Source organism: Hibiscus syriacus, unplaced genomic scaffold (genome assembly GCF_006381635.1).
Source record: "Hibiscus syriacus cultivar Baekdansim isolate YM2019G1 unplaced genomic scaffold, ASM638163v2 tig00110858_pilon, whole genome shotgun sequence".
In the NCBI taxonomy this organism is placed as follows: Eukaryota; Viridiplantae; Streptophyta; class Magnoliopsida; order Malvales; family Malvaceae; genus Hibiscus; species Hibiscus syriacus.
The window spans coordinates 1406945-1479033 of record NW_024062890.1 but is presented as its reverse complement, the minus strand read 5'-3'; the positions used below and the strand labels follow the sequence as shown (position 1 = coordinate 1479033).

The window sequence follows — 72089 nt, the reverse complement described above, 5'->3', positions numbered from 1 at the left end:
GAGTAAATCTCCGTTTGGTCCCTCGCATTCCAAAGAGGCTTCATTCTACCCCCAAATCCGATTTTAAAACCCAATTTTATTTTGAATTCAACCTTCAATCGTGGTTTCTTTCAATTTAGTCCTGTTACTATTATTTTGCTTTTTATTTATTTATTATAATCGTTATTATTTTTAATACTGTTACTTTACATATACACGTATTTCTTATTTTATTTTATTTTATTTTTATATTATTACTTTTTATTTTGCTTACAAATTATTATATATATATTATTTTTTATATATATTAATATAACTATTATTATTATTATTATTATCTTTTTTTTTACTCATTTATATATATATACTATTATATATACGTTTCTTTATTTTTTTTATTTATTGTTTTCGTTTATTTTTTTGTTTTTTTAAATATTTATTTATGTGTATATAGTATCTATTTGTTTTTTGGAATAATGTTTCCATGTATACATAATGTACTTATTACCTTTTCTATTTTAAAATACCATATTTTATTTATATACATATCATTTATTTTATTCTTCCTTTTATCATTTATTTTGTTTTCTCTGTGTTTTTATATTCACTCATGTTATCATTTTGTTTATTCTGTTTTATTTATATGTTTACTTACATTATTGTTCTCTTTTCTGTTTTGTTGTTGCTCTCATATTTACATGTCTTTTTTCTCTTAATTTGATCTTGTATTTCAATATAAGTCTAACATCGTTAAACTCTTAAGGGAATTTTCACCAATCAGAAGTAAGTAACTGGGATCTTTTCTTTTACCTTTAAATTTAAACTTATAATTTTCTTAATCAAAGACAACTGGAAATTACATAGTACCGAAAGGGCGATTCAAGGGTGCTAATCCTTCCTTGACCGTAATCGACTCTCGAATCCGACATATCACTGGTACAACGCAGATCAGGTAAGATGGTGTCCGACCCACCTAAATTCGTTTTAAAGTGGTCGGTGGCGACTCTAATCCATATTTTTCAAGTCGAAGCCCAATTCCGGGGCCCAACCGAAAGACGGTTACGACAAAAGTAATAAATAAATATCAACTCAATAATTATATGTGCTTTAACGGAATATAAGTGATATTATAAGATAAACTATAATTTAAGAGTCAACTTATATTAATTTATAATCTTAACATGTTAGTAGTGTATTACTAACAAACTAATGCTATAAATGTAGAATGTATAATGGTTGTTAATAAAATGTACACAGAGATGAAACATCCACAAAACAATCCTTTTATTATAAGGAATGGATGAAGTGGATACAATTGTAATTCTTGAAAATCTTAAATCCTTACATAATTGAGATATTTCCTTTAATGATCTAATTTCACATCCCTCAAATTTTTTAATTTCATACTTTATAAATTTCGTATATAATTTCTTAAATTTACACCCTTAACTTAAAACCTTGGATCCGAATCAATTTACAACCAGTTGTTGCTTTGCCCGGAAACTCAAAATTCCCCACTCTAAGATATGCAACTTGTTTCACCAACAACAAAACTTCCCACTTACAAGTTGAAATCCAGTTCACATCAGGTCTCCAGAGATGAATATAGGAAATACAGCCTCATTTTTTAGAAATTTCAGATTCTCATATAATTTAGACGTCATTTTATATTTTCTATTAATAATTTATTTTCACACTCTAATAAATTTATACATTCTAATTTTTTTATAAATTCTTGAATTCATACACTCTAACATAAAATAATACATTTATATACGATGATATCCCCTCAAATTATGCTTTATGTGGGCATTCAAAGATGGGCCAAGTGTAGCTAACAACTAACATGTTAAAATCACTGTAAAGGACAAATCAACCTCATCAACTAACATCTTACCTTGCTTTGTGCAACATCTATGATCTAACTTAAGGAAAAGTGAGAAGATGGAGGGGTTGTGTGCTATTTACAATGCTCTTTTTTTGTTGGTGAATGTTAGATGTCACATGATGCCCTTATTGCAAGAAAGCTGTACCCAGACCCAACCAAAATATAAACAAGGACAAATACAAACATCATATTAGTTTAAAAAATAATATAAAAGCATTAATTTTATTATAAATGAATGTTATTAATTCTTTTATAAATATATACTCATTTTGTCCCATTATTTTTAACCCATGTTAACTATGTGCAAAATTTTAAAAAATAAATTTAATTACATGACAAGGTATATAAAATAAAAAAAATAAAATTATCCTAAAAAGTGTTTGATATATTTGACATATTTAATTTAATGTGGATAAAAGAAAGTGAATATAAGGGTAAAAAAATATAAATATTATTGTTTATTGACTTTTTTTATATGACATTTTAAATGAAACAGTTTTAAAAATAAAAAAACAAATTTAATTGAACGGAACTAGTAATATTTTTTTTATAAATAATTATATAAATATAAAAAATATCATGACGCTAACTGCGGCCCAAGACAACAAATGTTCTCTTACTAATTATAGATATAGTTTTCTCTTATTGGTAAGCAATTCATCTCTTTTTCTTTTTGGTTTTGTTGATTGGCGATGACACCAACTTTAATGTTAGTTGTTGACTGTCGAAATTCTTTATTGTCCTTTTATTTTTTATTTTTTTATTTTCAATAAATATACCTCTATGACACGTTTTCATCTGTTTTATAGTACGTTTTCTTCTGTATTTTGACACAAATTTTGTAACACCCAACCTGTACCGACCCGGATACGAGTCTTAGATGTCACATTGACTTTTTAAAACAACATTCTTACAAAATAATAGAACATTTGGACTTATATTATGAAAATACGATAATATATTGTTGAATTATGTTTCGTTATAACGAATTTAAGTCATAAAAATGTTTTTATGAATAGTAATATAATGTATGAATAATACCGATAATGTGTAAATAGTACCGTGAACAATAATTAACAGTGTATCGATGCACTGCTACAATGTATCGATACAATGCTACAGTAATTTCGGCAAAACATATATAAAACTCATAAAAACTTAAATTTTCATCACTATAAAGTTACAATTTACATAAATACGTTTAAACCATTACAAAACCCGATCGGAGCATACATACTTAATTTAACGATTTTGTTTAAATGCCAACCTATTTGTCACATAACAAAACATATTGTATAATTTACTTCTGATATGATCTTTGAGCGAAGATATGTTGTTTCTTTGAACTTAGCTTTGATCATCCTACTTCTCAGTACCTACGTGTAAATCACTTACACGCTAAGTCATAGACTTAGTGAGGCATAAAAATATAATAATAATGCATTTCGTATACATATAAACATGTACTCTAATTATTCCATCATGTCACATATGATTTAGTGTAAACAGTAATTACATGATAACATGTAATAATTCAAACACTTTTGATACCTTTTGTAAGCCCATTAATATGCTTATCAATACTTAAATTACTATCACTAATTCTTTTTTATCATATAAGCATATACTGAACATTTCTATATATATCATGGAACACATATATCATTTCACAACAGAGCATACATAGTATCATATTAATTGATTTATTTACCCTCTTTAAAGCCCATGTACACTTCTGAGAACTTAAGGTATGTGAGTACATTGAGGTTGTGCACCACTATGCTGTCACCACAGCTCGTATAAATGTCCCGAAAGACCAGTCCATAGATCCTGAAGAATCTAGATAATCAGTCCATATATCCCGAAGAACATAAGTAAACAGTATATATGTCCCGAAGAACATAGGTAAACAGTCCATATGTCCCGAAGAACATAGGTAAAGAGTCCATATGTCCCGAAGAACATAGGTAAACCCTCGACTCTTGGCATGCCAACTATATCCTTAGTTTTCATATGACATAACATGGCACTATCATTATGCTTCATTTATTCATGCATTCATAACATTGCTCATATAATCACATATTTCTTTTCTTCTGTCACATACCATATATATATGTAAACATTTGTTTCATATCATATAACATGTATCACATGTGCATGTAATCACATAGCACATAAACATATACATGTATTCATGTACATACTTCCATATATTTCATGTATCAATGCCAGATAACTTATGTCATATTTTCATATAGTTATATAGTTCAGTATCACATATCACATATAATAACATATGACACATATACCCATTTCCATGTGCTCATGTATTCATGCTCACCTAAGCATCATATCAATCACAATTCAAATAACATTTCAGGAGTCACTTCTTACCATGGTAACTCCGTCACTGCTCATTGCAAGCCCATGTTTGCTCAATAACATAAGTACAAATTAAATTGCACTCATTTTAGCCTTGCTTGCTTTGATTCGATCCTAATTCTTCGATTGTTCCGAAATTTGCTTACATTCGATGTCTACATAATCATACATTCATACATATCAGTATTCTAATTAATATACTCTAATCTTTCCTTTCTTAAACTAAAGGAAATGTTATTTTCATTTCTTATTTAATGTATGTATCGGTATACTCCATAGTGTATCGGTACATCCCTTAACATGTGCATCAATACACTACCTATGCATCAGTACGATAATCGCATTCGATGTTTTCCATTTCAAGGGGTGCATCGATACACTAACTGTGTATCGATACACTCATGACATTCGATGTTTCTTCTTTAAAGAGAGCATCGGTACATATTGAATGTGTACCAATAAACTTTGTCGAAACGATTTTTTTTAAAAATGTGAAAAAAGTGAGCTTTTGAAAACCACATTAATTTTTAATTTATCTCTTTCAATTGATTTTTAATTTAAAAACAAATGCGATTGAAAAACCTTTCGTTTCGAAAAAAATTCGGATTTCCTTTATGATCGAAAAAATACAGTTCAAAGAGTCGCCACCAATCTTTGATTAGGGTGTGATTGGGCACCCAAAAATGTTTGTTATTTTAAATAAAAATTAATTTTAATTAAAACAACAAATTAGGGTCTGCATTACCAAAATCCAAGTTCGGGAGTCGGTTACGTGCGGGGAAGGATTAGCACCCCCACAACGCCCTAAATCGGTACCTAGCCGATTAATTAACGTCTTTGCAATGAACTTTACAAAATCAAATTTAATTTAATTTTTGATCTCATAAAACAAAGATGTAAATTTAAAAACATTCAAAAGCACTCAAATAAATTAAATTAAAATTACCGAGTCGTTTTAGAAAGATAAAGAATGTTCGATTATTTACAAATATCGAGACCAGATCTTAAAGATATAACAACCTTTTCTCGATATATTTAAATAAACGAACATTTCTTTTTCTCTCGTTCCCAAATTTTAGGTGACGAATCAATTTTTTTGTTTCACTTTCGGGATACACTTTTATTTTAAAATCATTAAAAGCGGACCTCAAATCAGTTATGACTGCCCACTTCAACAATTTTAAATTAAAAGGGTATTACCCTTAATCCAATTATGTGATATATCGAGTTATGCAAATGAGGCTATCACGTGAATTATGCAAAAAGTATGTCATGCCAAAATTAATTAAACAAAAATTAAAAAATAGCATACAATGTGATATACAAAAAATTATGTACATATGCTTTAATTAAAAATCATAAATTATGCATATTGACATATTATGAACACATGTGACCTAAATATAAAAAATAAAATCATAACATGCTAAATTATAAATTTAAAAAATGTATATATACATCTTAAAAAATGACTACATTTAAATATACAAAATTACACATACGAATTAAAAATTAAAACCTAGACTTAAATAAAAACAAACATAAATAACAAGGGATCTACACCTAAATGACCCAATAAAACTACAACTAAAATTAAAAATGAGAAAATATCTAAATCAGGGCCAACACAAAGGATTAAATTCAGAAGCAGTCCTAAAGGTGACTAAAGTGTAATATAATATTAAAAACTTGGAGACTAAAACCTGATTTTACCAAGCAAATTTGATGGCTAAAAAGTAATTAACTCAAATACTTGCAATGACTAAATCCTAATTTAACCAAAAACTTTATTATGCAACATAACTTAAAACTTAAGCTAATGTTTCAACACCATCAGCCGCTCTATCTTCTCTACTCCATCTCTTCCCTTCTCATTCTCTCATACCCCTCGATAGTTGAATCAAGAGCCTCCATCGACTGCAATCGCACTTCACCTCAACCGACGAGCAACCCAACGACGAAAGAAGCTTAACCACTTCGGTTTTCCATGTCCCAAAAGAACCCACTCTCAACCGAAGACTTTGACACACCCCTAACCTTCACGATCGAGAAAATCATTCCGGTGACCACCCTCAACGGTGACTCTCTACTTCTCCGGCGATGGACTCAACTTCTCTTCCTAACTTCCTATACATCCCTCAAAAACCATAAGCCCTCTCTTCCAAGCCCCCCCACCGACGAAAGAAAACGAAGAAGAAAGGTAAATTTCATTTGAGTTTTTCATTTCTATTGACAAGTTCAATCTTACACTGTAAAATGTTTTGTTTGTTTTTACTTATGAATCTCTCAAATCGAATCAAAGAAGCTAATTAACAAGTTTCTACCCTAAAGACGCAAACATAGCATTGGAAATAACATTAATCTAAGGTAAATAAACCACTGCTCCTTTATGTTTCTGTTTTGGTATTGATTCGAAACATGTACACACACAAGGACATTATGAAAGCAATGGAAAATGAAAGTAAAATAAATACCCTTTATAACTCTGTGTATTGCTTTGGCTTGATCAAATGAAGTCTGTTTCCTTTGATAATAAAAAATCCACGGAAAAATCAGTACAATGTTTTTCAGTACAATGTTTTTTGTTTCTGATATCTAATTTCTGTCCCGAGACCCCATAGAGACCCTCTCCCCATTTTTGATCTCCTCTGAATGCAGTTTATTTCCCCCCCCCCCAACGTAAAAACTGTACATTTCAGTTTTTATTACCCACGATGAAACAAAATAAAGAAAATGGCCTCCACGTTTCTTTTCTGGTTTTTAACTCCCAAAAACTACTTTCATTTGCCCATGATATAGGCCCAGACAAATTAAGCATCTACAGCTGCCCCTCTTTGCTCATTGTTGTGCAACGAGAATAGAGCAAAGATCAATAGATGATCAAGTTTGCCCGGCCATTAGAACTTCAGAAGATTAATCCGTTTCTCTGCTATTTCAGGATAAGCGAGACTTGAAAAAATCTTCAAATGGCGGGTCTGCTCCCTATTCTTTCATGGAGTATAAGACTCGAACAATCTTCAGTAAACGTGTCTGCTCCCTATTCATTCAGGGAGTATAAGACTCGAATAATCTTCAGTAAACGTGTCTGCTCCCTATTCGTTTAGGGAGTATAAGACTCGAACAATCTTCAAAAAACGGGTCCGCTCGCTATTCCTTCAGAGAGTATAAGACTCGATCTTCAATAAACGTGTCCGCTCCCTATTCCTTCAGAGAGTATAGGACTCAATCTTCAACGAACTTGTCCGCTCCCTATTCCTTCAGAGAGTATAGGACTCAATCTTCAACGAACTTGTCCGCTCTCTATTCCTTCAGAGAGTATAGGACTCAATCTTCAACGAACTTGTCCGCTCCCTATTCCTTCAGAGTATAGGACTCAATCTTCAACGAACTTGTCCGCTCCCTATTCTTTCAGAGAGTATAGGACTCGATCTTCAACAAACGAGTTTGCTTCACTACTCTTTCATGAAGGCTTAAGATGATTTGCTTCACTACTCTTCCGTGAAGGCTTAAGTTTGAATTGCTTCACTGCTCTTTCATGATGACTTAAGATTGACCTGTTTTGGAGGTCCAACCTGAAAATCAAACATTATCAATCATTAATTTATGTTTGAAAATATTATATTCAAAAATTTAGAATTTGATAAAATTTCTGAAAATTCATCTCCATCGCGAAAACTTGTCTGGAAACCATTGGATACGTGAATCTGCTTTAGCTCAGTTTTCGTATAAACATCATTCTTTTCAAAATCTCCAAACCAAATATCTTCATATCGATGCTTCAATATCTTCAATCTTCAACTATCATTGGGAAATCTGCAAATGCTTAAGTCATCATGCAATTATGAGTGCCATGATCCTATTCATGCCTAAATGTATGCAAATATGCACTTTGATGCATTTTCTTCTTCGAAGGAACTCTATCTCCTTTGATCTCGATGAAACTCGGCTTCATCTTGGGCACAGAACATTTGACCATTTCACCCCAGTTAACAATCTCAATTTCATATCTCTCGGCTTAACAGAACCTTGACTCTTTCTTTTCTTGAAACCCACCAGTACCCATGACCAACTTCTTGACCAATGACAATCACTTTGGGTATTCTTATCATGGCTGAGATTTTCTATGAATTCCAAGGTTTTAGCTTCCCGTAGCCACACAAGCTTACATGTTTAAACCATTGTCAACTTCAGAATACCTGCATTTTCCAAAACCTTTTGCACAATAATACAAAGTGATCTCATGTACTTCAAGTTAAGTTATATGTTTTAACTTTTCAAAATAAGATGCTTACAAAAGGGAAACGAACAAGGAAAGATATCTCTTTATTTATATAAATACAGAGAATTTTAGGCAACTAAATGGCAAACTTTTAACTGGAAACAGTAAAAGAACAAAAGAGTAGGCGTCTTCAAATATCAATAATGCAAATGCTTTTGAACTGGCACGCCGTTAGAATATCTCGAGTGTAGCTTCTGTCAAAAAGATTTCCAAAATTGTGATGCTTAAGAGTATGAAGCTACTTCTAAACTCCCAAATCTCATCATTGGATGCCCTAAACCAGTATCGAATCTCATATGCATTTAATTTTTCTCCTGGTTGTTTTCATCGAGACTCATTAATCTTTAGTCTCATCCTTGATCACCAACTGTCATTGTTACTATCCATATCAGGAGCTCTTTCCACTTCCAAAATTGATTCAGAACCTTCCACCATGCACGAATTCTGAATTTCAAACTCAACTCAAGTCGCCCTTTGCGGGTTTTCAACTTGAGACCTCCTTTGGTTCCAAGACGCCCTTTTCGGGTTTTCATCTTGAACCCTCCTTTTTATTTATTTCTTTTTTCATTTTTCATTTTTTTTCCATTGTTTTTCCATTTTTTCTTTTTCCTCATTTTCTCATTTTTTCTTTTTTATTTCTTCTTCAAGCAAAATATCTCTTAACAGCGTCGGAATTCACTGGATATGGTAATTCTGATCCGTCCATTTCAGTTAGGACTAGAGCTCCCCCAGAAAAGGCTTTCTTGACAACATAAGGTCCTTCCCAATTGGGCATCCATTTTCCTCTGAAATCCTTCTGAATAGGCAAAATCCTTTTAAGCACCAAATCTCCCTCGTGGAATTCTCGAAGGCGAACTATCTTACCATGTGCCCGTATCATACGTTTTTGGTACATCTGACCATAACAAATAACTTTCAATCTCTTTTCTTCAATCAAATTCAACTGGTCATACCTAGCTTGGACCCATTCTGCCTCATCAAGCTTTACCTCTGACAAAATCCGAAGTAAGGGAATTTCCACCTCAATAGGTAAGACAGCTTTCATCCCCATAAACCAAAGAAACGGAGTTGCCCCCGTTGAAGTCCGTACTGAAGTCGATAAGCAAATAGAGCAAAGGGCTTCTCATGCCAATCCTTATAGGTCTCAGTCATTTTCTCTATGAGCCTTTTGATGTTCTTATTGGCCGCCTCTACTGCCCCATTCATCTTGGGCGATAAGTGTGGAATTATGATGCTTTATTTGAACTGTTTACAGATCGAGTCCATCATCTTATTATTTAAATTCAACGCATTATCGGAGATAATCCTCTCTGGTAAACCATATCTACAAATGATCTCCTTCTTTAAGAATTTGCATATTGTAGACTGGGTAACATTTGCGTAAGAAGACGCTTCTACCCACTTGGTGAAGTAATCTATGGCTACCAGAATGAAACGATGACCATTTGAAGCTTTGGGTGAAATTTGTCCAATAACATCCATGCCCCACATTGAGAATGGCCACGGCGCTGTCATTACGTGCAACGGATGAGGAGGAGTATGTATCCTATCTCCATAAATCTGACATTTGTGACATTTTCGGGCATAATTGATATAGTCTGTTTCCATAGTTGACCAATAATACCCAAATCTCATAACCTGCCTAGCCATAACATGCCCATTAGCATGGGTACCACATATGCCCTCATACACTTCTTCAAGAATCAATTTGGCTTCTTTCGCGTCAACACACCTTAACAAGACCTGATCCAGACTTTTCTTGTATAAAGTCTCACCATCAAGCACATACCCTGATGACATTCTTCTAATGGTTCTCTTATCATTCTCAGTGGCCTGTTCTGGATAACTTTGATACCTTATATGCAATATATATAATACCAGGGGTTTCCATCTTTCTTCTCTTCAATATTAAAATAATGGTTGGATACTCATAAGCCTTCATTTCAATGGGCATCATATTTGAATGCTCGTTCATCTTAAACGCTGCTGCCAGTGTGGCTAAGGCATCTGCCATTTGATTCTCTTCTCTGGGGAGATAATTGAAAGTTACTTCATCAAATTCTTCAACAAGTTCCATAACTAACTTACGGTATTCTACAAGCTTGGGATCTTTTGTCTCCCATTCTCCCCTGAGTTGGTATATTACCAAAGCTGAATCTCCATATACTTTAAGCATTTTTACTTTGCGTTCAACAGCAGCTCTAAGACCCAGAACACAAGCTTCATACTCGGCCATATTGTTTGTACAATCAAAATTAAGCCGACTGGTGAAAGGATAATGCTCTCCTTCTGGTGAGACCAAAATTGCTCCGATTCCATGTCCCATGGCATTTGAAGCACCATCAAAGTTCAACTTCCAATATTTACTAGTAGATGTAACTGCATCTTCTACCGAAATAGCCATTAAATCTTCATCTGGGAAATCAAAGCTCAACGACTCATATTCTTCCGAAGCCCTGCTTGCAATGAATTTCGCTATAGCACTTCCTTTAATTGTCGTCTGGTTTACATAATGGATGTCAAATTCGGACAATAAGATCTGCCAACGAGCTAATCTTCCAGATAATGCAGGCACACCCATTAAATATTTCAAGGGATCAAGCTTGGATATAAGCCAAGTATATGATACAACATATATTGCCTAAGCCTTCGGGTAGCCCTACTAAAGCGCAACACAACTTTTCAATGGGTGAGTATCTTGTCTCACATTCAGTGAACTTCTTACTGAGATAATAGATAGCCCTTTCTTTCTTCTCAGTTTGGTCACGTTGCCCCAGCACACACCCCATTGAATTTTCATAAACCGACAAATACAAAATCAATGGTTTGCTTGAGATAGGTGGCGCCAAGATTGGTGTGCTCGACAAATATCTTTTCACTGCTTCAAAAGCTTTTTGACAATCCTCACTCCATTCCCCTGAGTTATTCTTACGAATAAGGTGGAATATGGGATCACACTTTTCCGTCAGCTGTGAAATAAACCGAGCTATATAATTCAATCTCCCCAAAAATCCTCTAACTTCTTTTTGTGTTCGTGGGGTTGGCAAGTCTTGAATAGCCTTTACTTTATCTGGGTCTATTTCAATTCCTTTTTGGCTTACTACGAAACCCAATAACTTCCCAGATGTCACCCCGAAAGTACATTTATTTGGGTTGAGTTTTAACTGGCATCTTCTTAGTCTTTTAAAAAGCTTTCTCAAATTCCCAATATGTTCTTCCTCTGTCTTGGCTTTGACAATCATATCATCGACATAAACTTCTATCTCTTTATGCATCATGTCGTGAAATACGTCACCATGGCCCTTTGATATGTTGCCCTGCATTCTTCAGTCCAAACGGCATTACTTTATAACAAACGTTCCCCATGGTAACGAATGTCGTTTTTTTCCATATCTTCAGGATTCATCTTAATTTGATTGTAGCCAGAGAAACCATCCATAAAAGAGAACAAAGAATTTCCAGCAGTATTATCCACTAGCGTGTCTATATGTGGCAAGGGAAAATTATCCTTTGGACTAACTCGGTTGAGATCTCTGTAGTCAACATACATTCGAACTTTACCATCCTTCTTTGGTACTGGGACAATATTAGCCACCCATTCAGGATATTTGGACACTTTAAGAAACCCGGCATCAAATTGTTTCTTCACTTCCTCTTTAATCTTGAGCAGCATCTCAGGTCTCATTCTTCTCAGTTTTTGCTGTACCGGTTTACATTCAGGATTTATTGGCAGTTTGTGAACAACCAACTCTGTATCTAAACCCGGCATATCTTCGTATGACCAAGCAAACACATCCTTGTATTCTTGAAGCAATTCTATCAAATCATGTCGACCTCCAACTGATAGAGTGGTACCAATCTTTACTTCTCTCTTATCCTCATCTGTTCCCAAATTCAAAATCTCAGTAGGCTCTTTATGAGGTAGAATCTGCTTATCTTCATTCTCCACCATTTTCAGCAATTCAGAAGGTAGTTCACATCCCTCATCATCATCACAATCTTCGATTTCTCTTTGACATATAGGCTTCTCGAAATCAATCTCCGGGTCAGAGTCATTGGCATTCATATTATTGATATCTGAGCTCCTGAAAAAATAATGAAAGAGAAGATATATACATATATACATATGGGAGGATCTTTTCCCATATAAATAAATAGAAATAAATAAATACATACATATACAACAAAGAATGAATGAATGAAATGAATGGAAAATGTTTGCCATTTGGAACTAACAGAATGCATCTTTTATTGAAAGCAGAAAAAAACAAAGCTTAACCCTTTACATAAAATCACCTATTGCCCCAGGGTATGAACAACAGGGAGAAAGTTCCAATGCATTACTCTGTAAAAGATTTGTAAACTACAGGCAGTTCTTCCGCAGTCCAATTGTTCAACACGAAGCCCGGCGGTGCAGGATAAATGCCCACAACTCTCATTTCCTCAAATTCATCATCAGTTATAACATTAATGCCTAAATCTCCCAAAGCATCCTCAACTATCACCTCGGTGTTCCTTGAATCCCCTTGAAACATATGTCCCCCAGACATGAAAATACTACTCAACGGCGGGAAGGTCATGGGTTCCCAGCTAAGGTCTTCACCAGCCAATCTGGCTTTTCTGATTCTTGGCCCTTCTTAATTCCCCTCAACTTATCCCTCGAGTTGGCTGATACCCCAAACCAAATCGATCTCTTTTAGTAACAGGGCATATTGGATTCACCGGTCCTTGCAACTGTCGACCTAACCCCTTTTCAACTTTCGCTCCTCTTCCAAGAGTCAATTTGAGCCCCATCTTGGAACAGTCTGACAATCGAGGCTTTGGTATCTTCCTGCCTTCGGCCACAAACGTAGCATTGACAAACTCCAATGATCTAAAAGAACACTCGACGGCTTGCTCATCAACTTCAATATACAGAGCAGTAGTAGAAACAGAAGCAATAATGTCCTCTTCAACATGAATACATACCAACCTTCCATCAATCGCATCTTCCTGCCTTCGGCCACAAACGTAGCATTGACAAACTCCAATGTCTAAAGAACACTCGATGGCTTGCTCATCAACTTCAATATACGAGCAGTAGTAGGAACAGAAGCAATAATGTCCTCTTCAGCATGAATACATACCAACCTTCCATCATCACAAATTTTTAGTCTCTGGTGCAATGTCGGAACTGCACCGGCCTGATGAATCCAAGGCCTTCCCAATAAACAATTGTACTAGGCATAATGTCCATTACGAGAATTCCACTTCATAATTGCTGGACCAATATTCAGAGGAACATCAATCTTGCCCAACACTTCTCTTTTAGTCCCATCGAAAGCTCGAACCACACTTTGATAGGTTCTCATAAGTGTACTATCTAATGTAAGCTTCTTTAGAGTCACTAAGCATCACATTCAAGCTGAACCATTATCAACCAAGACCCGGGACAACATGCCCTTTACATTTAACTGTAATGTGCAACGCCTTCTGACTACCCATCATCCCAGAAGGGATTTCATCCTCAGAAAAAGATAAAAAATTATCAGCTTGTACATTGGAAACTAACCGATCCAACTTTTCAATGGGCAACTCTTTCGAACAAAAGTCTGTTCAAAACCTTTAACAGAGCATTCCTATGGGCCTCTGAACCAAAAGTAATGATAAAATAGAAATACGGGCAGGCACTTGTGTAACTGTTCCACAACACTGTACTCACTGTGTTTCAGAAATTTCAAAAATTCTACCGCTTCATTCTCGGTTACCGGTTCATTGATAACAGGCTTATCCTCTTCTATCTGCACATCCACTTTTTTCCCCTTATCAACTGCAACCTTCTTCTCAGACTCTTTAGGTGGATTAAAAGAATAACACCTACCGTTCTAAAGCGTCCCACCTCATCTACTTCCTCATTCTCTTTTGTTACATCTCCCATCTGGCAATCATATCTCCAAGGCACTTGTTTATTATCCCGATATGGGAATGGAGAGGTGTAATAACCACTTTTGGGGCTACCTTCTCAGTAACTCGATTTTTGGGTGTAATAATTAGGGGACAACTGGCATTGTATCCCCTTTAGACGATCCTTCTGAAGCGCAAACTTCCGCTTCCTCTTCTTCAACAATCTCTCTAAAGAACTCAGTTTCTTTACTGTCCATCATGTCTTGTACCAAAGATAGGAATCAGGACATTGCTGATATTGTGTCCTTCATTATGATACATACATACCTCTCCACTGTTAAACTGTTCACCCATCAAACTGGGCTTCAACAATCCTACATTGACCATCTGACACCACACCCAACTCATGGGTGATACCACCTCACTAACATTCCTTACAATTCTCTTTCCTTTCTCTTCAGTAATCGCATTCACTCCTGCCCCTGCATGGCTTGGCAACGGATTCTGAGCTATATTTGGCTGCTCACTGTCACCAAAGTTGATGACATTCCTCGTTCTCAAAGCTTGGACAACCTTCTTAAAACAGTACAATTCTCAATGGAATGCCCAGGGTTCCCTGCATGGTACTCACACTGAGCACTAGCATCATACCATTTGGGAAAAGGAGTGCATTGGTGTCACGTGATCGGCGAAACCACATGTCGATCATACAAAATCTGAAATAATTCCTTATAATCATCGGAATTGGATCAATTGAGGCCTCTCTCTCCTCTGGTCCCTTGCCCCTTGTCTATTGTCATTTTGTGTTGATGACCCTGCTCCTTGAGGACGGGAAACAGTAATGTTATTAGAATCGTACTGCCTCACATTACTTACTTCGTTTTTATTTTTCCTCGTTGGTGGTCTCTTACTAGACTCTCCTCCTTCGAGCTTTCCACTCTTAATCGCCATTTCAATCATTTCTCCTGCTGTAACTACATCAGCAAAACTTCGATAAGGATTACCGATAAGATGCGAGAAAAAAAGAGCCTTTAAGGTGTTGACAAAAAGCATATTTGTTTCCTCCTCTTCCAATGGTGGGTGGACTTGCACTGCTACATCTCTCCATCTTTGAGCATATTGTCTAAAACTCTCGTTAGACTTCTTTTCCATTCCTTGCAACATCATCCTGTTGGGCCTAACATCTTTCACATGTTTGTATTGCTCAAGAAAGGACTTAGCCAAGTCTTTCCACGATTTAATATTAGCTCTACTCAGCTAGTTATACAATTGGATTGCCGAGCCAGTTAAGTTTTCCTGAAAGCAGTGTATCAACAATTGATCGTCCCCTATGTATCTGGTCATCTTCCTACAAAACATCGTGATATGCGCAGAGGGACACCTAGTACCATCAAATTTCTCAAAGTCAGGAACTTTAAACTTTGGAGGCAAGACCAGATCAGGAACTAGACTTAACTCATTTGCGTCAAATCCATAGACATTGGTATCTTCCTTCATGGCTCTGACCTCTCTTTCTAACTACTTCCATTTCTCTTCCAACAGATTGTTTTGGTCCTTCTTGGCTTCTTCATCAAGGTCCGGAACTTGATGATATTGATGTTCTTCCTGATACGAACTAGATTCAGGCTGTACGTTAATAGAAGCACCGACTGGATTAATGTGCACCTTCCCGACATGAACAAGGGTCACTTGAACATTCTGAGATTGTTCTGGGGTTAACCCTGGATGATGAAGTGGGTCTTCAGTTACACCTTCTGGCATAGGGCTTTTTCCATGTTCTGGATTTCTTCCTTCCAACATACCCGCAAACTTAGCAAACATCTCCTTTTGGGCATTCATCATATCTTCTTGCATTTTCTTGATATTATCTTGTAACTCCAACTGAGCCTTCTCAATTTGGGCAAGTTTGTCCTCCATTAACTTTCTTCCTGGTTCTGTAGGTATGCTTGGGATTTTCCAGTATTACTCTGTCACAGAGTCATTTTGTTATCGCTGATATTTATTAATGAATATGAAACATATGATTATGAATGAATAAAATGCGATGCAAAAAAAATGCATTAAAAATGCATATGCAAAATGCATGGTGTTGATCCTGGAACGACTCCTTAGAACAACTCTTTATATTAGAACGACGTTCAATTACAAAGTTGAAACATATCACAAATAAATCTGCACCATCTCTCCTATTTCTTGTACGTGTGCTAGTAACTCTACAATCCTCTGGTTTTCTTCAGCCTCAGGATCTAGTTCTTCAGTCACATCAGCAGCTTCCTCAGATAGAATGACCAAATATTGAGCTATTCCTCGCGCGTGTACTAGGTAACAAGCAATAAAGTCCTCTCTTTGCTTAACTCTCGCCTGAGCTCGCTCCCATTGAAAACGCCACTGTATATCCCCCTCATAGGGAACTATCGATAGCTCACTTGCTTGCCTCTGAAACTCTTGAACCATGGCTTCAAGCTCGCCCACTTGTCTCTTCAAACTTTCAACATCCCCACGGCTCGAGCTACCTTCCCTGCTTCGGTATCGTCGTAATGCAGTCTCTAAACTTGAAATTTTCCCCTTCAACTTCTCATTATGGGCTTGACTCTCTTGTAACCGCTGCTCTAAAGAATCATTTTCCTTTCATAAAATCTTAACTTGGTGCCTGCTTTGCTTGAGCTCTTCTTGACTCTCTCCGGCTACTCTTTTGAGGCTCGTCACCTCTTGCCTCAATTCGACAGACTTACTCGAGCTATAACCTGCCTGAGCTTTTACTATTCGCTGATAAGTTGACCGAAGATCGTCAAAGTCTAGCCGAAGTTATTTCTCTACTTTTTCAATTCGATCTGCTCTACTCTTCTGAATGTCAATCTCCAATCCCTTTTGATACATTTCATCTTCTAGCTTCTGTAAAGTCATTTTCCATTGTCTCTGTTCTGCTTCGAAATCACGCTTGGCTAACTCTAATGAAGATGGCACCACTCTTAACTGTTCCTCCACCGGCTGAATGAATATTTTCAGGATTCACTATCGGGATGTTGTCGTTTACTCGACCGCTTCTCCACTGCTCGTACTCTTGAGATAACTCGAGATCATAAGTGAACAGATTCACACGACGAGTTTGCTTCCAAGCCTCAGCAACCCCTTTAACTTTAACCTTATACTGATCTCCTTTGAATGCAAAATCCGATCCTACCAAGTCTCACGTGGCTGGGATGAACTGCCTCGATCTATACTGTCTGGAAACTAGTAGCGGTGCATACCCAACAGAACCCCATATACCTGGCAAAGGAACCCAATCTCGCTCTCCACATCGGTAAAGTATATCCGAAGAGGTATTCCACAAAGCTCGCCACAAGATATCACCATCTCTAATATCCTTGAAGATGACCATCCATTTTTCTTCAGTAAAACCCCCAGGCCACTCTTTAGAAAGAAAATCCTTCAAATGTGAGAAACCGTCTAAAAATACTCGTCCTGGTGCCCTTTCAACATGTTTGAAATGACTCAGAATCCACACTAGCAGCAAAGGCGCACATCCTATAAAGCGTCCTTCTCCCTCGCGCCTACAAGAACTCAAAGACCGGAACGTCTCAGCTAGAATAGCTGGAACAGGATCCACGCGCTTGTCTAATCTTTCAAACATGTCAACAACTGATACGTCTACATATCCTAGCACTTTTGGAAAAATAACGAGCCCATAAATCCCTAAAGCAAACAAGTCAAGCTTCTTTCTATTATCAGGATGATGAGCAATTACTTCTTTCAGAGCAGCCCAAGAGATGCACTCACAGTCTCCCTTCTTCTTAATGTTTCTGATTACCCAATCTTCACTCATTCCGGTCATCAATAGTAATTTCTTCTTAAATGAAGGAGTGACTGGCAGCTTGGTATATATTCTATCCATTTGGGACCTCGGACAACGGACCAAAGCTTGATACTCCTATATTGTTGGTGTTAGATCCACTCTACCAAATGTGAAACAGCCATAAGCCGGATTCCAGAATTGTGCCAACGCTCTAAACAGATTTCGGTCAATAGAAACATCCAGAAGATAAGGAATATCACCGTACAACTGATAAAACCTCTCCTTATCGGCTGCTTCCCATCTTCCCCATATCTCTCTTAGCTCACTCAGATCATTCTAACGTACGTTGATGTGAGTGTAACCAAATAACTCCGACACGTATCCAGGCATCACGCTGTCTCCATTGGTCAATTGGGACTGTTCCGACCACCTCATAACATCTGCATTGTCCTCAACCTCTTTCTGAACCGTTCGTTTCATATTACTGGCCTTCTATATGGACATCGATCCCAAATCAACACCATGTAATGGATCGTGCAATGCAAAACATAAAAAAAAAAACAAGGCAAATATAACAAAAGATCGGTTAGTAAACATAAAGCAATTAAGTCGGGATAATAATTTATTCAAGAATCCTACCCACACATGCTGGCTACCCAATCATGCTTTATCAGATCCTACCCAACATGATATCTACCCCCATGCTTTATTATCCACAAAAAGAAATCCTAACCTCATGATATCTAATTCGCATGCTTATTCAGAAAATAAACCTAACCGCATGATATCTAGTTCGCATGCTTGTTCGAAAAATAAACCTATCTTGATATCTAGTTCGCAAGCATTTATTCGAAAAATGAAAATAAATGACTCAAAAAAGCTTTTCCTTTTGTACCCTCCTCACGGGATTCTTAAGATTCGGGTTTGGTTCAACCTAAGTTCAGGCTCTACGTTCACTATATGCTGGGTTAGGTTCTAAAGTAATAGGTTCTCGAATTGTCCTTACCGGTGCCCCATTGGGCTGCCGAACCCTCAATCCTGGCCCATCACAGGCTTTAGGGGATCAAGTTCAATTTCGAGGGAACACACCTCCTTATGTCCATGCGGAGGTGATTACCATCACGAGGACCATAAGGCGTGAGCTCCAGGAGCGATCCACTATCCCATGCGGAGGTGAAAACCACACGAGGGCATAGTCTCTCACTCCTACTTAAATAGGACGGAGCGGGGTTTTAGCTCATGGCATGATAATGCAGTTGTGCAGTGTGTGAGGAAAAGCGAAAAAACACAATAAAAACACTCAAAATCAATTCTAAAAACAAACAATTATTCTGAAACCAATAGCAAACAGATTAGTACAACTATTTAATTGTTAATTGAAAAAAAAATCAAAATACAAACAAAACTTATTAAAAACAAAAAAAATGGATCAAAAATCAAATTAAAACGAATTTGTAATTTTCAATTGCAAAGACAATTAATTAATCGACTATCGGCTTGACTCTCTTAAAAAAAGTCCCCAGCAGAGTCGCCAAGCTGTCGAAACGATTTTTTTTTAAAAATGTGAAAAAAGTGAGATTTTGAAAACCACATTAATTTTTAATTTATATTTTTCAATTGATTTTTAATTTAAAAACAAATGCGATTGAAAAACCTTTCGTTTCGAAAAAAATTCGGATTTCCTTTATGATCGAAAAAATACAGTTCAAAGAGCCGCCACCAATCTTTGATTAGGGTGTGATTGGGCACCCAAAAATGTTTGTTATTTTAAATAAAAATTAATTTTAATTAAAACAACAAATTAGGGTCTGCATTACCAAAATCCAAGTTCGGGAGTCGGTTACGTGCGGGGAAAGATTAGCACCCCCACAACGCCCTAAATCGGTACCTAGCCGATTAATTAACGTCTTTGCAATGAACTTTACAAATTCAAATTTAATTTAATTTTTGATCTCATAAAACAAAGATGTAAAATTAAAAACATTCTAAAGCACTCAAATAAATTAAATTAAAATTACCGAGTCGTTTTAGAAAGATAAAGAATTTTTGATTATTTACAAATATCGAGACCAGATCTTAAAGATATAACAACCTTTTATTGATATATTTAAATAAACGAACATTTCTTTTTCTCTCGTTCCCAAATTTTAGGTGACGAATCAATTTTTTTGTTTCACTTTCGGGATACACTTTTATTTTAAAATCATTAAAAGCGGACCTCAAATCAGTTATGACTGCCCACTTCAACAATTTTAAATTAAAAGGGTATTACCCTTAATCCAATTATGTGATATATCGAGTTATGCAAATGAGGCTATCACGTGAATTATGCAAAAAGTATGTCATGCCAAAATTAATTAAACAAAATTAAAAAATAGCATACAATGTGATATACAAAAAATTATGTACATATGCTTTAATTAAAAATCATAAATTATGCATATTGACATATTATGAACACATGTGACCTAAATATAAAAAATAAAATCATAACATGCTAAATTATAAATTTAAAAAATGTATATATACGTCTTAAAAAATGACTACATTTAAATATACAAAATTACACATACGAATTAAAAATTAAAACCTAGACTTAAATAAAAACAAACATAAATAACAAGGGATCTACACCTAAATGACCCAATAAAACTACAACTAAAATTAAAAATGAGAAAATATCTAAATTAGGGCCAACACAAAGGATTAAATTCAGAAGCAGTCCTAAAGGTGACTAAAGTGTAATATAATATTAAAAACTTGGAGACTAAAACCTGATTTTACCAAGCAAATTTGATGGCTAAAAAGTAATTAACTCAAATACTTACAATGACTAAATCCTAATTTAACCAAAAACTTTATTATGCAACATAACTTAAAACCTAAGCTAATGTTTCAACACCATCAGCCGCTTTATCTTCTCTACTCCATCTCTTCCCTTCTCATTCTCTCATACCCCTCGATAGTTGAATCAAGAGCCTCCATCGACTGCAATCGCACTTCACCTCAACCGACGAGCAACCCAACGACGAAATAAGCTTAACCACTTTGGTTTTCCATGTCCCAAAAGAACCCACTCTCAACCGAAGACTTTGACACACCCCTAACCTTCACGATCGAGAAAATCATTCCGGTGACCACCCTCAACGGTGACTCTCTACTTCTCCGGCGATGGACTCAACTTCTCTTCCTAACTTCCTATACATCCCTCAAAAACCATAAGCCCTCTCTTCCAAGCCCCCCCCACCGACGAAAGAAAACGAAGAAGAAAGGTAAATTTCATTTGAGTTTTTCATTTCTATTGACAAGTTCAATCTTATACTGTAAAATGTTTGTTTATTTTTACTTATGAATCTCTCAAATCGAATCAAAGAAGCTAATTAACAAGTTTCTACCCTAAAGACTCAAACATAGCATTGGAAATGACATTAATCTAAGGTAAATAAAAAACTTCCTTTGTTTGTTTTGGTATTGATTCGAAACATGTACACACACAAGCATTATGAAAGCAATGGAAAATGAAAGTAAAATAAATACCCTTTATAACTCTGTGTATTGTTTTGGCTTGATCAAATGAAGTTTGTTTCCTTTGATAATCAAAAATCCACGGAAAAATCAGTACAATGTTTTTCAGTACAATGTTTTTCGTTTCTGCTATCTAATTTCTGTCCCGAGACCCCATGGAGACCCTCTCCCCATTTTTGATCTCCTCTGAATGCAGTTTATTTCCCCCCCCCCCCCCACGTAAAAACTGTACATTTCAGTTTTTATTACCCACGATGAAACAAAATAAAGAAAATGGCCTCCACGTTTCTTTTCTGGTTTTTAACTCCCAAAAACTACTTTCATTTGCCCATGATATAGGCCCAGACAAATTAAGCATCTACACACTTTGCTCATAAATCACTTTTTGAACCCGAAAATTCATTATTCTAAGGTTAAATTCTTCATGTTTCATCCCTTTGTATATTCTTAACTCAAATACACATACTTAAATTAATTTTTACTCCTTTTATACATCATTAACCTCAAAATCTCATCTTTTATATGGAAATCAATAATCATACCAAATTTTCAAAATGTTCTAAATTCAATTCTTTCACTTCGTATCTCTTTATTAAGTTGATAACAAGTCAAATTCCATCTCAAAATTCCTTTATCAACTCTTTTCCATAAATTCACTTAAAAACTTCTTATCTTTAATCTTTCATAACTTCTTCATCTTTTGATTTTAAGACAACTTAAGCTTTCCTTAAGCTTAAGTATCACCTAAGGATCAAAACTCAGACTTTAAATCAACAAATAATCAGACAACTCATCTTTGCTTGGCTTGAGCACACGGGGGAAGAAGAAAGCAAGAAGAAGAAGAGAGTTTCCAGATAACTCTCCCCCCACGTGATTCATTCTTATCAAGGGGGAAAATATCTTTCTTGTCAAATGACAATTTTGCTCTTTAATTTCTCCGATATTACTAACAACTTTTAGGAAATATTTCCAAATAAATCATTGAACTATTCAATTATTCTACTTTAATCACCAGATTCTAAAATTTTACAATTTAGTCACTAACCGGCATTGAGGATATTACAAATCTCCCCCTTAAGAAAATTCATCCTCGAATTTTCATTGTACATACCAATAAGAACATATCTTTTAATGTTCTTATGTTGCTTTCACAACTTTATCCCTTCGCAATTTATAATCAATGATTTGCCCTCAATTTCCAAATAATCCAATCCATTTCTGTCTTTTCTCTCTTTCAATTCTGCATTTTCCTTTGACCTTTCTAAAATCCATATAATGTCACTCATCATGTAGACAGTAATATCCATTTTAATAACTTAACATCATAAATCCATCTCTAATTACCTTATAATAATATTCAAACTCTTATTACATCATCATTTGACCAAGAACACAACTTTAAATCTTCTTCAAATGTGATTAAACATATACTTTACAAAATCAAACAATCTTTTCACATCACCTTGCACACTTTTCTTACTTCTATATCGAACTTATCATTTACACTTCTATATAACCTTTATGATATCTGATTCTTTAAATTCAATCATTTTCATTTCTTTATCCATTTATCCTTTCATAATCAAAATCTCCTTATTACATAACTAAACCATATCTTTCACCCATGTTTTACTATTCTTTTCGTATCACTTATACTTATCTCTGATTACTTCTCTTTATTCCCTCTTCATAAATCTTATAATACATTTGAATTGCCCAAAATCTTATTCTTCTACAATATTTTTATTCTATCTACTACCATCTTTAGTTTTCATCGAATACATTAATCCAAATCCACATCATACTTGATTAACTTTACTATTTTCAATTTACAATTGACATTTGTATGCTAGCTATATAACTAGTTTAGTCTCAATATTACTTCAAATCCCTTAAATAGTAATTCCGTCAAATTAACATGAAATTCAATTCTCTTAATTCTAATGGGACACCCTCAACATATCTTATTTATCCAACACTGTGCCCTAATAGATTTTTCACTACCACATCTATAATTAACTTCTAATTGAATTCTCAATTTCCTCACCAATTTACTACTAATATATGAATATGCAAGCCCATATCAATCAATATCATAACGTATTTATTACAGTAGAATGTACCTGCTATTATCTTTGGATCATCAAAATATTCATTGGTATTAATATTATACATTCGAGCAGTGGAGCATATTTCCTGTTGAGTAGAGGATTCGGGTTGACTTCTACCTCTTTCTCTATGAGACATCGAAGCAGATCATTCCGACTGTACTTCTCGTTTCACCACATCAGAAACAGCTTCGAATCTACTCTACATATCCCACCATGATATTTTTCACAAGTCTGACAGAGTCTCTGTTGTGCTCTTCCCTCACCAGACCCTACTGATTGAGTCTGTCTAGATCTCATCTGATTTGATTCTCTAACATAGAATACTATCGATCCAGACCTTGTTTGGAATCGAAATTCAGAATCTCTCTCTGCCTCTCTTAGGTGTGTAAAACTTGATGAAACCCAGTTCTTTTGGATGGTGAGCTTTTTGCTCTTTAAAACCGTTTCTCTCTAAGCTCTTTCTAGAGCTTTAGCACGGTTACTACTTCTTGAAACGAGGACAAATTCAAAGCAATTAACATCTCATTCAATCTTGGGCCCGAGCCCTCTATAAACCAATCACATGCATTATTCTCTGTTGGAATCAACTCAGTCGCAAAATGACTTAATTTATTTAACTCACACTCATACTCATACACAGTGCGATTCATTTGTTTCAAATTTAAGAATTCTTGCTTCGTTTGCCTGATAAACTCTCCTATATACTTGTGCTTACAATCTTCTAAAAATGAGGACCATGTCACTTGGTCACTTATCATTCTCAGAGTGATATTCGTCCACCAGATTCTCGCTTGCCCACGAAGCAATGAGACCACTCCAGTAGGAAACAAGACACTCCAGTAGGAGTGTCTGTTCTTCACCTTGCCTGGTCAGGGCAGGTGAATTACTGCTCTCAACGGGCCGATCATCTTCAGCTTCACTTCGAAAACTATCATGTTCGGACATCTAATAAAACATAACCACATAAATTTCTTAGCACACAACATACTTGTTACTCTTGTCAGATCAGAAGTTTTCATATTTATGTTGGCATGTACCCTATAAGACACCATAGTAGATTCGATTTAAGCCTAGAATCGGCTAAACCGTAGCCTGATACCATTACATATACACCCCAACTGTACCTGACCTGATACCGAGAGTTGAGATGTCACATTGACTTTTTAAAATAATATTCTTACAAATAATAGAACATTTAGACTTATATTAAGAAAAAAAAAATATAATGTTGAATTATGTTTCGTTATAACGAATTTAAGTCATAAAAATGTTTTTATGAATAGTACTATAATGTTTGAATAGTATTGATACTGTGTAAATATCGTGAACAATAATGAACAGTGTATCGATGCACTGCTACAATGTACCGATGCATAGAAACTTTGAATATAAATTGTGTATCGATGCTACAGTGTATCGATACAATGCTACAATAATTTGACAAAACATATATAAAACTCATAAAAACTTAAACTTTCATCACTATAAAGTTAACATTTATATAAATACGTTTAAACCATTACAAAACCCGATCGGAGCATACATACTTAATTTAACGACTTTGTTTACATGCCAACCTATTTATCACATAACAAAACATACTGTATAATTTACTTCTGATATGATCTTTGAGCGGAGATATGTTGTTTCTTTGAACTTAGCTTTGATCCTCCTACTTCTCAGTACCTACGTGTAAATCACTTACACGCTAAGTCATAGACTTAGTGAGGCATAAAAATAATAATATGCATTTCGTATACATATAAACATGTACTCTAATTATTCCATATGATTTAGTGTAAACAGTAATGGCATGATAACATGTAATAATTCAAACACTTTTGATACCTTTTGTAAGCCCATTAATATGCTTATCAATACTTAAATTACTATCACTAATTCTTTTTTATCATATAAGCATATACTGAACATTTCTATATATATCATGGAACACATATATCATTTCACAACAAAGCACACATAATATCATATCAATTGATTTATTTACCCTCTTTAAAGCCCATGTACACTTCTGAGAACTTAATGTATGTGAGTACATTGAGGTTGTGCATCACTATGCTGTCACCACAGCTCGTATAAATGTCCCGAAAGACCAGTCCATAGATCCCGAAGAATCTAGGTAATCAGTCCATATATCCCGAAGAATCTAGGTAATCAGTCTATATGTCCCGAAGAACATAGGTAAACAGTTCATATGTCCCGAAGAACATAGGTAAAGAGTCCATATGTCCCAAAGAACATAGGTAAACCCTCGACTCTTGGCATGCCAACTATATCCTTAGTTTTCATATGACATAACATGGCACTATCATTATGCTTCATTTATTCATGCATTCATAACATTGCTCTTATAATCACATATTTCTTTTCTTCTGTCACATACCATATATATATGTAAACATTTGTTTCATATCATATAACATGTATCATATGTGCATGTAATCACATATCATATAAACTTATACATGTATTCATGTACATACTTCCATATATTTCATGTATCAATGCCAGATAACTTATGTCATATTTTCATATAGTTATATAGTTCAGTATCACATATCACATATAATAACATATGACACATATACCCATTTCCATGTGCTCATGTATTCATGCTCACCTAAGAATCATATCAATCACAATTCAAATAACATTTCAGGAGTCACTTCTTACCATGGTAACTCTGTCACTGGCTCATTGCAAGCCCATGTTTGCTCAATAACATAAGTACAAATTAAATTGCACTCACTTTAGCCTTGCTTGCTTTGATTCGATCCTAATTCTTCGATTGTTCCGAAATTTGCTTACATTCGATGTCTACATAATCATACATTCATACATATCAGTATTCTAATTGATATACTCTAATCTTCCCTTTCTTAAACTAAAAGGAAAAACTACTTTCATTTCTTATTTAAGGTATGTATCGGTACCTCCATAGTGTATCGGTACATCCCTTAACGTGTGCAACGATACACTACCTATGCATCGGTACACTCATTGCATTCGATGTTTTCTATTTCAAGGAGTGCATCGATACACTAACTGTGTATCGATTCACTCATGGCATTCGATGTTTCTTCTTTAAAGAGTGCATCGGTACATATTGAATGTTTACCGATACTTTGCCCAGAAATTACTTTTTGAACCCGAAAATTCATCATCTCAACTTAAATTCTTCATGTTTCATCATCCCTTTTTATATTCTTAACTCAAATACACATACTTAAACTAATTTCTACTCCTCTATACATCATTAACCTCAAAATCCCATTTTATATGGAAACAATAATCATACCAAATTTTTAAAAGGTTCTAAATTCAATTCTATCACTTTATCTCTTTAATTAAGTTGATGACAAGTCAAATTCCATCTCAAAATTCCTTTATCAACTCTTTTCCAGAAATTCATTTAAAAACTTCTTATCTTTAATCTTTCATAACTTCTTCATTTCGATTTTAAGACAACTTAAGTTTTCCTTAAGCTTAAGTATCATATAAGGATCAAACCCAGACTTTAAATCAACAAATAATCAGACAACTCACCTTTGCTTGGCTTGAGCTTGAGCACACGGAGGAAGAAGAAAGCAAGAAGAAGAAAGAAGAAGAAGAGAGTTTCCAGATAACTCTCCCCCCCCCCCACGTGATTCATTCTTATCAAGGGGAAAATATATTTATTGTCAAATGACTATTTTGCCCTTTAATTCCTTTGATAATTACTAACAACTTTTAGGAAATATTTCCAAATAAATCATTGAACTATTCAATTATTCTACTTTAATCATCAGATTCTGAAATTTTACAATTTAGTCACTAACCAGTATTAAGGATGTTACATATTTGATCGTTCTGCCATTGTTGACTATCTTTTCTAAGAGTTTTTTAACATCGCTAGCTTATCAAGATGTCGCTTATGTTATATTGTTGATCTTCTTTTCTTTATACCATCGGATTGAATTTGAATATCAGTTATGCGTTCGTGGATAGGTTTTCACGTCGCTCAAGTCTGATTTGCGGTTTGTCGATAATCTTTTAGTAGTTTGATTCCCTTTTGGCGTTCGTTTACCAATACAATCACATATGTTTGTATCTATATTTGTTCTAGTTTTCTTGGTTAAGTTTCTAATGATTATAAGAATTTCATAATTTGGTGCTTAATTTACTATTATGATTAAATCTTTATTATAATTTAGGATATTTCTTATTTTAGTAAAATTAGTGTTTTTTAAAAAAGATCTCTTACTAATTAAAAGTTCGACTAATTAATAATTTAATTGTACAATAATTCAAAATTATTATTATAAATAATAATCAAAATAATTGAGAGTTTAATTTTATAGATAATATAAATAGTTCAACTAATTCGAAAAAAACTTGTATAAATGGAAGCAAAAGGTGTGTGCGATCAAAATACAACTCGAGGAAAAAAGGAATACAACTCAGAATAACGCGCGCGACAAGAAAGCCAGAAAACTTTTCTTCCGCTTTCTCCTCTCATTCCAATTTTGTTTTGAAAACCAGTAATCATAATTATTGAAAAAACCCGCAAATAGTCGGAAGAGTTTTTTCGCGGATGTATTTGTGTCACGTAACTACGCTCGTGCGTGATTTCTTTGCTTGGCTTGGCTTTTATTTTTATTATTGTTATTTTTCAAAAATCGATGACCTGTTTTTCTTTTTTCTGTTGCAGAATGCGAGGGAATTTTTATTTTCGTGAGATTTGATTTTGATGAGAGAAAATGGATTCAGCGAGGAGTTGGCTTTCGAAGCTACAACCGAAGGATAAGTTGAGGGCCGCGCAGAGGAATGAGGAGACGTCTAACACTGGAAGTGGAGAGGAGAGGGAAATGAAGAAGCCAATCTGGACGAAGGGGAATTTTATTTTCGTGAGATTTGATTTTGATGAGAGAAAATGGATTCAGCGAGAGTTGGCTTTCGAAGCTACAACCGAAGGATAAGTTGAGGGCCGCGCAGAGGAAGAGGAGACGTCTAACACTGAGGAGGAGAGAGGGAAATGAAGAAGCCACTGGACGAAGAAGCTCTCTCCAAGATCACCAGACAAAAGGCCGCCGCTGCCAAGCAGTACATTGAGAATCATTACAAGGAACAAATGAAGAACCTACTAGAAAGAAGACAGCGGTATGGCTTACTTCGTCTCTTTATTCCTAATCTTATGCTTAACTTGCTCAAATATTTTTCATTTCTCATATATGAAACGCTAATATTGAATCCACTTTTGGCTGTGTGATTGTGAATAATTATTCAAAGTTATCAGAAAATGAGGAACCTCTCATGATTTTTGAAAGAAAGTATGAAAAAGATAGGCCTGTCCCCAATAGATTTGGATGACATGTCATTTTAAAACGAGCTATTAAAATATTTTTGTAATAAAATAAAATTTAAAATATCAAAATTTACCATATTACGATTGTGTCTTATAAATTAAAATAAAAAAACCCAAACATATGAAACTGAGATAATATTGCAAACAAATATATAATTGTGATTTTTTATTTAAAAGTATCATTATTCTAACGAGCCTAGAAGTAAAATCAAAATTTTTTTAAAATCTGGGCCTCCAGATTTTGAGACTCGTGACGTATCACATGTACACTTTTTGATGGCAGGCCTGAAAAAAGATAATGTGGATAACAGACCCAAGACGTAGTAATCAATGCACTGAATTGTTCCGCAGACAATTCGGCCTTTAAATGGTAACTAAGAATCAGAAGCACGGCAAAGATGGTTTATGGAATCAATAATTTGGAGTGGATTTCTTTAAATGAAACTTTTGACATTGGGCATTTTATTACCATGTTTGTCTTCTTTTACAGATCCATTTTTTAATAATTTGGTTTTTTGATAGACGAATAATCCTGGAACAGAAACTGGTAGAATCTGACGTCTCTGAGGAGATCAAAATAACTTACTAAAGTACTTGGAAAAAAGGAAACTGAATACATGCGCTGCCAAGGCATAAGATGGGTGTTGATGACTTTGAATTACTAACTATGATTGGCAGGGGTGCGTTTGGAGAGGTATAATCGTATACAATGTCACCTGTTATATATCTTGTTTTGTTTTGTCCTTGTGCAGGTAGGTTACTTAATTTCCTCCTCCAAATTTATTTAGTTATTTAAAATTGTGTTTATGGTGCAGGTTAGAGTTGTAGGGAAAAGACAAGAGGCCAAGTATATGCTAAGAAAGCTTAAAAAATCAGAAATGCTTCGTAGAGGCCAGGTATTCATTTATTATGCCATGTGGTATTCTTGAGGTTTCCTACACTATTTTATTTTGGATGTTTTGTTTCTTATTTTAGGTTGAGCATGTGAAAGCTGAAAGGAACCTTCTTGCTGAAGTTGACAGCAATTGTATTGTCAAGCTCTACTTTTCTTTCCAAGATGATGACTACCTTTATCTTATAATGGAATATCTACCTGGCGGAGATGTGATGACGTTGCTTATGAGAAAGGATATCTTGACTGAAGATGAAGCTAGATTTTATGTTGCAGAGACAGTTTTGGCTATTGAATCTATCCATAAACACAATTATATTCATAGGTTAGTATACAATAAATAAACTGTGGTGTTTTTTTTTCTTCTTCTTTTTCTTAGGTATGGTTACCTTTGTAGTGCTGAACTTTATAGGGATATCAAGCCTGACAACTTGCTACTGGATAGATATGGACACTTGAGACTGTCAGATTTCGGACTATGTAAACCCTTATATGCAGTACCATCCAAGAAACAATTTTACTGTGGTTGGCAATACTAATGAGGTTGGGGAAAATGGCGCACGGTCATCCGCTCCAAAGCGAACACAGCAGAGCAACTAGAACATTGGCAAAAGAACCGTAGAATGCTTGTGAGTCTCAGTCATTATGTCACAACTATCCCTTTATCCCACTATATCTCTTCAATTAGTGGTTCACTAAATTAAATTCATAAATTGGTGGCTTTGAGTTATGTTGCCCTTGTGAGTGAATTGACGACAGTCTCGCTTGTGCATCTTTTCACTTGTGGAATCACTAAATGAAACACATTGGACCCTGCATTGCTTTTATATCATGATATTGTAAATATAAGTCTCTTTGTATGTGTTTGGGTGTGCTTTTTAAAGTAATAGTTCCAAGTTATTTGAAGAACCCAGTGACTGTTAGATGATTCTTTTTTTTTTCCTGGTTGAATGCTTGGATTTTGCAGGCTTATTCTACTGTCGGTACTCCCGACTATATTGCTCCAGAAGTCCTCTTGAAGAAAGGTTATGGAATGGAATGTGATTGGTCAGTATTTGTGCATTTTGAAAAGAAATTCCACCTTGTTGCAGATACCAGTCCTGTTTTTTTCTGACATATCAATTTAAACTATAACGTTTTAATTAGAAACAGAATTGGCTGTCTAGTTGCAGATTAGAGGATATTTCATTTTTAACTTTTTTATATATGCTGACTTCATTTTGAAAGATTAGCTTTAATATCTCAATGAACATGGTGATTTAAAGTGACATTGTCCTCTGATGATGATGCCTACAATTCATTAATTTTTTGCACGTGACAGTATAATAGGTTATTTTGACTGGTTACTATTTCGCATAGGTGGTCACTCGGAGCCATTATGTTTGAAATGCTAGTGGGATATCCACCTTTTTATTCAGATGATCCGATGTCAACTTGCAGGAAGGTAACCTGAAAATTTTGCCAATTGATTATGTACTTTTTCTCTTTCTCATTAGTTACTTCTGTCTGGATCTAGCTTATATCTCTGTTAATTGTTCCTGATTATGTCGAGGCTGGAATGTGAAAGAAATTGTCAGGGTCTAGCAATATATATGCTTTTTTTCATGGATTTTTCTTGTTTTATGAATTTTTATTTGGAAAGGCAGATTCTGGTAAATTCTTTTTTAGCTGCGTAACAGCCGTATATTACAATAAAATGATTGAAGCAAAGTAGAAAAAGGACGAATTTAAGAAGTTTCATTTATCTAATAATGTCACTTTTTTTAATCACTCGCACAGATAGTGAACTGAGAGATCATTTGAAGTTTCCTGAAGAGGCAACATCTGCAGAGGCAAGAGATATAATTAAAACTCTTGTGTGATGGGTCAATGAGGTGAATGGTGTTGTTTGATGTTCTATTCTAGATTCTTGCATATGCTTACACACATTTGTTTCAAGATAAAGGAGCTATCTTCTGTTTTCTTCTCTAGGAACATCCATGGTTTCAAGGTCTGGACTGGATGGAATATATGAAATGGATGCTGCGTTTATTCCCGAGGTTAATGATGAGCTAGATACTCAAAATTTTGAAAAGTTTGATGAGGTACTGTTATCCCTTAATTTTCGAATTCAGTACTGCTAATCACGTTTCAACTTATTTTATTATGATGTTAGTTTCTGTTTGCTTGTATTTCATTGTGCAGTCAGAAGAAATGTGTTCTAGGCCGTCAAAATCTGGTCCATGGAGGAAAGTAAGCTTCCAGTATCTTTTGTATTGTGTCGAAGTCATCTATCCTATAGCATTGGTCTACTGTCGGCTCTGTTTTTTCTTGGCTCTCTACTATGTTTTGTTTTTGTTATGTCGACTAATAAAAGAGTTTTTTCATGACATACGTTACAGTTCTTTTTTTCTTGATCATCCCGCTATGTTGCAGATGCTTTCGTCCAAGGACATAAATTTCGTGGGATACACATACAAAAACTTTGAAATTGTCAATAATTTTCGAGTGCCTGGAATGGGTATTCTTCTTTCTCCACCTTGTAATGGAATTATGTACATAGATGGCCACGGTATTTGTTCCAGAATCATGTGTAAGAATGCCTGGCTGAAAAAGATTTCAAGATGCTTAAGCTTCATATTATTATTATAAACTGTCTGAATACTGCATCTCAACTTTAAAGTTTTAGTAATTTGCACTTAATATTATCCAGTCTGTTTTTGGTTTCTGGGATTACGTAATACCTTTACAAATTGACATTTTCTTTCTACTTTTAGCTGAGTTGAAGAAGAACCCACCCCCATCCATAGATCGTTTTTACTTCCTCCTTTCTTCATATGTTGTTGGTTGTTCTACGTCCGCGGACATATACTTCACTGCCACTATCTTTTAACATATTCAATTGTTCTATCTGATTCTCGACATAGATGGCGAGGCAGAGTCTTCAGATGCTTCAGAGACACTTAGTGATCAACCTGTTCAAGGGAGCTTCTTAAATCTCTTGCCTGAACTGGACGCCACTGAAAATCATGCGGATTCTGATACCCAACCACATTTTTCCATGCTGTCTCTATCTACGGGAACTTCAGGTTTGATTCGCCTCTTCAGATCTAAATATCGAGGAGAGCTACTGCTGATCAAACTAACCTTTTTCACTCTTAAATAGAGAGAAAAACAAACAGGAGAATTGAAAAGGAAAAATAAAAAAGAAAGGCTGCAGAAATGTTGTACAAAGATACTCTTAAAGTCGTATCATACCATCATGTACACATGCTTTACTTTGCAATATGCAAACAACTTGGCACCAAGTTAGATATTGACTCTGCTCTCCGTCTTTTCTATTATTTCTTCATGTTTAAAGAGTTTTGTTTGCCTTTAGATGGTCTGGATAGAGTTAACCTAGAGGCACGGCCGCCTGCTAGAACTTCTTGACAGATGTTTTGCTCCCAAAATTCTCCCACCCCCCAGGACCAGCATTGAGATTCCAAAGAAAACAATAAGAAGTAATTCAAAGCATAAATTATCATTATTGCAAGACTCCAGTGGACATGAAAACTTGAACCTTGAGTATTTCTTTTTTTTCATTGAAGTACATAGCTAAGAGGTTGATATACACACGTCGATGCTATCTGTTTCTCAATCATTGATGCAGCTTAGGATTGTTCGGTGGGACTTTGAAATGTGTCCGATGAAATGGACGGCCCAGTTAATATTAAACATGTGTTCTCAATCTTGAATTGAGAGCTTCAAAGTACTTATTTGAGCAATGAAACTTCACTAGTTTAAAAATGATGAAAGTGTCTAAGTCTGTCTGCAACTCTTTTCAATATTTTAGATTCGGGAAGTAGTAGAATTGATTTACCAATGTAAACAAGGAAGCAAGAATGATGATGCGGTATCGGCCAAGAATAAAGTCAGCAAGGTAAGCACCCTCAATTTTTAGAAGCACCGACACCCCTGACCCGGCGTTAACTTGTGCAAATGTGGCGGCGGTGGACTGACCCAGTGGCCCCGTCAGGCGTCAAGTAAGTAATGAGGTTTGAAGCGATTCCTTAATAAGCATATCTCTCAGCAACCATTGGAGTTTGGGCGGCTTCTGAAATCAGGGCAGGTGTGGACAATGTCATCCAAAAGTGGAATTTCAGCAGGCGATTGATTGGATTTCGGCATAGCTTTGACGGCAAAATCACCAAGATAATGTTTGGGGGAAAATAATTCCTTATATAATATCCTATCAGAACTATTATCTGAAATAAGGTAAATAAATAGTTCCTATAGAAGACGCATAGAGCATTTGATGTTTTTGTGCTCATATACCCATATTTTCCTGCAAAAGAGAAATATTACTATCTTATTTGAAGGTCAAGTGCTCCATGTCCTCTATTATGCACCGTACAATTTACTTTATTTTAAAAAATAAATTCAAAATATTATTAAATAAGATTTATTTTTCCCATTTATTATTGAGGTGATTTTGTCTGGCTTTGATAAAATGATTTTACAACAAATATTTTTATCTCATTTTATGATTAGTAATAAATTATTTTTTCTAAACTTATATGGAAATATTTGAATGGTTAAAGAGAGTATTGTTTTATTTAAAAGTATTAAGTTTTAACATTTTTTAATAGTATGAGTTAAGTATAAGATATAATATATTTACAGATAACTTTCAATCATTTGATATTAAACGCTCGTATCATAGTATTTTTGGTGCTCGAACCCAGAACCTCAAGAAATAATAATAATTCTTTTAACACCGAGGTCGCTTGGTTCATACTAAGTTTTAACAGTTATCTTTATAGAACGGGCATGCTATTAATAATTAAGAAATATTTTTAACATATATTATCTTATAATTGAATATAATATCTAAAAGTTAAAAATTCAATTTCTTTAATTTTCTTCGTTTCTTAAAATGTTTTATAATTTAAAATTAAATTATAACTTTTTTATTTTTTTATAATTTTTAAATTATTATATAAAAAATATGAGAAATATAATTATAATTATAATTAAGAATTAATAAAATATTATTTATTAATTGAACTTATTACGTTAATAAAAACAATTAATAATTATTTTATAATTTTAAAAAGTTTAATAATAAAAAATATTTTAATTTAATGATATTGAGAAAAAATACAAATCCATTATATAAAGCTACTGTTCCTTTACCTTTTCCCTTTCCTATCTTTTTCTCCAAAATCTCGCCCTCTCTCTTCTTTCATTCGTCTTTCCACCTTAACAAACGGCTACTCAAAACTATTCTTTACTGTTCTGTTTAATTTTAATCCAAACATAGAAAGAAAAAAACAATTTTTCTTATTTTATTTGATTCATTGTTTTCGGCCATTTTTTTAAGCCGTCTTTTTTTATTTGATTACATATGGATGTGATGTTTGGTTTTGCATGTTGATTCCTCTTCTTCTTCTCAAGTCAATCTAGCTTTTCTTCACCTTCCCAAATTAGGGTTTCCTTTGCAATATTGGGGGATTTTACTATCAATATGAAGGCTTTGTAGTTGAGGAACTGGTTCTTTCTGATATTCATTATAATAAAGCTTTTTTTTTTCTTTCCATTTGTCTTTCCTGGCTTAGATTGAAATACCCGGGGGTGGGTTTAGCCTCATCTTTCGAATTTGATTTCGTTTTTTTCGTTTTTCTGTTATTTTAGTCAGAAGGTCGGATTTTTTATTGTGACGATTTCGCCCATGCTGATTATTGAAGAAGATTAAGAGGTTTTTTCTTCAGATGATCTATTGGAGGTTTGCTATCAATTTGGTAAATCCCCAAGCTTTGAGGGTATTGGTTTGAGGTGCTATATCACTGAATTTGACAAAAATCGAGTTAAAAGCAGCTTAGATTAATCTATTTTGAGGGGGCATTCGGTATTGTTAAAGGGTGTAGCTTTTATATTTTTGGCTTAAGACGGATCGTGTAATCGGTGGCAAGTTCAAGCTTGGAAGAAAAATTGGGAGTGGCTCTTTTGGAGAGCTTTTTTAGGTATAATCCCAATCTCTTTAATGCCCTTCTCTTCATCCTCATCCTCATTCTCCTCCTCCTTATAGAAAATGTGTGCTGTTGCATTGTCTGCATCGTATCTCTCTTTCCTGATCTCTTTTTTGTTTGTTTGTGAAGGGGTAAAATGTGTAACTGGAGAGGAAGTTGCTGTCAAACGGTATGTGATATGCATTGAGTATTTTTTTGTCAGTCTTTTTGTTGGTCGTCTGGTAGACTTGTTTGCAGCTGTGTTTGTCAATTGTAATGATGAGTTTTTGGTCTTTGAATTAAATAAAGCATTCTTCAGTTGTAATATACTTGCTTCTGTGGACTAGTGTTGAGTCCCAACATTTACAACCGTTTGCATCAATAAACAAAATGTCAAAAAAAAGAAAGAAAAGAATGATTGTTGGCAGTTATTCTTGCTTATCTTTTTTTTCCCATTTTTGTTCTGTTGTTAACCTTTGGACTTTATGTTCATTCAATTTCCATTTGAAGAATAAGAGCGTTTTTATCGGAATGAGGAAATGAAAACTGCTTATGAGAGCAATGTGTTTAAATTTTTTATTGCTTCAGTATAATTTTGGAAGACAATTTATCAACTTTGTTCCAAATTCCAACCTACATTACCCTCTCTCTGTGAAATCATATACGGTGTTGTCCTTTTCATGTAAGAATGCATGATATAGGTGTGAATTTGAAGAAATGAGCTTGACCCCCCCCCCCCCCACATATCTTTCTAATTTCAGGAATCTGTGAAGACCAGGCATCCACAGCTTCATTATGAGTCAAAATTGTATATGCTTCTTCAAGGAGGAAGTAAGTCTCTGTCTCTGCCTTCTCTCCCTCTGTGTGTCTGGAAAAATGATTTGGTACCACATTATAATTGATTATAGTCTTCTGTGGGTAGCCTTTTCAACTGCACTGCCACTATGCGAGAAAACAACCTGAGAGGAAAACATTCAATCTCTGATGTGATGGAAGTTAATTTCCTTCTCATATTACATTTAACCAGTCTTAAGTCAATTTAGTATTGGTCTAAGTCTTGGTAGCTGCTGGTTTTGAAAGGCCATATCAAGTCTTCTTTCATTATCACGCACTATAAACTCAGTCTCTAAATAACTTGGTTTATATTCACCTTGGTATAGCGGGTATTCCCCATCTCAGGTGGTTGGAGTCGAGGCAGATTACAATGTCATGGTAATTGACCTTCTTGGACCCAGTTTGGAAGATTTGTTCAACTACTGCAGTAGGAAAACTATCGTTGAAAACAGTGTTGATGATTGCTGTTCAAATGGTAAATATGTCTTTTTTGTGGTAAAGAATTAGTTTTCAGGTTTTTATTATTTGATTTCCCCTTTTAACCTTTTCCCCCCAGATTAATAGAGTAGACTATATGCATTCGAGGGCTTTTCTTCACCGTGATATAAAGCCTGACAACTTCTTGATGGGCCTTGAACGCAAGGCAAATCAGGTACTAGTTATTTTGTTTTGCTTGTATGTTATGTTGGCAAATAAAACATGTGCATACTGATTAGACTGCTAGCACAACCACCTTTTTTAATTTTAGTTATGCTAAAAATATTATCATTTATACCATTGTTTGTATAGGACTTCGTTTCACATCAAAAGTTTGAAACATTCTGATATCATTTTTCTTTTTAATTTCGCATCTACAGGTTTATCATTGATTATGGCCTTGCAAAGAAGTATAGGGATCTTCAGACTCATAAGCATATCCCATACAGGTGATTATTTCTCTGTGATTTTTTAATATAGAAATTCAGACCTGAAGATCTCAAGATTTTATAGTGAAAGCAACTCATCAAGTTCTTTGCTTCAGAGAAAACAAGAACCTCACAGGCACAACTCGTTATGCTAGTGTGAACACTCACCTTGGCATCGGTGAGTCGTTTCCAACTAGTAACAGTAAACAATATATTATGGATGCAAGTTTTCTTCTTTTTTGTTAACTTCCAGTCTTCAATGTACTGACAGAGCAAAGCCGAAGAGATGATTTGGAATCCCTTGGTTATGTCTTATGTATTTTCTAAGAGGAAGGTTGGTATATATAGTCTTGACATGATCATCTTAAATGTTCCTTTTTTAATAATGTTGTTACTTTTACTGAATCTTCTTAGTTTGCTCAATATTGATTTTTTAATTTTTATTCAATTGGAACTTTTTCTTTGCTTCAGCCTTCCATGGCAGGGGCTAAAGCTGGCACAAAAAAGCAAAAATATGATAAGATTAGTGAAAAGAAGGTATCAACTCCTATAGAGGCCAACATTTAAAGCACAGTTAGTGAGAGAAGCTCCTCCTTCTCTCTAAAAATCAGGTGTTTTAGATAAGTTTTCTGTTTTTATTCCTTTCCATTTCTCTTGATGGCGAGTATGGGAGAGTTCCGGTTGGGAAAAACTGTGTCACAGTGATCATTTTCAACATTCTAGAGAGTTTTCATTACCAAGGTCTCTTTGGATATTTTCGATAAATATGACAAGGTGGTGATTCTTTCATCCCTAATAAAAGAAGCAAGGGACCAGACTGGAGGACGCGAGGAAGGCTATCACGTGTTGATAGATCTTGGATTCAAGGTAACAAAGTTAGAGTCTTCATGGCAAGATATCATCCTTGTGATGTTTTCTGGAGGAAGAAGTTGTCTGGTCCATATTCACTCGAGGGCAACAGTGTAGTGAAGGATGTTAGTCATACGGAGGCTTCCATTGTTGGTTCTGTTAACGAGAGTAAGCTCTCAACTCTCAAAGACAGCTTGGTAGGATGGTGCAGAATTTTTATTAAGTGGGTGGAGTCGTCTTCTTTTGAAGAGGCAATCACATCTCCGCTATCCAAGGTGAGGGAGCACGTTGGTGTTTCTCCAGTTAAGTTTCCCGAGCTGGAGGTGGGTGCTGAAGAAGCAGGAAGATCCATGCACTCTTAGGAGGTGCAGTCGGCGGAGAGGTGTTATGAGAAAGAAGAAAAAAATTTCTTGTTGTTTGGGGACTGCTAGAGGCAGCCTCTTGTCGGGTGAGGGTGTGGAGGACAGGAACATAGGCGAGGCATTGATGATGGGTCTGAGGAGTGCCGTTGTAGGTCAGAGGATGGTTCTTTCGCAACTGAGGGAGTGGGGGAACACGAGACATTGTTGGTGCATGCGGAGAGAGAAGTAGTGGATGTCTTTAGGACTTGCTGCCTGCACGTGGTTATGAGGGGAGTAAGGATTTTTTAATTAATTCTCCCATCCTAGATGGTCTCTTAGTGTCAAGGGAATTGGAAGATGTGAGCCTAAAGGATAAAGTGGATATGTTGGTTCACGCGGAGAGGGAGAAAGAAGTTGCCTTCAGGAAAAGTAGTGAGTCTGCATGTGCTTTTGTAGGCTCAAAGGATTATTTTAATGATTTCCCCATGTTGGATGGTCGGGTTGAGTCATGGGATACACGAGGGCTTTTCTTACAACTGCGCATACATAAATCCAAAGGGTAACGCAAGGTAGTACATGAGACCGAAGGTGGGATTTGGCAACAAATATAGATCTAAACAATTTTTTCAAGGGAATTTACAGTTCCCAAAAGAAAGTAGGGGTTACCGAAGCAAGAGCCATCAGAGTAAGGTGTTGTGGGAGGAAGAGGTGTCTGTTATTGATGGCAGATTCATATATGAATCTGATTTTCCAGCATTGGGGCAGTCTCAACAGAAGGATGCGATCAATTCCTTGCCTTTTGGGAAAGAATTGGGTTGTGAGTCTAATGGCTAAGTAGTGTATCTGATGTCGGAAGACTATGGCGGGGGAAGGAGTAGAAGTTTCAGGTGATCTGCATCATGCTTTTGTTTGGAGCTGGAAGTTCGGATGGTCTTAGTCGACAAGACGAGTTGATGTGGTGGAAAGGCGGCTATGTGCGTGTTTTTTTTTGTATTCTTATCATGTGAAAGCTCCGGCTTTTTGAGTTAGAAGTTGGCTTATATGGTTTTAGTCAGCTGTCACCCTTGCTTTATTATGGTTGTTTTGTTTGTTTGGGGAGTCTTTCGGGCCACGTTTAGGTTTATAGTTTGGCCGGTCTGTTTTTTTAGGCTGTCGTTGTTGCTTTGTTGGATTAGGCTGGTTCTGGTAGGATTGTTTGAGGTTGTTTTTGGTGTTTTGTTTATATTAGGGGTGGCCCCCTAGTTGTATCGTGTATTTTCTATGGTTAATAAAATCCTAAGGCACTCTTTTCCTCCTTCCGCTGATTAAAGAGCTTCTCTATAAGCTCCTTTAATCATGAAGGAGGTTTTTAACGAGGTCTTCAATTCCTATAAAAAAAGAGGTATTATCTCTTATGCCTTACAACTACTAATTTGTTCCCTTTTAAGAAATTTATTTACTGATATCACTGATGTCTGGATTGCTCGTGCTTGCGTTAGGCCTCATCTTCACCTATATAGACCTGGCCTGATCTTTGAATTCTCTTTTTTTATAAACTTTTTAAAGCAATTTGAATTTTGGGATGGTACACTCGAACCATAATTGCTATTTCCACAAACGTTTTTGAAAGGATAGGATCCGTATTTAGTTCAATGTTCCGAGGATTAAACACTGTGAAGTTGAGGGTGCTGTGGACGAAGATAAACTTCAAGTGTTGACTAACTTCTTATGGGGTGGTGCAAGAACTTTATAAAATTGGTAATCTTGCTAACCAAATACAAGCCAAAGGACTAGCGGGTTCACGCTTTTGAGAGCTGCTGGAATATAGTTCTAATGGTTTTTGAAAACTATGATTCGTTGAGAAGCGTGAAGGATGATAAGTTAGAGACTCTTGCATAATGGTTTTCCAGAGTGGAACTTGGTCTGAGAGCCTTGTGGTGGAGAGCCGACGTGTGTGGTTAGTTTGCGAAGGTATTCTTTTCACACTTGCAATTGGGATACTTTAAAAAACAGAGCTACAAAGTGGGGCAAGTTAATAGCAATTGATAACAATTGTGAGTTCCCTTCGTCTTTTGATCGGGCGAAAATTCAAATACTCACAAATGTTCAAGGGAGAATTAATGAGTTGTTGGAGTTGAAGGTCGGGGATCATTTATTCAATATCTTGGTGCATGAAGTTGATCCTTCCTTCAAACCTAATTCTTGGGTCTCTGAAGATTGCAATATTTCTTTAGAACTTGATCCTCCAATTGGATTGTGATTGTTCGACAGCTGCATTCAGAGGCGTTTTTAAGTTTGTGGTTGAAATTGTTGGTTTATTGCTATGTTATATTTCATCTTGAGGTGTATTGTACAAATAGGGTTATTGTCTTAGGGGCTTTTTGTTTCAAGATGTAAGATTTTTAGGTGATATAGTTTGTATTGGTGTATATTCTTGTATGAGGGTTCGGTGTTACCACATGTATTTGGTCTTCTATTTAATAAAATATGAGGCACTCTTTTCTCCCTTCCAATGTTTTTCAACATACTTTTAAGTATGTGAAAGAATATGAAGAGAGTTTTTAATGAGACCTCCAACTTCTATAAAAAAAATTAGTTATAATTTCTTTTCTTCTGAAATTCACATTGTTGCAGGTTATCAGTTTGACTATGTCTTTGACTGGACTGTGTTGAAGTACCCACAGATTGGCAGTAGTTCCCGAAGCAGGGTAAGTACTTATAAACCTCTAGGCTCTTGGTTTCTTCCACCTTTGGAATATTTACAGTTTTTACATCTGTTTCTCAGCATGCCAATGGAAGGGCAGGTTTAGCTGCAGGACCATCCATCGAAAAACCAGAAAGAATCTCAGGTACTATAATCAAACCTTTTTCTTGGAATTTAAATATTTGATGAGGACAGATTTTTTTTTTGCGTCTTTCAGAATAGCTGTTTGTTGCTTTGAGTATTGGTATACTAATAATAACCTCTTTGCTTTATTTTTTATCTCCCTTATGTGGTCATTCCCCTTGACATCAAAATTCAGTGGGAAGAGAGGTTCGGGATAGATTATCTGGTGCAACTGAAGCTTTTTCCAAAAGAAATGTTTCTGCTAGAAACAAAACTGCTGAGGGATGTAACTTGTCCAAGAATGTGGTGAGCTATAATTAGCATACCAATTTCTTTTCTAGCAGTATTATGACAAAGCCTTTAGACCCACTTTTAATCTTCCTCCTGTTTTATTTTATTTCATATAATAGCCATGCTAAGTTGCAATCCCGCTGGCTTCCATCCCTAACTTGGATTAGAATTAGGGGATTTATGGAGTCATATCCAATGCACAGACATTCCAAATATCACTGAATAGGTATTAATGAACACCGATTCCTCGATTTCGTTATCTTAATTTGTTTTCACTACATTTAGTTGGCATAGTAATAAGACTGATAAGTCCTGTCTATTTAGTTTTCCTTTTAATTCTGTTCATCTCTCCCTCTCTCGTTTATGTATTGTTTTTGTTCTCATCTTCTACGTTCTGATTGTGTTGGTTTGCAATTCCCAGCACCCTGATTCAGGTAAAAGACACGATTCTCGATATGGTAGCACTTCAAGAAGAGCTGTAGCAACAAACATGCCTGGTTCGTCCGGCGAACCCAATGACATTCCACAAAACCAACCATCATCAAGTGGTGGTCGCTTGTCTACCACACACAGAATCCAACATGCCTTTGAGGTCAAACCATCTAGTCGTGCTGTCTATGGTAGACGAAGCCATGATGATCACCATCTTCGAAGTTTTGAACTTCTCTCAGTTAGGAAATGAGAGTAGTATATCAATCATAAGCCATTGTTTTTACGAACTTGCTAGCTCAACTGTGTATAAGGGATATCACCCAGGATTCAATGCCAATTTGCAACAGTTCATGACAATTCCCTCATCATATTGCCAAACTTTTCCATCGTTTACGAAACCCCCTTCCCCACCAAAAAAAAATTTGTGGCCATTGTAAGTGTTTAAGACAGCATGAAAGACAACTCAAATGTGAGTTGAATTACTGCAATGAAAAACTAGAGCGTTCAAGACTTTATAAATGTTTAACTAGAGCTACTAAGCATTGGACAAGTTGATACTTGTAGGAAGGGCCAGTCAACTCAAAAGTCAGCTAGATGTGCTTGATAGCAAGAGTCTTGAACACCAATTATGTTAAAAAAAAAAAAAGAGTCAAATCTGGTAGGTTTGGATCTCAAACTGAATAAAAACTGCAATGAATATAGTATGTAAGCTTAAAAGAAGATAGCTTTAAGCTGCTGTCTCCTTTTTAAGCTTAGCCAGCTTCCTGCCTAACATTCCTGCTTTCTGCAACGCGAAACACAGTACATACGCGTTAGGATTGGAAAATCTTATAATTCAGGCAACAAAATATATTACAGAAGAGATCTAAACTTTGAAAACAAAAGTTTACATATTTGAAGTTAGGTTACCAAAGGGGCAACATCAACTTGGAAAGCTGAAGATTTGTCTTGATTGTGCCAAAAAGGTTCCGAAGTTTTAAACTCTCACACTTCATTCAGGACCCAAACTTTCTTTAAATCATTAGAATGAGTAAAAGTGGACTTTTGATGACATTTAACTTATCTGAATATCAATGCCAAGAAAACACTTGACAATTATATTCCGGAATCAATGCTTAAAACAGAATGAAATAATTGTGGAAATATACAATGAGGATATGAAAGAGAATTTCAAGCATTATGCCAATCTTTGAGACATTAAGATCACCAAAACTCAAAATACAGAAAAACCAGGAAAGCATAGCATATACAAACGATGCGAAATAAAAGAAAAATACGAACAATGTGCTTACCTTAATCTTTGCCAACTTGAGCTTGAACCTATCAAAATCATTAAGAGATGTACGTCTTTTCTGCACGATCAGCTTCCTGCCCCATGAACTGTTCTCCCACTTGTTCTTCACATCTGAACCATTATAAACCAAGTTTCAAGCAGCAAACGTGAATAAAAACTACCCTTTTCTTTCAAAGTTTAGGAATTTAACACCAACCAGTTTTCTCCATAGCATCAATCAAGGTCGTCTTCTTAGGAACCCGATTAATATCAATCTTGATATCGGTGAGAGTTAGTCTCTTGAAGTTCATTTGACTTCTCACCATATCGGGTGCATCAACAAGAGCCTACATCACATTACAAAGTCAATATTACAGCTTATTCCGCCACAATGGTAATAATTTTCAGCTAAAATTTGCAATGTATTGAAAAAAAATGATAAAGAAACATAAACCGAACAACCGAGAAAAATGGAAAGGTAAAATTTGATGGCGAACCCTGTTTTGATCAACGACATCGACAATGAAAACGAGCTTGCCATAGTCCTTTCCGTAGTTAACCAGAGCCACTCTCCCGATCTCCACGTACCTCTTGAACGGCTACACCATGAATGAAAACAATTAACGAATGTAATTATAAAAAAAGAACATGAAAATGGCGATATGTTTCTCGTTGTTGTTTGGAAGCTGTGAAAAAACAAGAAATGAAGTGAAAAAAAGTGGGTAAACTTTCAGAATTTGGTGATTAAAGTAGAAGAATGGATTAGTTCAATGATTTATCTGGAAATAAATCCTAAAAGTTGTTAGTAATTATCAAATGAAGTAGAGGACAAAATGTTTCATTTGACTAATAAATGAATTAAAAATAGATATATAAGGATATATATGTTAGAGGGATAAGGATGAAAGAGATATTCTCTTCATCTTCATCTTCTTCTTCTTCATGTACGAGAGAAAGAAAGAGCTAAGCTTGCAAAGGTAAGATTCCTTTTAGCTGATTATTTGTAATTTTAAGAGTGAGTTTTGATCATTAGGTAATACTTAAGCTTATGGAAAGCTTAAGTTGTCCTAAAATCAAAAGATAAAGAAGTTATGAAAGATTAAAGAAAATGAGTTTCTAAAGGAAATTCTGGAAAAGAGTTAGTAAGTGCAATTTTGAGAAGGAATTTGACTTGTCATCAATCTAATTAAGAAATATGGAGTGTTAGAATTAGATTTAAAACATGTTAAAATCTGATATGATTCTTGAAGTAATAAAGAGGAGGATATTAAGGTTAAAGAAGAGATAATTGATTATAAACGAGTTTAAACTGTATATGAAAGTTAGGAATATGAAGGGGATGAAATATGAAGCATTTGAGTGAGAGTTGATGATTTTTGGGTTCAAAAAGAGGTTCGGGCAGAGTGCATCGATGCACATTCATAGTGCATCGATGCATCAGGTTAAAACCCAGAATTTGTTTGAAGGCGTATCGATGCACAGGTAGTGCATCGATGCACTCTTTTAAAATAGAAACATCGAATGCAATTAGTTCATCGATGCATAAGGCATGCATCGATGTATCCCAGTGATAATACAACATCGAATGCATTTTATGCACCGATGCATCAGTAGTGCATCGATGCATAGTTTCATTGAAAGATGAAATTGGCATTTTTCTTAGTCTAAGGAGTGAACCATTAGAGTATATTAGTTATAATACTGATATAGATCTATGAATGATTATGTAGATATAGAACGTGATCCATTCAGAAACAATTGAAGGATTAGAATCGAATCAAAGCAAAGCTAAGGTGAGTGCAATTTAATTGTACTTATGTTATCGAATAAACTTGGCTGTGATGAGCCAGTGATGGAGTTACTATGGTAAGAAGTGACTCCTAAAATGTTATTTGATTTGTGAATGATATGATGCTTATGTGTATGAGTACATGATTACATTTATGTGATATGTGATATTGAACTATATGAAATTTAATATATAGAATACATGCCTATGTGACAAGCTATGTGAAACTGAATTAAGTAAATACATGACATGAGATAGATAATATGAGTTATGTGATCATATTAAAATATTTAAGTGATATGTGAAAGTGGATTACATGTTTATGTGAATATGTGATACGATATAGATTCATAATATATGTTTATGAGATATATGTTTACACATACATAGGGTATGTGACAGAGAGAAGGAACATGGATTATAAGATCAATAATTACACTATATGTGATACGTGACAGAAGAGGGATATGTGTTTATAAGATAAATGATATGATAAGTTATGTGATTACATGTATGTATTAATACATCTTGCTTGAATTACATGTTAGTGTGATTGTGAATAGGTAGGAAGGAACAAATGATGATATAAGAATCTATTATAAGATACATTATATGAAATACATGGTTACACATACATGTGGTATGTGACAGAAGAAAGAACAAGTGATGAGAAATGTATTCATAATGATAATGCCCATGTTATGAGTTATGAGAACTGTAGGTATAGTTGGCATGCCAAGAGTCAAAGAACTACCTATGTCTTTCGAGATATATGGACAGTATACCTATGTTCTAAGGACATATGGATAGTTTACCTAGGTTCTTCGGGACCTATGGATAGTTATCGAGGATCTTTATGACCTCTGGATAGTTACCAAGGATCTTTATGACCTCTGATAGTTACCGAGGATCTTTATGACCTCTGGATAGGTCCTTCGGGAATTGATCGAGCTATGGTGACAACATATGTGTGCACAGCCTCATGTACTCACATACCTTAAGTTCTCACTAGTATACATGGGCTAATAAAGAGATTAAACAAACATATTGAATGTGATATGTATAGATGGGTTTATAAATGGTTATCAAAGGTAGTGGTTTGAAATGTGTTACATGAACCATATGAGTTATGTGTGTTTCTTAATGATAATGATAGAGATTATGATAATGATGGTATATGTTTATGTATGCTTTATGTATATAATATATATGTTTTATATGCCTCACTAAGTCATCGACTTGCGTGTGATTGTTTCACGCGTAAGGTTTGGAAAGCGAAATGAGAAGTAAAGAGGAACAAGACAGGTCAATTCTCCTTACCAAATGTCATATCAGAAGAGAGGTGAATAATATGTATTTTTTATATAAAGTTCAGTTGGCATGTAATTAAAGATATATTGTATAAGCTCTGAATAGTTTTGTAATGTTTTGAATAAGTTAAATGTTATAAAAGTTTTTAAATTACTCACTATTTTATACGAATAAATGTTTGAAAAGTCAATGTGACACTTCGGACTCGTATCCGGGTCGGATACGAGTTAGGGGTGTTACATTTAATGGTATCAGAGCTACGGTTAGCCGATTCTAGCTAAAAAACGAAGTCAAAATTGTTTTAAAAAGTATACATGCCGACATAAAGTAGAAAATTTTCTGATCTGATAGGGTAAGGAGTGTACTGTCTTGTTAATAGAGTTAAATTATTATGTTAAATAAGATATGTGAATACCAGAGAATGATTTATGAAATTTATATATATGTTTATATGATATGATGGATGATATGTGAACATATGCAATTGACATATGTTATACAATATGAATTGGATGAGCATATGCACGTGATATGTGATAGAAGAAATGATATGAGCACATGAAATATGAGAGTTTCCAAAGTGAAACACAAGGCTATAGACCTGAACGTAATAGCATTCACCTGCCCTGGCCAGGCAGGGAGAAGAGTGAAAACCTCAGGGAATGCATGTATAAGATTAGAGAATGATTCATGATGTTGAATGATATTCGATGTGTTTACAATGTTTACAATGTTATTTTTTTTAACTCATAGAATGAATGTATTGAGATAGTTAAAAGATTTAGAAGCACCTAAGTTCAAAGGTGAATTTGAGGAATGTTCTGTTGTTACAGACATTTGGTTAAAGGATATGAAGAAAATGTTAAACGGTTTTCATTTCTCCAAAGTGGAGAAGTTAATTGAGTAGTTTCATTACTACGCGGGTAAACTAGAGTATGGTGCACAATGTCACCATAAGAACATTAAAAGATCAAGTGACGCGGTTATTGTTTGTAAAAGAGTTTAAGAATAAGTGCATCAGTGATACGTTTATAAGATGAATGAAATCAGAATTATGAATTCGAAACCAAGGGATAGTACTGTGTATAAGCAAGAGTGTGGATATGATAAGAGTTTGTATTCTAGATGGAAAGAGTTAGCATTGGCTAACAAGAGTATGTGATGAAAATGTAATGGAATTATAATATATTGACAGGTTATGATAACCAAATATAAAGAGGATTTGGATACAGTTGTATAGTTTGATAATAGTAAGGTGTTGTGGTGAAGAAGATAAAGATTTGTATGTTTGAAGGAAATACAAGTACAATAGATGATAAGAATGAGGTTCTGTACAAGTAAAGTTGATTATCAAAGTTATGAAAAGATATAGTTTAGTTATGTTATAAGAAGATTTTGATAATGAAAGGATTAAATATGATAAAGGATTATAAGGATGTGCAAATTATAAGTTTGATTAGAAGTAAGAAAAGTGTGTAAGGTTATTTGAAGAGATTATGTGTATCGTAATATAGACAATGATGAAAGAATGAGTAAAAGTTTGGATTCTGGCTAATTAATTAGAAAATGAGGAAAGGAATCAATTGATTGATTTTTTGATTTGAGTGATAAGAATTGATGTTAATTTCTACAGGATGAGTAACATTATGTGGATTTTAGAAAGGTCAAAGGAAAAATGCAGAATCGAATGAGAAAAAAAAAACAGAAATGGATTGATGTTATTGGTTATTGTTTATATGATAAGCAACAAAAGATGAACGTATAAACGAAAAAGATAGTTGGAAACTAAAGGATTGAAAAGTAAGTTTATGATGATGACAAGAAAGAATAAGTCAAGGAAGCAACATAAGATCATTAGAAGATATGTTCTTATTATGATGTGCAGTGAAAATTCGAGGATGAATTTTCTTATAAGGAGGGGAGAGTTGTAACACCCCAAACTATGGGTTAGTGACTAAATGGTAAACTTTCAGAATTTGGTGATTAAAGTGGAAGAATGGATTAGTTCAATGATTTATCTGGAAATAAATCCTAAAAGTTGTTAGTAATTATCAAATGAAGTAGAGGACAAAATGGTCATTTGACTAATAAATAAATTAAAAATAGATATGATAAGGATATATATGTTAGAGGGGATAAGGATGAAGAGATATTTTCTTCATCATCTTCTTCTTCTTCTTCTTCTTCTTCATGTACGAGAGAAAGAAAGAGCCAAGCTTGCAAAGGTAAGATTCCTTGTTAGTTGATTATTTGTTAATTTTAAGAGTGGGTTTTGATCATTAGGTAATACTTAAGCTTATGGAAAGCTTAAGTTGTCCTAAAATCAAAAGATAAAGAAGTTATGAAAGATTAAAGAAAATGAGTTTCTAAAGGAAATTATGGAAAAGAGTTAGTAAGTGAATTTTGAGAAGGAATTTGACTTGTCATCAATCTAATTAAGAAATATGGAGTGTTAGAATTAGATTTAAAACATGTTAAAAATCTGGTATGATTCTTGAAGTTAATAAAGAGGAGAGGATATTAAGGTTAAAGAAGAGATAATTGATTATAAACGAGTTTAAACATGTATATGAAAGTTAGGAATATGAAAGGGGATGAAATATGAAGCATTTGAGTGAAGAGTTGATGATTTTCGGGTTCAAAAAGAGGTTCTGGGCAGAGTGCATCGATACACATTCATAGTGCATCGATGCATCAAGGTTAAAAGCCAGAAATTTGTTTGAAGGTGTATCGATGCACAGGTAGTGCATCGATGCACTCTTTTAAAATAGAAACATCGAATGCAATTAGTGCATCGATGCATAAGGCATGCATCGATGTATCCCAGTGATAATACAACATCGAATGCATTTTATGCACCGATGCATCAGTAGTGCATCGATGCATACTTTCATTGAAAGATGAAATTGGCATTTTCTTAGTCTAAGGAGTGAACCATTAGAGTATATTAGTTATAATACTGATATAGATCTATGAATGATTATGTAGATATAGAACGTGATCCCATTCAGAAACAATTGAAGGATTAAAATCGAATCAAAGCAAAGCTAAGGTGAGTGCAATTTAATTGTACTTATGTTATCGAATAAATATTGGCTTGTGATGAGCCAGTGATGGAGTTACTATGGTAAGAAGTGACTCCTAAAATGTTATTTGATTTGTGAATGATATGATGCTTATGTGTGTATGAGTACATGATTACATGTATATGTGATATGTGATATGTGATATTGAACTATATGAAATTATAATATATGAGAATGCATGCCTATGTGACAAGCTATGTGAAACTGAATTAAGTAAATACATGACATGAGATAGATAATATGAGTTATGTGATCATATTAGAAAATATGTTAAGTGATATGTGAAAGTGGATTACATGTTTATGTGAATATGTGATACGATATGAGATTCATAAATATATGTTTATGAGATATATGTTTACACATACATAGGGTATGTGACAGAAGAGAAGGAACATGGGATTATAAGATCAATGATTACACGTATATGTGATACGTGACAGAAAAGAAGAGATATGCGTTTATAAGATAAATGATATGATATAAGTTATGTGATTACATGTATGTATTAATACATCTTGCTTGAATTACATGTTAGTGTGATTGTGAATAGGTAGGAAGGAAACAAATGATGATATAAGAATCTATTATAAGATATATATGAAATACATGGTTACACATACATGTGGTATGTGACAGAAGAGAAAGAACAAGTGATGAGAAATGTATTCATAATGATAATGCCCATGTTATGAGTTATGAGAACTGTAGGTATAGTTGGCATGCCAAGAGTCAAAGAACTACTTATGTCTTCGAGACATAGGACAATATACCTATGTTATAAGGAACATATGGATAGTTTACCTAGGTTCTTCGGGACCTATGGATAGTTATCGAGGATCTTTATGACCTCTGGATAGTTACCGAGGATCTTTATGACCTCTGGATAGTTACCGAGGATCTTTATGACCTCTGGATAGGTCCTTCGGGACATTGATCGAGCTGTGGTGATAGCATATGTGTGCACAACCTCAATGTACTCACATACCTTAAGTTCTCACTAGTGTACATGGGCTAATAAAGAGATTAAACAAACATACTGAATGTGATATGTATACGATGTGTTTATAAATGGTTATCAAAGGTAAGTGGTTTGAAATGTGTTACATGAACCATATGATGTTATGTGTGTTTCTTAATGATAATGATAGAGATTATGATAATGATGATATATGTTTTTGTATGCTTTATGTTATATGAAATATTATATGTTTTATATTCCTCACTAAGTCATCGACTTAGCGTGTGATTGTTTCACACGTAGGTTTGGAAAGCGAAAAGAGAAGTAAAGAGGAACAAGACATGCCAGTTCTCCTTACCGAATGTCAGATCAGAAGAGAGGTGAATAATATGTATTTTTGTATATAAAGTTCTAGTTGGCATGTAATCAAAAGAATATATTGTATAAGCTCTGAATAGTTTTGTAAATGTTTTGAATAAGTTAAATGTTATAAAAGTTTTTAAATTACTCACTATTTTATACGAATAAATGTTTGAAAAGTCAATGTGACACTTCGGACTCGTATCCGTGTCAGATACGGGTTGGGGGTGTTACACTTTATTTGAAAAAATATATTAAATAAATATTATACGAATTTTATTATTATAAATTATTACATCTACAGACTATTAGATTTTGGTTTTAATATTATATATCATTTTAAAAATTATTATTAAATCAATCGATAATGAAATCAATTTGATTTTAATTTAATCTGTTTGTTTCGGTTTAAGTAATTGTTAAAAAAATTATATTTTAATTCTCAATTATTATCGATTCACAAATATATCAATACTCGATTTTATAATATCATTTAAATCATCTTAATTTAATCGAGTGGTACAATCCGATTCTAGTAACATTAAAAAAATATATATAATGTATACTCCATATAATATACATCAATTAGTATTTTTCTATTTAAAAAAAATATATTATTTGTTTTTTATTTATTTATTCTGTATAAAGAGACTTTTGTTTTTTACGAGAATTAAATGATAAGAATCAAATTTTTCAATAGTGTGAATATTTTTTTATTAAAACATTTATTTTATCTTTTAATGCTAATAATTGTATGTCTCCGTGATTTTTTAAGTTTTTGTATAAAAAAAAGTTTACTAAGTTTAATTGTATAATATTTTTTATTAAGTTTAATATATTTTTTTCAAATAAAGTATATTAGATATCGTTGAGTTATATACAAATGATCATTTTTTTCAATAAAATTTAAAAAATTATAAAATACTTATTAAATTTATTAAAAGATTATAAAATTATTAATAAATTTATTTAAATACTATAAAATAATTATTATATTATCGAACTTTTATAATTTATTACAACATTATAGTGACTATTTTTTAATAATTCATTAAATTTAATGAAATTTTATACTTTTTAAAAAAATAATAGCAAAAATAGTTCTTTGAAGAGATTAGAAGAGCTTTGAAGACATAAGTCCAAGTCTGCGCCAAGAAGAGGAAGCGCATACGTTAGAAGAGCTTCTGCCTTCTAAAAAACAAATGGTCTGCGAAGCCCAATGTCTGCGCGTGGTCTGTGCGGCGCATACATAAGAGCTTTGAAGACCTTAAACAGTGAAAACAAATACCACCCAAGAAGAAGACCAATGAAAAAAGCTTGTACCGAAAATCCTAACACATCGACAATCATGATATCTTTTATTAGAAAAAGAGCTAATATAAAATATTATTATAACATTAAAAATTTAAAATAAAAGTGGAAAACATTCGATCATTTTTCATTCATCATTTACATCCTTTCTCCATATCCTCTTTTTCTTTTTTTCTTCTCTTCTTCAGACTTTCAACCTCCAATGGCCGTCGGGACTCAGACTCTAGCACTAACGGTCTTCATTCAATCTCAAGTCACAATGAACTAAAAGCCTTCTTCCTATTCTTTCCATCTATAGTGTCAAAAAAATAAAAATGATAAATAAAGCAAGAATACACACGATAATGATAATAATAACCCCAATGCTCTATACGTTCTTACTAAATAAGACAGTTGGTTAAAACCTTCCTAATATTAGTATTTGCACGAGAAAAAGAAAACACAAAACTCATTATGTCTTCCTAATCGTTCATATCCATACCTAAATTTTCGACCAATATTATCATTTTTCTTTTGACTTTAAAATTGATTCCCGTTTCTTGAGAAAAAAAGGGGGGGGGAGATTTGATCTAAATGTTGCAGGCATGAGTTGATGCAAAATGTCTCTGTTTTTGCATCACACAAAGTTTTGTTCTTCTTTCATCTTCGAAGCTAATCAAATTTTAAAGAGGCTGTTTCAGTTTAGGATCAAACAAAGCCTTCCAAGATGGCATCTTCAAACAATAAGATGAAAGGCCTGTTAAAAGGCCTTAGATACATTTCTGAAATATTTGGTATGCAATCCCATCTCTTGCCAAAATTTACCCAAAATGGGTGTTGCAGAAAGAAAACTGGGTTTTTGATAGAAAAACATGAACGTCATTGGTTTGGTTTTCTCTTGTTAATAACAGTGAAAATGTGTGAACTTTTGTTGTTGTTGTTGTTGTTGGTTTTTTTTTGGCAGAAAATGAAAAAGAGCCTGAAATGCAGATTGGTCTGCCAACAGATGTGAAGCATGTGGCTCATATAGGATGGGATGGTCCATCAGAAGTAAAATCTGCACCCAGCTGGGTATATTGAAAGAACTACCATCATATTATTACTATGATTATGAAAAGTTGTGTTCATCTTTTTGTTTTCAATGATCAAAAGAATTAACATTGCCCCAAGTAAAAGCAAGCCATGATTCATATTGGGAGTGAATTCTGGCTTTCATTTTTATACGCAGATGAATGAGTTTAAATCATCTCCTGCCAATAATGGAGAAGCTCGGGAGGAAGATCCTAGGAAATCAGTCTCTCGAGGTCCCGATTCCGATCATCATCAAGTTTGAATATTTTTATCGAATCGGCTTCATTTATGTTGACTAGCATTTCTTTTACAGATGTGATTAGCCGAGATGGTTTTAGGGATCAAAGCTTACCAGCAACAGAGACGGCAGACGTGCCTAAATCATCAAAACGTGGTTCATCTTCAACTAGAAATGGTCCTACTGGAGAGTCTAGAGGGAAGGAAAAATCAGATAAGCCTAAGAATCCAAAGAAGAGTTCCAAGACCAATTCTTCAAAGGAAACTTCAGATAGCACCACAAAGCCTAAGAAAAAGCCAAAGGAACCAAAGGATTCGATTGACTCGGACAGCCAGAAGAAGTAGTCGACGAAACAAGTCAAAAGATAGCATCGAGGGATCCTCCAGGCGGTCCAAGACCAGGGACATGGATACTGGATCCGAGTCAGGGTCTGTGGCTGGAATCCAAGAGGAACAACTAAGTACTGGTTCAGGTTTTGAAGGGGAATTCTGAGGGGAAATTATTAAACGTTGGTGCCCATTGTTTGTTTTTGGTTGTACACTGTAGAACACCGATAGCTACTAGCTAGACTCCCATTTGCTTTAGTAGAAACCAAATTCTTTTCTTTTTTTCTTGTTTTGTTTCTTTTCTCATTTTTGAGGAAACCGAACCTTTTAAGACGTAAAGAGCTCCATTGGAATTAATGGTTGAAACTTGGAACTGATTAAGTGATTCAGCTTTCAATGGATGAAAATGGACCGTCAATTAGATCAGACTGATGACCAAGGCATTATTATAAATTGATTTCTTCTTTTGAATGGATGATAGTGGATGAGATTCATGTCTGCACTACTAGCTTGTCGTTTGATTAACGGGCAAAAACTGAACAGAGAAGAGAGTAATTACATAAACCCACTGCAATACAAAATTCCTATTAGCTTGTTTCTGTAAGATCTATCAGTGTTTTTTTCTTCTTCTTTTTCTTTCAGTTGATAATAAACAATCAAACTAAAACTATCAAAAGCCCCCAAAACAGCAACATTACATGAAAAGGAGAAGCTAACAGCCCTGTATTAGAACCACCATTGAGGATGACAGCGTTGGGGATGTCTGGTTTGCTGCATTTCTTCAATACCCTGGAGCTACTGCCAATGCTTTTACCATGGCTTAATTTCGCATCAACGCACAGTTCTGGATTACCCTTTAACCTTAATTTTTCACCAATTTTAGCAGAGAAAGGAACCCTTCCACTCAGATTGTTGTTTTCCAAATTGAGTTCACTGACAAACTCCAAGCACCCAAACTCCTCAGGCACTTTCCCTTAAAGCCTGTTGTTATCAAGTCTTAAATAACATAAGTTCCTCAAATGCATTCCCATGGAAGCTGGAATTTTCCCAACCAGTCCCATACCAGAAAACCCTATCCTCAAAATACTCCCAAGCTTTTCCCATATCTCTGGAATCTCCCCACCAAGTAAATTCCCACTCAAATACACATCTTTCAACCTTGGCATTTCAGCAAGAAACAAAGGAACCCCAAAGTTACCAAAACTGTTAAAACTCAAATCCAAGAAATCCAAATCCTGTAAGTTACCCAGACTCTCTGGGATTTTACCAGAAAACCCATTCGAACTCAAGTCCAGCTTCAAAAGCTGAGTGAGATTACCAACTGCACAAGGGACATTTCCATGAAAATCATTGGCACTAAAGTCGAGAACTTTAAGTTTCTTCAACTTGGACAAACCGGCAGAAACCTGTCCACTAAGCTTGTTTCTGGATAGTGTAATCTCTTCAAGAGTAACCAACTCACCGATCCCATCCGGGATATTCTCATAAACTCCATTACCTGTTAAAACCAGTCTCCTCAACCTCGTGAAATTTCGGATGATGCCACTAAGAGGACCAACAAAAGCTGGGTTGTTTATAAAGACAAGCTCTTCGAGAAAGGACCCGAAAGTAGTGGGAATCTCGGGGGCAAAAACATGAGTTTGGGTGTGTTTGGGTGTCTTGAGTTTCAAGAATAATATGTTTAAAGTTTGGCCACCTACCAAATAATTTTTCAATGTGTACAAGTTAGCTACCAAATATGAAATTCACATGTTCAAAGTTTGGCCACCAACCAAGATGAAATTTCCAATAAATTGGCCATCAACCAAAATGAAATTTCTAACTTGTGAACTTAATTTCTAGACAAATCTAACAAATCTCCATCTTGGCTTGAAATTACCAAGCCTACTCAACTTCTTCAACTCCCAAATTTGTAGTGCCTCTAATTGCGCTCACAAACGCCACACACCCGAAGGTGTTCATACTTTCAGGATGTTAATCAAGTTCAAACAATGATTGAACTTGATTATTGTTACCACCTTGGTCATCATATCTGCAGGATTTTCTGATGTCGCAATTTTCTGAAGTAGAATTTTTCCTTCTTCAAAGATCTCCCGCACAAAGTGATACCTCACGTCGATATGCTTAGTCCTTGAATGGTAGACTTGATTTTTCGCTAAGTGAATAGCGCTCTGACTGTCACAATAGAGACCAATGTGACTTTGAACAACTCCCAAGTCTTCCATCAACCCGTTAAGTCAAATTGTTTCCTTTACAGCCTCTGAAACTGCCATGTATTCTGCCTCTGTAGTAGACAAGGCCACCGTAGATTGCAATGTAGACTTCCAACTTACTGGGGCTTTAGCAAGAGTAAACAAATACCCAATGGTTGATCGACGCTTATCCAAATCACCAGCATAATCGGAATCAACATATCCAACCATACACTGACCAAGTGCTTCATCCTGTTCAAAAACTAAACCAACATCCATGGTTTGTTGGAGATACCGTAGAAACCATTTCACAGCTTGCCAATGTCCTTCTCCAGGATTATGCATGTATCTGCTCACAACTCCAACTGCTTGTGAAATGTCAATACGTGTACACACCATTGCATACATCAAGCTCCCAACTGCATTAGCATATGGAACTTTTGCCATATACACTCGTTCTTCGTTAGTTTTAGGAGATAATTGAGAACTAAGTTTCAAATGAGAAGCCAATGGAATACTTACATGTTTGGTATTTTCATTCATGCTAAAACATTGTAATACCTTTCTCAGATACTGCTTCTGTGTTAAACAAAGCTTCCCTCTCTGTCTATCTCTGCTTATCTCCATACCAAGAATCTTCTTGGCCTCACCTAGATCTTTCATCTCAAACTCTTGATTCAACTGAGCCTTTAATTTGTCTATCTCCTTTTGGCTCTTCGAAGCGATCAACATATCGTCAACGTAGAAGAGAAGATAAATGAAAGATCCATCTTTGAGCTTTTGCAAATACACACAATGATCATATTTGCTTCTAGTATACTTTTGCCTCCTCATAAAGCTATCAAATCGCTTGTACCACTGCCTCGGAGATTGCTTCAATCCATATAGCGATTTGTTCAGCTTACAAACCTATTTCTCACAACCACCATCTTTGTATCCTTCTGGCTGTGTCATATAGATCTCCTCTTCTAAATCACCGTTCAAGAAAGTCGTCTTTACATCAAGTTGAGCTAGCTCCAAATTCAACTGTGCTACCAAGGCCAACAATATTCTACTGGAGGAATGCTTCACAACAGGGGAAAATACTTCATTGTAGTCGATTCCCTCCTTTTGAGCGTAGCCTTTAGCTACCAACCGTGCCTTGTAGCGAACATCTTTCTTGTTATGAGATCCATCTTTCTTTACAAATACCCACTTGCATCCAATGGCTCTTTTACCTTTCGGTAATTGTGCCAGTTTCCAAGTGTCGTTCTTTTGGAGAGATTGCATTTCTTCATCCATGGCACTTTTCCACTTATCACTTTCCAAGCTTTGTATTGCTTCTTGGTAAGTGATAGGGATATCATCATCAACAACTGGAAGAGCATAAGCCACCATATCAACAAATCGAGCAGGTCTACGAATTTCTCTCCTTGGCCTTGTAACTGCAAGTGTTTCTGGTGTCTCCAATGGTTCTTGGATTTGAACCTCTTCATCTTCTGATTCTTCTATTGGAGTTGAAGAATCAGCTGCATCAACTTCTGGGATCATCATCTGCTGAAACTCCACCTGTTTTGGAGTATGCTCCACCTGCTGCGGAGTACTACTTGTCTGGACAGCTTCACTTGTTACCTTCTTTACTAGGGCAGATTCATCAAAGGTAACATCTCTGCTACAAATTATCTTCTTGGTGTCTAAACACCAAAGGCGGAATCCCTTCACTCCATGGGTGATTCCCATAAAGAGAGCCTTCTTTGCTCTCGGATCAAGCTAGGATTCTTTCACATGATAATAAGCAGTGGATCCAAATACATGTAAGGAATCATAATCAGTAGCAGGTTTTCTAGACCATACCTCCAATAGTGTTTTTCCTCCTATCGCTGATAACGGCAGACGATTAATGAGATGGCCAGCATATGTCACAGCCTCAGCCCAAAATGCCTTGCCTCAGCCAGCATTAGACAACATACATTGAACTTTCTCCAATAGTGTTCGATTCATACGCTCTGCCACCCCATTCTGTTGTGGTGTATGTCTAACAGTGAAGTGTCGAACAATACCATACTCATGGCAAACGTAAAAGAATGGGTCACTTTTATATTCCCCTCCATTGTTCGTCCTAAGACGTTTGATCTTTCTACCAGTTTGGTTCTCGATCATATTTTTCCATTTCAGGAAAATTTGAAGCACTTCATCTTTAGACTTCATCAGATACACCCAAACTCTTCTGGAAAAGTCATCTACAAAAGTTACAAAATAATGGTTTCCTCCCAAAGACGATGTCTTTGAAGGACCCCATACATCTGAGTGAATATAATCTACAATACCTTTTGTATTATGTATAGTGGTGCCAAACTTCACTCTCTTCTGCTTTCCTAGAACACAATGCTCGCAAAAGTTCAATTTGCAAGCCTTTGCACCTTTCAACAATCCTTTCTTTGCCATAATTTGCAAGGATTTCTCTCCAGCATGTCCCAACCGCATATGCCACAACTGGGTTGCGTCCAAATCATCACCTCCGGAAGCTGCTGCAACTGCTCCAATAATTGTACTACCTTGGTAGTAATACAAATTATTTTTCTTGATGCCCTTCATCATCACAAGTGCGCCATATGTGACTTTTAAAACTCCATCTCTCATAGTGACTACTGAGCCTTTGGATTCTAAGGCTCCCAACGAGATGAGATTTTTCTTCAAACTGGGCACGTATCGGACATCCGTTAGAACTCTGGTTGATCTATCTTGATTCTTCAATCGAATTGAACCTATCCCAACAGTTTTACAGGCATTGTCATTGCCCATATAAACAACTCCTGCATTTAGTTCCACTAAATCGAAGAACCACTCCCGATTAGGGGACATATGATAGGTGCAACCCGAATCTAATATCCACTCATCGGAATGGAATGTTGTTGATGAAGCAGCCAATGATATGTCAGAGTCATGTGCATCATGCTCTGCAACACATGCATCTGGAGCAGCTTTTCCTTTCTTCTTCAGCTTCGGACAATCTTTCTTCCAATGGCCTTTCTCATGACAAAAGGCACATTCATTTTTTCCCAGTCTGGACTTCGACTTTGATCTCCCTCTCCACTTTGGCGTTTGACTTTTCGAGCGACCTCTTGCCACCATGGCCTCTGCTGCTTCGTACTTGCTCTCATTCTTGGTTTTCTTCCTGAGTTCATAACTATACAAAGCATCAGTTACATCTTTAAGGGTAACATTATCCTTACCATGAAGTAACGTTGTCTCAAGGTGCTCAAATTCATCTGGAAGAGATGACAACAACATCAAAGCCAAATCTTCATCTTTGAAGGTTTCATCCATGCCCAATAAGTCTTCCACTAGCTCATTGAACGCAGTGATGTGTTCATTCATACTGGTGCCTGGTTGATAATCAAATCTGAACAATCTTTTCTTCATGTGGAGACGATTCTGAGAGCTTTTCTTCAGGAATTTTTCCTCCAAAGCTTTCCACATCTTACTTGCAGAAGTCTCGTTCTTGTAGCCATACTTCTGCTCCCTGGAAAGACAAGATCAAATCGTGTTGCACACCAAATGATTGATTGTTCCTCATTCTTTCTTTTCCATATATTCGGGCTTTTCTTCCTCAATGGCGATGTCTAGACCTTGTTGGAATAAAGCGTCTAACACCTCGCCTTGCCACATGCCAAAATGACCGGATCCATCGAACAACTCCACCGAGAAATTTGCATTTGACATCACCCTCCTCACCGGTCCAGATGAAGAGCTTGATATCTCAACTGATCCATATTTTGGCATTTTAATTCTAACGAACAATATTCAATATCACGAACGATATCTTTTCAGCAACGGAACCACCAGGATAACCTCAACCGAAGCTCTGATACCAATTGTTGAGTTTCAAGAACAATATGTTCAAAGTTTGGCCACCTACCAAAGAATTTTTCAATGTGTACAAGTTAGCCACCAAATATGAAATTCACATGTTCAAAGTTTGGCCACCAACCAAGATGAAATTTCCAAAAAGTTGGCCACCAACCAAGATGAAATTTCCAACTTGTCAACTTAATTTCTAGACAAATCTAACAGGGTGAAGCATTGATAGAACAAAAGCTTGCGTAGATGTTTGAAGGAACTGAAGATGAGAGGGCTAAAAGTGGAGTTCGAATAGCAAGGAGGGTTCGGCGTATAATCCGAAAGGTATCCAAAACTCAGTTCTTTGATGTGAACCGTAACGTTTTTCGTTGTGGGATCCAAGAAATAATCGCAAACGACGCCGTGGGGAGGGTAGGAACAGATGTCGTCGGGGAAGAGAGTCCGCTAGGGGATGTCTGAGTTGATGGAGGAGAGAACTCGGTAAACCGACTCCTGCTCGGCCGAGTTGAGGACAGTGTGCTCCTGTTGCAATGAAATAGTAACTAAAATGGACATGAAAGTGAATAAAAACAGGAACTTGAAAATGGAAAGAAGAGTCATTTTGCTTCTGGGCTTACACGTTTATTTTTCCTGAGACTGAAAAGTGAAAACGGAGGAGAAAAAAGAAAAACCAAAGGAATGTGGAATTTTTATCCCTTATCTTTTTGTACCTAAACCACAATAATACAAAGAAACGAAAACTCGGGAAGTATCTATAAAACGTAATTTGACAGGCTAATCTTTATATATATATATATATATATAGCAACAATAAAATAAAATATTTTATAAACCTTTATATATATATATATATATATATATATTCTAATGACATATGTTTGCATAAATACATATGACAATAGCAATGCATGTGAAAGCATCTCACGTTTAAAATGTTATATTTAAACACAATTAATTAAATTGTATATTGTAATTTGAATTTGGCCTATGATATTAATACTCTAATAAGAAGTATTGATATCTTATATTGATTTGACATTGATACCACATATACAATACTCATATCAAATGCATCTAATAATCAAAATCTCTCTTAAACATACTTAAAATCTATCAAATTTGATCCAAACCATAAGCAACCTATATTATAGTATATTTTAAAATGATATAAACACATATGATCCATTAAGATCATTATAGATACACATCAACTATACTTCATCAAGCATTATCACCATTATGAATTAGACATATTCACCTATCAACTTATCATGTTCTTCATAGTACGACATACAAGTCATATCCTTACCATTTAAGCAATATACCATGTTTGTTTCACAGCATATAGTTATCATCACTTGGCTCAATTATCATTTGCACATCATGTTTATTTACTTATACGTCTTCTTTCCCATGGATTAGAACATACATTACAACCTTATTTCTTATTATTAACAACTAGGGGGTGTAAATGAACAGTTCATTCGGTGAATTGTTAGTGAAATGTTTATATAACATTTGTTTATGTTCATTTGTTAAGCTAAATAAACAAGTATGAAAAAAATTATGTTCATTTAATAAACAAACGGACATGATCATATATGTGTTCGGTTCATTTATGTTCACGAACAAGCTCGTTTATCGACTAGTTCATTTACGTTCATGAACAAACTTGTTTATCTGGTTCTTCTTTTCATTTTATTTTTTATATTTTAAATATTGAAGAAGGTATGGACTAAATTGAACATATGGTAAAAGTTAAATTTTAAAATGTGAATTTGAAGAAGTTTAAGCATTATTAGCATAATTTTACCATTTTCTTTAGCGTGCAAATAAAAGTGTGAAACTAAAAAAATCAAACATATAGACGAACACTAAACTATCATGCTCATGAACTCTAATTGAACATGCTCGGTAATATTAAATGAATATGTTCGTTAACATAAAAATGAAAATGTTCACGAACATTAAAAGAATACGTTCGCGAACAATAAATAAACGGACATGAACACAATATTAAAAAACTAAACGAAGATGAATAGAACATAAACACCTTCAAAAACTAATAAACAAGCATGAACATAACTTTATTCGTTCAAGCTCATTTCATTTACACCTCTATTAACAACATACTTCTATACGTCACAAAAGCATGACCACACACGGCATCATAACAATCAAATAATCTTTAAATTGTCCATTTAAGTTCATGCAAAATATAGCTAAAGTATATACATAGCTTAGATAGTTTAATGAAATAATTTTAACCATGAATACCATTGAATGACACCTCTATAAAACTACTTTGGCAATAATCATAACAATATATGTAATCATACTTTATACTAACAATTGAAATGTATGCAACAATAAGTTGCATACTTATAGAGTAATACAAATTATAATAAGATTATATTAGTATGATGGTACTCTTTTAATACACATATACATAAACATCCTATAACACTTCTAATAATGTAATAACACGTTAACATGATTAATCGTTCAACTCTATCGAAATATAAGTCTGATCAATCGTCAACGTCTCTCTAATTATATTGTAATCTCAAATTAATTCTTATTTGAAATTAAATACAGGTTTAAAATTGTTATGAATGGCGTAAGAAAGATTAGAGAAATCCTTATATTTTACGAGTCATGTGAATTGGTAATAAGTCTATTTCACTTAAATCTCCACAAATTGTAATAAGAAGAATCTTTGTATGGTTGGAATACTGTTTGCTTACTCTAAAGAAGGTAATTTTCTAACTCCTTCACTATTTTCAACCTTAGAAATCTCATGAATTAAATTAACATCACTACTTTGATTATCAGAATTTATACAAGGTCAAAATTCGAGTAAATTCTTAATTTTTTTACTTTACTTTATACATTTAAATATAAATTTTCATAAAATTATAATACGTCTTTAACTTAATGGTTGAACACGAAACCTTTTTTTATAATAAAAACTCATTGAAAAAATAATTAGATGATCAAAATAAAATACAAGAATTTAAAATTGGAAATAATATAAAATCTCCATTACATTTAAATTAAATATAAGAGAAGAGAAAAATAAATTTCCTTTCTTTTCTTTTCTTTTTGGGTTTAGCTGAAGAGAAGCCGGCAGAAAAACCTGGGGAAAAAGTTAGCCGCAGGGAGCCGGCAGTGAGGCGCCGCAGCCGCCGACTTACTGTTATAATGTCCAATGAAAGAGATATCATTGAAAGACGAGAATAGAGGCATGCATTTCTACGTGTCAATATTCTAGTCGATTTAGACAACATCTGATGTACGGAAGATTGTTTCCGGAAATGGCAGTGCATGCGAATTGCCAACGCCATTTCTGGTGAGGTTCTGCGCTTTGTGGGCTCCCTTTTCTTTTCCTGCCTTTTAACTTCCCTACTCGATTTTCTTTATCACTCATCCAGAATTTGTCTTGGCGTCTAGTTCTTTTACCTCGCGGTTACATGTTGGAGTGAATCAGTGGAAACAAAGTCCTGACTTGGAAACAGAAAGAATCAATTTCTTGGTAAACTACATTTATGGTCCTTTTAGTTTTGGTCTATCTTATTTTAATCATTAATTTTGAAAAAAATTGCATTTTCATATAATATATATATTCTACAAATTTTCATATAAATATTTTTACATTAATATTGAGAATTCAACTTGTTAAAAAGAAAACATATTACATTGATAATTTGATAAAATATGAATTTTAACAATCATATATATTATCGATTAAACATTAATATCTTACATTCATATCAATCAAATATTCTCAATTGTCAAATAATATTATATTTCAATAATTTTATTTTCTAAACCTAGTCTTACGTCCTATGAACCAAAACGCCTTGAGTTTTTTTTCCCTTCATCTTGAACCAAAATTGCTTTCACTTTCTCGTCAGAAGTCAAAATGCTTCAACCACCCCTCAAACATCATCTACCAATTAAAAGCAAAACATGTTCTACTATTTTGGACAAAAACAAATACTCTACAGTTATTGTAGCAGCTGTCTGAAACCAAATTTTCCATCAAGCTAATAACTCTACAGCAAGAACCAGTGATGCCAGAAATGCATGAACAGCAGCAGAAACAACATACAGACATGTCCAGAAGTTATCGGAATATAAAATGATCTGTGACAACATCAACCAGTTCAGACGGAGATGAACTTAAGAAAAGCAGAAATCCATATAAGATGAGTAATAACATATGAAATAGTTAAGAGTAAAATGTAGCCAAACAAAGAACACCATACTCACTTCCATCAATGTGCAATCAGATTCATAGAAAAGCTTATATAGTTTCTTCACTTGCACAATATAGCCATTTCTATCAGCAACCTTTGGAGCCAAACCAGCCACAACCTTGGCAGCATCTTCATCCATATTTCTTTTGAAAACATCAATAGGTACCTATCAGAAATGAGTCCGTAATTCCTAAAATTTAAGTATAATATGCTCTGAAACCAGAATTGGACCAAAAAGTTAGTGAATACTGTTTGGACTTCATATCGGCTGCAAACCGAGTAATTGATCTTCTTGATGCCTGAAATACACAATTGTTCTTCTGCAAATCGATTAGTGAAATTTGTAATGGAAAAGCCATGCAACTTTTCTTGAGCCATGTTACGGATCATTTCAAATATGTTGTATTGGATTTGGGCCAATTGTAATGGGTGAAGGGTCAAGGATATGTTTCGGTTGGATATTTGGGCAGTGGTTAACGGGTTAATGAATTTTGGGTTAGTGTTAAGTTCTTTGATAGATGGGCTAGTAGTGGGTTTTGTAATGGATTGTGTGCTGAACGGGTTTTGTAATAGATTGTGTGCTGAACGGGTTTTGTAATGGATTGTATGCTGAACGGGTTTTGGCCATTTGTATTCGGCCTTCGGCTTATATTGTGAATTAATTTGATGATAATGGATTTTAATTGTGTATGCGACACATGAAAACATAAAAAGAAAAAACATGTATAAATATTTATATAATTATTATCGATCATCAGTTGGACTAGTGAAACGTGGTATTAGATATTTTAAATAAGGTCAGAGACTTGAATCATATCGTTTGTGTATGGAGCAAATTGGGTTAGGAGGATCACCTCACATAAAACCTCTGTAGTACCGGATCAAGATTAATAGATTAGATATTGATCGTTATACCAAAAAATATTTATTTAATCATTTTTATATAATTAATTATAATTAAATTAATATAATTACTAAACCAAACTATATAGATATATATATTTAAATATTAAAATTAATTAACACCAACCAAGTGAGAAGAGATTGTTGTTGTCCCTTGATATTCCAAGTTTGAACATTGCATATACAGAGGTGCAAACGTTTATTATCAAATAATTGAGAGTTTTTGGACAGTCTTTAGACAAATAAACTACAATAAATAAAGATATACTTTTTTTAACATCTCAATATCTTGAATCATAATCATTCATTTCTATTTTTTCTTCTCTAATATTATTTTTGTATTTCAAACATTTCTTAACATAGTATCTTCATATAAAAGGATTATATATTTAAATAAAATAAATTTCTCTTTAAAACTAAATCTCAAAGATGGGTGACCCAGTTTGTGTATATTATTTGAAAGCTATGTTTATGATGAGTGCAATTAATGGCACAAAATTAATTCTTTAACAAAGGAAGTCTTGAGGGTGAAATACAATAATGGATGTACTTCGAAACCCATTGCTCTTGTTGCTTGGTTATCTCTTCGAAATGGTCTTCTAAAACTGAACAAGGATGATGCAAGTCAAGGAAATCCTGGTATTGCAGGAGCGGGTGGTCTCTTGAGAAACGAAACAGGTGAGTGGATCCTTGGTTTTGCTTCGCATTTGGGATTTTGTTTGAGTATGGCAGGGGAACTCTACGCCATTAGAACGGGACTGTCCATTGCGTGGAAGTATGCTTATGACAATATCGTGTGTGAAGTTGATGCTAAGCTAGTCCTTTCAACTCCTTAATTCTGACGACGCCTCCTTACATCCATTGGGTGTCATTATTGAGGATATTCAGAACTTGAAAGCTTGCAATTGGAAGTTATCTTTCCATCATACATATCATAAAGATAATTTTTATGTTGATGCGCTCTCTAAGATGGGATGTAATGGCGAGGTGGACTTGATTATCTTCGATTATCCACCTTTGGAGGTTGTCTCACTCTTAGAAGCAGATGCAAGGGGTGTATCTTTCACTCGAAGCTTCTCTTTGCAGCAAGTTAATGATGTAATTTACCAATAAAAAGTGTCATAAGATAAAGGTCCGCTAATTTTTTAACGGTGAGGTATAAAAATAAAATAAAATGTAAACATTAGGTATTATTTTAAAATAAATAAAAATTATATAGTAAAACAAAATAAAACTAATAGTTTAAGTACTAAATATGAAATTTACCCTTTTTCACAAGAAACATATTCGTCGTAGCCAGAGAATGGAATGGGGGCCAGCCATAGTCTCATAAGAGCCAAACCTTGAAAGCTGGTCAGTTTGCCTTTTTGCTAAAGCCGGTCAATTTTAACCAAAGAAAAAGGAAGCTTATAGGTTCTCCCGTACTGTAGCTTAATATACAGTAAAAAAATAGTATTAGAAATGTTATTATTTTTTAATATTTTTAATAAAATATTACTTAAAATATTATTTTTTAGTGGTAATATTAATTTTACTATTTAAAAATCGATAGAAAAAATAACATTTAAGGTATCGTCTAATATTAACATTTTTTATAAAAAAAATAATGTTTTAAGTAGCGCCTAATATTAACATTTTCGATAAAAAAATTATGTTTTAGGTAACGTTTTATCGGAAATGTTAAAAAAATAATAATATTTCTAGTAGTGTCTTTCTTTAACCGTATATTTACGCTAACATATCCGAGACATCCAAAGCTTCTGGTCAAGCACTATTGCGCACCTTCTTTTTGTTCGAATTAGAATTTTACCACACACAAAAAAAAACAAATTACAATTAGTTATAATCAATACATATTTAAAATATAATTATAACATTTATATAATATAATAATAATTAATCATCATAATACATAAACAAATTAATAATCAAAATATGTAAAATAAAATGACATTCAAAGAATATAAACTTTTACCAACACATCGCTAGCAGAATTTCACTCAATTTTTATTGAGGACAATAACTAACAAATTTAAAAAATATTAGGAGTCAGATACTATACATAATTATTAATGATAGATTTAAAAATATTTTTTAAAGTGAATACGCATATATTAATAATATAATTTTTTTAATGAGGTAAGAACAAATAAAATGATCATTATTATTAGATGTGAGTGTTCGATCGAGTCGAGTAAAAAAATTTGAGTTGAGAAGTCATATTTTATAACTCGGAGTTAATTTGAATTTTTTTTTAGTCAAGTCTAGTTTTCGAGTTTCTGTTTAATTTTAATTGTAAATATTTATAATATTATGATATTATTTGATTCAAATTTAAATAGTCTTTTATAATCATATACAATACATATATATATTTCTTTATATTTTTTATTTGTGATATATATATATATATATATATATATTATTTAGAGTCGAAAGACATGACTCAAACATAAAAATCAATTAAATAATTACTAAAAAAATTTGAGTTATTCTAGTTGCATTTTGTAACTCGATTTGAACTTGAAATTTTTTCAAGTCAAGTTTATGAAATTACAACTCAAGATTAATTCGAATCGATTTTTTTTTCAAGTTGAGTCGTATAAAAAAGATCGATTTTTCGAGTCGAGTTTTACTTAACTTTATTTATTATTTTTTAAAATTTAAATTAAATAAAAGTAGTGGCACTACGTACTAGATGAACGTTCAAAACTAGTAATTTTTACTTTTATTTTTACTTCCATAATTTCTGCAGTGTCCACCCAAAAACATTTAAATTCAAATTTAAAATACTGGACTTTGGCCCAACTCAGAGGACGAAGAGGATTTAATTTGCTTGAACCTTTTCTCACAAGATTATAGTAAACTGAAAATACGTGCATGTCAATTTACTTTTAATTTTTTTAATAATTATTTATATTTAATTTATTAATTAATTTAGATCGGATATTATAAACTTTTAATAGACGATCATTCTAATATAATTTATTTCATTCATAAACCCTAGAATTTTAGTCCCAAGTTTATTTAAACAAACTGGTTGTATGATCAATTGACTTGAAATGAGCGTAAACTGAAAATACAAGAAAGCATCTAGGAAATTTCCAGTTTATTATTTATTCGGAAGTAACATCAAAATGTACATACACGTCGCATGCTATTCTAGTCAGTACCCAAAAGGAAAACTGTTGAGCAAAAGCTAAGGCTACTTACAGCACCAGAGAAGGAAAACGATGATGCCCAAATGAGTTGTCTCGACTTCTGAAAAAAATGGAAACAACCTCACATCTGTAGAAGACGAGCGAGTTGACTCGGGTTTACGATGCCAGGTATATGGGCTCCATCGGTCTTGAGCAAGCTCGCCACTTCCACGTACCTTCGATGATTCTCCTCCCTCGGCTTCGGCTCCACATCCTCCGCTCTGGATCTCTTGCCTGCCTTGGCGTCTTCTCCGGTTCCCCTCCCGGAATCAGTTTGTTGCGGTCGGGCTGGGTCAAACGGTTGGCCAAACAGTGTTTCACGAGTGAGGAACTCGTGGGCCAGGTATCCGGCCAGGAGCTGGTTGGAGAGAACCGGATGAGCGGTTTTCTCAGAACCGGGTGATTTTGTGGGTGGATGACGGTTTATGTGTTTGAGGTCAAAATCGTCTCTCTCTTTTCGCTTGACGTTGGTGGGCATGGAAACACGACGGGGCGGGAGACGCATCGTTTTGGTGTTCATTATTGCGCCCTTTTAGGTGCATCCACGTTAGCACCAATCCTCCACAAAGCAAAGCACAAATTTCTATATTAAAGAGAAATTGTAAATTGGGGGGACCAGACCACCCCTTTCTCACTCTTTCTGATAAAAGGAAATATTTGGGGGTAAGAAAAAGAAACGTTAAAGAGTTCAACAAAGTAAAAACAGTAAAAAGTAAAAAACAAAAACAAAAACAGGGCAAAAAAATAAAAAGAAAGAAATAGAATCTGAGAGCGATTTATTTATGAAAATGAGAGGAGGAGGAGAGAGGGAGAACGATAAAAGATAGAGAGAATTGAAGAGAAGCTGAAAATGAAAACAAGGTGGGTTCTATGTATTTATAGATAAGGTATTTATAATTAACCCCTATCCCTTCAGGAAATTACGGGAATTGCCATAGGAGGGTCAAATTACGAAACTGCTCTTTTCTCTATTTTGTGATTTATTTATTTTTGTTGTCTCATTCCCTTTTTGGCGAATTAGATGGTTACCATGGAATAAGTTACCAATTAGCGAAAAAAATAAAAATTAAAAAATCATGGCAAAGATTGAAGATTCTTGTTTACCCGCAAAGCATAAGATGATGCGGCATTTTCCCAAATCTTTTCATTGATGTCAATTAATAATTATAAATTTGTAATATTATTTTGCTAATCGTTGAACAATTCGAAAATATATAAATAATAATTAAAAAGTCCACCGTCAATTGTCGACATAAGAAATTAATATCGTATATCAAACTCGGAGATAAATTTTTTGATCAAGTTTGATCTATGAATCAATCCTAAAATAAATGTAATTTCTAAGAGAGAGAGAAAGTATAAAAATAGAGAAGAAATGAGTAATATGACGATGGATAAGCATATAAGTAAGGATCACTCTCTTATTAGCGACTCTTTATGTTATTCTGCTAATTGTTGAACAATTTAAATATATATTATACATAGGAGGTTCATCATCAACCATCGACATAATGGATAAATACATCCTTGAAATAAAAATTTTGATTGGACTCAACCTACGAAACGATATTAGAATATATGCAAGTTTCAAGAAAAAAGAAATATAAACAGAGAAGAAATGAGTAAAATCATAATAAACAAATATATAAGTTATGACCCCTTCCCTTCTTAGCATATATTCATTCAAATTAGGAAGAAGTAAAACTCATTGTATCTTCGTCTTTGTCCTATTCTTATGCAGTAGATACCCGTTTTGTTCGGATTATAACCATTTTATTATTATTATTATTATTATTATTATTATTATTATTATTATTATTATTATTATTATTATTATGTTACAAGCACTTGATAGGGCCCAATTACAAAAGGCCCATCGACCCTAAAATCCCACCAAGGCCTAAGATAGCAAGCCCAAGTGTTTTGAAACCCTAGTTGTCGCCGTCGCTCACACCAAGAGTCACTCATGTCGTCGTCGCCTTCTTCGTTTGCTTCGGTCATGCCAATCTAGTCAACAACCAACATCAGCAAATCTGGCAAAACAATGAACAAATAAAACAAAATTGCCAGAAAATTCACCAACTAAACCTAATCTGGAAAACCCATTAAAAAGGGATTAAATATGAAAATCTTGGATGATTAATGCTGGAGTTGGAGCAATCATCATCCCTCTGTTGTGCTTCCATATACCACCAAATCCATCACCAAATCAGCAGGTAGTAGGGAGGATAAAAGAGCAAGGAGGGGTTCGAAAAGGGGGAGAAAAAAGATAACCCTTTTTTTCTAAAAGAATGAATAACTTTTAAAAAATAGAGAAAGAAAAATAGAGAAAAAATAAAATAGAGAAATTCAAAAGGAAAAAATAGAGTAGATTTACCTTGCTTTGTTGATTTTTGGGAAGCCGATAGGTCACCGAAAATCTCAAACGTCGTCGGAATCCACTTTTTGGGAAGGTGAAATCCTAGATCTAGGCTTGTGAGGTTGGTTTTAGTTAAAAATAACCTAGGATTTGAGTTTAGAAGAGAGAAAAAAGATATTTTGGGTTTATTTTATTTTGGGGTTTTTTTTACTTTCCGACCACCGTCGGCGATGATGACCGATGATCTCCTATGTAAGAGAAGAGGGAGTTGAGAGAATATAAACTCTCTCTCTCGTTTGAAGTTTGGAATGGTATAATGGGGGAATGACTTGGTTTTGGCCATGTAGTATGGGTCTATATCAAACCCAAAACTATGTCGTTTCATGCCCTCATCACTGTGTTTTTTGTGTTTTAGAGGTAAATTTCAGTTTTGGTCACTCGTCCATTGTATCCTTATGTTTTAGTCCTAAACGAAATGGGTTATTATTGATTCTGAACCTTAAACATTTTCATATATATGTGTTAGTCATTATATGTGATCAGGATTGTCAGTTGGGGTGAACTGGTGGTGATTTTCGTGCCCAATATTTGACTGAATCATAAGGCAGACGACAAGAGATGGTTCTCATTTGAAGATAAAAATATACCGAAAGTTGCATCAATGCATACATGTTAGGCATTAATAGGATCATGACAATCACAAAATGCATGATGATGATAAATGTAATTGAATACTTATAGGTTTTCCAAAAGAAAGTTGAAGGTTGAAGATGCTAAAACCCCAAGATAAAAGTTACCAATTCAAAGTCCCAAAAAGGGAGAGGTTCAAATAACACTCAAGTCGATGCATATTCTCATATTTGGTGGCTGCGAGACAAGTTTCCACAAGAGAAATCGATTTTCAAATATTCTCTTGAATTCCAAACCTTCAGATATGATGTTTTCAAATTCTCAAAACATATACTAACAAGTGGTAATGTTTAATTTTTAGATTCAATCTTCCCTGAAGAGCAGTGGAGCGAATAAAAGTTTTTGGATCCAATATACCTTGAAACACAGCGGAGCAGATCTCTTTTCTCAGATTTTATCTTTCTTGAAAAG

General features: G+C 34.5%; 3 protein-coding genes, 2 long non-coding RNA genes and 3 pseudogenes across 7 annotated transcripts; 5 read left to right on the top strand and 3 right to left on the bottom strand.

Moving 5' to 3' along the window:
- The first annotated feature begins 28555 nt into the window (after positions 1–28555).
- On the top strand, positions 28556–33511 carry LOC120143612 (annotated as a pseudogene).
- A 2620-nt stretch (positions 33512–36131) lies between these two features.
- On the top strand, positions 36132–37637 carry LOC120143535. 2 transcript variants are annotated; one of them, XR_005517951.1, is made up of 4 exons: positions 36132–36259; positions 36831–36900; positions 37230–37378; positions 37460–37637. It is a non-coding gene; the product is annotated as an uncharacterized LOC120143535 (long non-coding RNA). The 2 variants fall into 2 exon arrangements; XR_005517950.1 differs by lacking the exon at positions 36132–36259 and having other exon boundaries at positions 36811–36900.
- Positions 37638–37750: 113 nt separating this feature from the next.
- LOC120143534 lies at positions 37751–38647 on the top strand. Its single transcript, XR_005517949.1, has 4 exons — positions 37751–37829; positions 37925–37986; positions 38080–38142; positions 38280–38647. It is a non-coding gene; the product is annotated as an uncharacterized LOC120143534 (long non-coding RNA).
- Positions 38648–41526: 2879 nt separating this feature from the next.
- LOC120143478 (casein kinase 1-like protein 6) lies at positions 41527–42884 on the top strand. The gene is made up of 4 exons (XM_039157787.1): positions 41527–41685; positions 41763–41826; positions 42001–42110; positions 42517–42884. The coding sequence occupies exons 1-4, from the start codon at positions 41542–41544 to the stop codon at positions 42775–42777; spliced, it is 579 nt and encodes a 192-aa protein (XP_039013718.1). The 5' UTR covers positions 41527–41541; the 3' UTR covers positions 42778–42884.
- A 370-nt stretch (positions 42885–43254) lies between these two features.
- Positions 43255–45291, bottom strand: LOC120143611 (60S ribosomal protein L14-2-like). Its single transcript, XM_039157900.1, has 5 exons — positions 45250–45291; positions 44298–44399; positions 44018–44147; positions 43820–43932; positions 43255–43311 (listed from the first exon to the last, which is right to left on the bottom strand). Exons 1-5 carry the CDS (start codon positions 45289–45291, stop codon positions 43255–43257), a joined length of 444 nt encoding a protein of 147 aa, XP_039013831.1.
- Positions 45292–53246: 7955 nt separating this feature from the next.
- LOC120143531 lies at positions 53247–54532 on the top strand (annotated as a pseudogene).
- Positions 54533–54806: 274 nt separating this feature from the next.
- LOC120143547 lies at positions 54807–60894 on the bottom strand (annotated as a pseudogene).
- A 7713-nt stretch (positions 60895–68607) lies between these two features.
- LOC120143528 lies at positions 68608–69320 on the bottom strand. Of its 2 annotated transcripts, none has more exons than XM_039157833.1 (2): positions 69047–69320; positions 68608–68986 (listed from the first exon to the last, which is right to left on the bottom strand). In XM_039157833.1, exons 1-2 carry the CDS (start codon positions 69147–69149, stop codon positions 68712–68714), a joined length of 378 nt encoding a protein of 125 aa, XP_039013764.1. In that variant the 5' UTR covers positions 69150–69320; the 3' UTR covers positions 68608–68711. The 2 variants fall into 2 exon arrangements, with proteins under 2 accessions (XP_039013764.1, XP_039013763.1); XM_039157832.1 differs by having other exon boundaries at positions 68617–68997; positions 69058–69320.
- Between the last annotated feature and the right edge of the window lie 2769 nt (positions 69321–72089).

Bases quoted from the DNA above. Each gene is read 5' to 3' on its own strand.
- LOC120143478 (XM_039157787.1), top strand. From the start codon at position 41,542: ATGAGACCTCCAACTTCTATAAAAAAAATTAGTTATAATTTCTTTTCT. The intron at 41,686-41,762 runs GTAAGTACTTAT...TCTGTTTCTCAG, and splicing joins GCAGTAGTTCCCGAAGCAGG to CATGCCAATGGAAGGGCAGG. The intron at 42,111-42,516 runs GTGAGCTATAAT...TGCAATTCCCAG, and splicing joins GTAACTTGTCCAAGAATGTG to CACCCTGATTCAGGTAAAAG.
- LOC120143611 (XM_039157900.1), bottom strand. From the start codon at position 45,291: ATGCACTACCTGTGCATCGATACGCCTTCAAACAAATTCTGG. The intron at 44,148-44,297 runs GTTCGCCATCAA...AATGTGATGTAG, and splicing joins ATGTCGTTGATCAAAACAGG to GCTCTTGTTGATGCACCCGA. The intron at 43,312-43,819 runs GTAAGCACATTG...TTCGCGTTGCAG, and splicing joins TCAAGTTGGCAAAGATTAAG to AAAGCAGGAATGTTAGGCAG.
- LOC120143528 (XM_039157833.1), bottom strand. From the start codon at position 69,149: ATGAACACCAAAACGATGCGTCTCCCGCCCCGTCGTGTTTCCATGCCC. The intron at 68,987-69,046 runs ATCCACCCACAA...TCTCCAACCAGC, and splicing joins CCTCAAACACATAAACCGTC to TCCTGGCCGGATACCTGGCC.